Genomic DNA, 61,769 nt, shown 5'->3' with positions numbered 1-61,769 from the left:
AAATGGGCGATAGTATGAAAGAAAGATTATTTATTTATTTATTTATTTTGCTTTGTCGCTGTCTCCTGCATTATCGAGGTAGTGCAAGGAAACAGATGAAAGAATGGCCCAACCTACCCACATAAACATGTATATACATACACGTCCACACACGCAAATATACATACCTATACAACTCAATGTACACATATATATACACACACAGACATATACATATATACACATGTACATAATTCATACTTTCTGCCTTTATTTACTCCTATTGCCAACTCGCCACACATGGAATAACAACCCACTCCCCCTCTCATGTGTGCGAGGTATCACTAGGAAAAGTCAACAAAGGCCCCATTTATTCACACTCAGTTTCTAGCTGTCATGTAATAATGCACTGAAACCACAGCTCCCTTTCCACATCCAGGCCCCACAGAACTTTCCATGGTTTACCCCAGACGCTTCACATGCCCTGGTTCAATCCATTGACAGCACGTCGACCCCGGTATACCAGATCGATCCAATTCACTCTATTCCTTGCACGCCTTTCACCCTCCTGCATATTCAGGCCCCAATCACTCAAAATCTTTTTCACTCCATCTTTCCACCTCCAATTTGGTCTCCCACTTCTCCTCGTTCCCTCCACCTCTGACACATATCCTCTTGGTCAATCTTTCCTCACTCATTCTCTCCACGTGACCAAACCATTTCAAAACACCCTCTTCTGCTCTCTCAACCACACTCTTTTTATTTCCACACATCTCTCTTACCCTTACATTACTTACTCGATCAAACCACACCACACCACGTATTGTCCTCAAACATCTCATTTCCAGCACATCCACCCTCCTGCACACAACTCTATCCATAGCCCACGCCTCGCAACCATACAACATTGTTGGAACCACTATTCCTTCAAACATAGCCATTTTTGCTTTCCGAGATAATGTTCTCAACTTCCACACATTCTTCAAGGCTCCCAGGATTTTCGCCCCCTCCCCCACCCTATAATCCACTTCCGCTTCCATGGTTCCATCCGCTGCCAGATCCACTCCCAGATATCTAAAACACTTTACTTCCTCCAGTTTTTCTCCATTCAAACTTGCCTCCCAATTGACTTGATCCTCAACCCTACTGTACCTAATAACCTTGCTCTTATTCACATTTACTCTTAACTTTCTTCTTTCACACACTTTATCAAACTCAGTCACCAGCTTCTGCAGTTTCTCACATGAATCAGCCACCAGCGCTGTATCATCAGTGGGTTGTAAATGGAAATGGTGAAGAGCTTGTAGATTTATGTGCTGAAGAAGGACTGGTTATTGGGAATACCTGGTTTAAAAAGCGAGATATGCCTAAATATATGTATGTAAGTAGTAGAGATGGCCAGAGAGCGTTATTGGATTACGTATTAATTGACAGGCGCATGAAAGAGAGACTTTTGGATGTTAATGTGCTGAGAGGTGCAACTGGAGGGATGTCTGATCATTATCTTGTGGAGGCGAAGGTGAAGATTTGTATGGGTTTTCAGAAAAGAAGAGAGAATGTTGGGGTGAAGAGGGCGGTGAGAGTAAGTAAGCTTGGGAAGGAGACTTGTGTGAGGAAGTACCATGAGAGACTGAGTACAGAATGGAAAAAGGTGAGAACAAAGGAGGTAAAGTGAGTGGGGGAGGAATGTGATGTATTTAGGGAAGCAGTGATGGCTTACGCAAAAGATGCTTGTGGCATGAGAAGCGTTGGAGGTGGGTTGATTAGAGAGGATAGTGAGTGGTGGGATGAAGAAGTAAGTTTATTAGTGAAAGAGAAGAGAGAGGCATTTGGACGATTTTTGCAGGGAATAAATGCAAATGAGTGGGAGATGTATAAAAGAAAAGACAGGAGGTCAAGAGAAAGGTGGAAGAGGTGAAAAAGAGGGCAAATAAGAGTTGGGGTGAGAGAGTATCATTAAATTTTAGGGAGAATAAAAAGATGTTCTGGAAGGAGGTAAATAAAGTGCGTAAGACAAGGGAGCAAATGGGAACTTCAGTGAAGGGGGCTAATGGGGAGGTGATAACAAGTAGTGGTGATATGAGAAGGAGATGGAGTGAGTATTTTGAAGGTTTGTTGAATGTGTTTGGTGATAGAGTGGCAGATACAGGGTGTTTTGGTCAAGGTGGTGTGCAAAGTGAGAGGGTTAGGGAAAATGATTTGGTAATGCGGGAGACAGCGACAAAGTATGGTAATGATAATGTAAAAACGTATATGAATGGATGTGTCCTTTGTATGTTTTCTGGTGCTACCTCACTGATTCGAGAAATGGTAACCAAGTATAGAAAAATTATTTATTCTCTATAAAGCATTTGATAAAGATTTACTAAAATTCATTTCCTGGAAATATGTACTAAATTGGCAGTGATCTTGATTGGTGTCTACCATGTATTTTAGGAGTTTTTGTATTTTAGAAACATAGATTGATTACACTCTGTGTCTAACTTCTATTAAGGTAATTGTCCTGTAATGCTTTCCATCTAAAAGTGTTAGAATTTACCTATAATTTCTAATACTAATTCTAGTTAAGATATCATAATTGGTGGTATCCATAAACCTGCTTAGTTTCTTGTTTTATAAATAGAGATCCTTCTCTACTCTTTTGGATCCCCACATTCTTTGATGTGCAGATTGAATAGTTTGTTATTTTATACGGATTGACTTATTACACCTAATTATTACTTAGGTACGAAACTTGCCAGCTGGAGTGGATGCAGATTCAGTATTTGATGATGAAACACTAGAAGCTGTCCAAGAAGCCTTAGGGACTGTTGGCTCAGTCGTTCTAGTACGTTTTGTCGACAACAAGATCTGGTTTACTTTCAGTGACTCGCAAACTGCGTTAAAAGCAGTTGCTTGCAGTCCACTAAGAGTAAGTGTGGTATTACCCTTATTCCTCAAGGAAGGGGATATTGTTATATGCTGTGTGTCTCCCCATATCTTATTTCTGTTTACTTCTATGGCTGTAGGGTGTGTGAAAATATATAAATGGACACAAATTTTCTTGTTGCAGTTAAAAAGTAAAGTGATAATTTTTGTATCTCTAGAGTTTTCCATGGTATTTTTCAGAAATCGCACATATTTTAATGGGCACATGCTGCTATATTATGTACATCTGATTACCAGTGATCTTACTAAACAGGAAAAAGGTAAAAACTGAAAAAGTACCACTCTTCTTAAATGTAACATTACTTTTCAAACCAGGATTTAAGATAAATAACTTACATCTTTGGCAACAGAAACCAGCATTTTTTTCCACTACTTAAAGAAAAAATACAAGTTAGAGCCCTAATATTCAAAATTCAGATATCCAGGGGTAGTCAGTGAAGGATAAGAATTATGAACTCTCGAACTTTTGCTGGAACTACAAGAGAATAGCAGCCAGTAAAATATCCCATGTTGACTAAGACTGTACATGTATAAAGTATACATAATCCTAAAAAAGGAAGCCCAGTATTCCCAATTATAGTTAATTTTCTTCACCCCACAAGGTTAGAAATTAATTGAATTTCCCCAAGCAAATTCAGAGGTGGTGTTGCCACTGCCATATATCCAATCCTTAAAGGAAAGTGGTAAAGACTCATCCTATGCATAAATCATTACAAACCTTTCCCAGTCAACGTTCTATGATTCTAAAGTGGGTGTACCAGATATTTTGATTGATCAGTTGGTGAAAGAGTCAATAGTCACCCTTCTTTGAAAGTGGGCAGGGGTACATAGTTACCTCGTATATATATAGTACAGATACACCACTGATTTTCCGGCACTCTTGGTTCCAAAGCCTTGCTGAATTAACCATTTTGCCGGACCAATTGTGGTCACATAATGATAATTCATCAACACACCTCTAACCCACTAATTATACATCTCCCATGTTTCTTAAGTATACCATGGACTGCTAGAAATTTAAGTTAAATATTGAATGTAAATTAGATAGAAAAATGAAATACATTATATGCCTGCTTAGGACTGAGTTGCTTGTCTGCTATGAGTTTCGCAAATTCATCCACATACTCGGCAGCTCCTTCATGGTTTGCAGACCGCTTTTCTACGCTTACTCTATTCATGAAAATTCTATGATGCTTCTTGAGTCTTTGAATCCATCCTTCACTATAGTCACACTTATGTTGTGATTTAAGTTCGTTATGGAACAACTTAGCCTGGTCCATTATCATGCTACCTGACAAGTCCACTCCATCACTCCAAGGCTGTTGAAACCATTCCATCATCACTCGATCATGCTCAGTACTCTTTCCATCTTTCATAGTTTTTCTAATTGTCATTAGCTTCTTGGAATCACTGTCTTCATAGAATTTCAATATTTTCTCCCTTTGCTTCTTCTTATCATAAACAGTTGATGAACCAACACTGAAGATGTGACACAGCTTATGCACCGAAACACCACGGTCCATTTTTTTCAACAGTTCAACTTTATCTTGGATCGATATGGACTGATGTTTACATTTTACACCACGACTGACACTCTCATATGTCTTAGAAGCCGTAGCTAGGGTTAAATTTAAGCAAAATAAGCTAAGAATCTCACAGAATTGTGGTATCACCACCAACAAGTGCAGTGTGAATAATGTAAATAAGCGTAAATGAGCGCGCCCTACACACAATGCCATCTGTGGCCGCCCAGTAAACTAATCTGGTGGCTGTGATAATTTCAAGTTCCCTTGCATAATTTTGTATGGACTAAAGGAGGTACCGAACCATCAGTTGCCGGGAGATTGATGGTGTACCTGTATTTCTTTACGATTTGTTAAGAAGTATTAATGTTCTCATCACTTCATATAATCAGATTTTTGGGAGGATGAAGGAAGTCAACAGCTAATTTGTATCAGAGAAGGATACCATGTATAAAGATACATCTGACCTTCAAAAAGTGTGTGTAATTAACTATTTGCACTATAGAGGGAGGAAGTTTTAAACACTTTGCTTTCTTACAAACCCTTGAATTTATGTATGTTGTCTGCATTATCCATGTCCTCAGTCAGTCTGTTCCATTCATCCAACACTCTTATACTATAAAAGTATTTTTTCACATCCTGATTTGAATGCTTCTTTCTTAATTTCATGTTATGTCCTCAGGTTGCTCTGTCCCTGCATCTACCAAGGAACTGTCCACTGTCCACTTTGTCAGTCACTTTTAAGAACTTAAAGGTTGTGATCAGAGCACCCTTCACTCTTTTCTCTTCCAAGGATTTTCACTGTATGTATGGATCATTGTGAGGTGCCTGAGGATTCCCAGAGAGCATGTAAGGTGCCATTGTAATAAGGCAAGAGGGTTGAAAACGAGTGTTTGAAGAACAGAGGTATAAGTTTTTTAGTGTACTTGATAAGTTTTATGGAAAAGTGGTGACTGAGATGGGTTGGAGCAACATAATTTCAGGAGTGGTAGAGGATGTGTGGATCTGTTGATTACTTTGAAGAATGTGTAAAAGATACTTAAGGAAACAGAAGTATTTGTATGTGGCATTTACAGATCTAGAGAAAGCATATGATAGGACTGAAAGAGATTCCTTGTTAAAGGTCTTACAAATATCTGCTGTAGGAGGTAAGCTACTAGAAGCAGTTAAAAGTTTTATCAAGAGTTTAATGCACATGTAAAGGGTGGATTGTGGCATGGGTGTGTGATGTCACTATGGCTGTTTAATTTCTTTATGGATGGGATAGTGAGGGAGGTAAATGCAAGTCTTGGAGAGAGGGGTAGGTATGCAGTCTGTAGTGGGTGAGAAGGCCTGGGTAAAGACTCAGTTGTTTGCTGATGACACAACACTGGCGACAGATTCAAATGAGAATCTGCAGAAGTTAGTGACTGAGATTGGGAGAATGTGTCAAGGGAGGAATTTGAGAGTAAATGTGATTAAGAGCAAGGTTATTGGATTTAGCAGAGCAGATGAACATGTTAGTTTGGTTGTGAGTCTGAATGAAGAAAATTTGGAAGAGGTCAAGCGTTTTAGATACCTGGGAGTGGACATGGCAGTGAATGGAACCATGGAAGCAGAAGTGAGTATGTTTGAAGGTACAGTAGTCCCATCGATGTTGTGTGGATGTTAGGCATGGCTGTAGATTAGGACATGTAGAGGAGGATGGATGTGTTGAATATGAAACATTGAGGACAGTATATGATGAGGTGGTTTGATTAAGTAAAAAATAAAAGGGTAAGAGAGAAGTGTGGTAATGAGAAGAATGTGGTTGAGAGAGCTGAATGGGATGTACTGAAATGACTTGGACATGGAGAGAAAATGAGTGAGAAGCTAACAAAGAGGATATGTGTTTCAGAAGTAGAGGAGACAAGGAGAAGGTGCAAAGTAAATTGGAAATGGAAGGATGGAGTGAAAAAGATTTTAAGTGATTGGGGCATGAACATGCAGGAGGATGAAAGGCATGCACAGGATGGAATGAATTGGAACAACATGGTAAACAGGGTGCAATGTACTGTCAATGGACTGAACCAGGGCATGTGAAGCAGCTGGTGAAGCCATTGAATGGAATATGGGGCCTAGTTGTGCACAGGGAGCTGTGATTTTGGTACATTGGTCATGATAGCTAGAGGATGGTTGTAAGTGAGGGTGGTCATTCGTCATTTTTGTCCCCAGTGCTTATGCAGGAAACAGTAAACAAGTATGAACTCTTTCATATACTTTCTTCAGATCCATAAATGGTCCAAAAAATCCCTCTGTTTCTTTAAGTATTTCTTAGATACATTCTGCAAAGCAAACACCTGATCCATATAGTCTCCTCCTTTCCTGGAACCACATTGTTCTTCCACAATCTGATGGTCTATGCATGCCAACACTCTCGATCACCATTCTTCCATACAACTTACCAGACACAGTCTTGAAGCTTATATATCTCTGCAATTTGAACACACACCTTTGTCCCCCTAGTTTTTTGTACAGTAGCACTAAACAGGAATTCTGCCAGTCCTCAGGCACCTCACAATGATCCATGCATACATTTAGAATCCTAACTAATAAATCTACAGTACAGTTTCCTCCTTTCTTAAGAAACAAAACTGCAATACCATCATCTCCATCCACCTTGTCATTTTTCATCCTATACAAGGTTTTCTCCACCTCTTCTCTTTTCACCACAACACTTGCTATGACGCTTACTTTGCATACCTCCCCAACCCAAACACCCTACATCTGCTACCATCATCAAACATATATTTTTGTATTTCAACAAAATATTTCTGAGTTGTTATATCACAGATAGATTGTTTATTGACTTGCTTTGCAAGGAATTACCTGTTTGGGGGTACCATCTCTTCATTGTGTATCTCCTTTATTTAGATAAATTTTTATGTATTGTTCACATTTACTTCAACTTTACATGGCTCATTTCACATATCAGTTGTTCTGTTCCAGAAAAACTTTTCCATGGCTTCTTTTGGAATCCCTTCTGATGTCAAGGAGTTGTTGGTGTGACATTTGTCTTTTACATAAGAGGTTGAAGTACATGAGAAAAAATATGTAAATGATTGTGATTATGTCTGATAGATACTGTTGGTTGCAGATAAAAGGACATGAACTTGAAGTGAAGTTAAAGACTGAAGCATGGCGAGCACAACTAGAAGAAGAATTGGCATTGTGTGGTGACACAACAGTCCCACTTACAGATGAATCTCTCAACATCACCGAGACTGATGACTCAACCTTTAGTATCCGCAACATTGAAGGTAAGATGAAAAGTTTTATTTGCTTAAGATACTTTAATGGTGGATGCTCAGAGCAAGGAAAATTACATGGGACTTAAAAGGTCTTATAATGAGCTGCAATTGAATATTAGATAAGTGAGAAATTATTCATATCACATGGAATATATTATTGCCACAGCTTTTACATGTAAAGAATTGGAATCTTCTAGAACTTTCAGTTTTTTGTTCCAGCTGCTTTGATTTATGTGTAAATGTGTGTTGGAGAAGTGTGTGGGGAGAAAGAGTGTTTTTGAGTATAAATGTCTAACACCTCAAATAACACAAGTGGTGATGGAGAAGTGGAGGAGACATCTACACTGTAAATCTCCGGGTATCCCATGCACTGTTTCAAGGCCAATGTCAATGTTGGACACTTTCACCATGTTATATTACTATTTCCAACTTTTTCTGTAGTATCTATCCATCTGCTACATGCTTGATACAAATTTATATCTTGCCCTGTAAAATGATTGTAAAACTTGAATGACAGAATTAGGGTTACTGGCTCTTAGATTATGACATGTCTTTCTCTTTCACGAGGGTGAATGTATCATGGCCTTTGGCAACTTGGGGTTACCATAGCAATCCCAATGGACTAGGCAGTTCCTCAGAAATTACACATCCTATTGTCAAAAAAATTTAGTTTTTTCTTGAAAATATGTCTATGTATAGCATCTTATTATGACCTTTTGTTACTTTGTCATTACATCTCATGAAGAACTCTGTACTGCTGAAGTCATCAACTGATTTAGAAGCACGAAGGTTGTAATTAAGTCACCCCATTCTCTTCTTTCTTCTATGCCAGACATTAGCAGCCTTTGCCCTCTCATTGTATTTCAGCCCTCTTGCTCTAGTTATCATCTCAGTTGTCCTTCTCTGGACCATCTTCTGTTAACCTTATAACCAAACCTCATGTAGCATTTAGGTGTATAATACAAGCTTTTGTGCTCTTTGTCGAATTTTAGATGATCTGTATTGGTAGCATGTGATTATACACAGGTTCTTCAGTTACCATATATCCATAGCAGAGAGGATGTTGTAGTTGAGTGCTATGTGTGGATAACCGATTTTTTTTTTTTGCTCCATAGTATAAGGGGTGTAACAGGCTATAAGATAATCTTATCGATGATGAAAAAAGGAATCAAGTGCTTCAAAACACTATATAAACAAATTGATAGCATGCCAGTGTCAGACTGTTCAGTGCTTAGTGCAGTCTCACCAAGAGTTTTATTTTTCCAGGGGAGAGTTGAGGCCTAGTTCACTTCGTTCATTTTTGTTTTCATATTCTTATATGATATTCTTTCATTGCATAATAGAGAAGTAGTTTTTTATTTACTTGAAAGACACTTATTTTTCAGAACCATCAGAAAATTTACATAACTGCTTAGAGGGCTAACCATATCTCTAGCCGATCTATGTTTTCTCATTAGATGTTATCTTCTATAGATATATGATCCATGCTTTTGTGCTAACAGTCTGATTTCACCTGATTTATAATGGCTGTTTAAAATCCGTAAGGCTTCCTGATAAACAGTTATGCATGAGTTCTTCAGGTACCTTTCAGCCACGGCATTTTTTCTTTTCTCTGAAATTTATGTTAATCTTTACCTCTCTGACTATTATACAAGAAATCTTAGCTTGGTTTGCCCTGCTAGCACACACAGACCCTGAAGCACAAGTAGACAAAGTATTGTTGATGTGTGTAACATTTCATTGTGCCTTGTTCCCTGTTTTGAGGAATATCTCACAGTCATACTTTAGGAATATATTTTTTTTTCAAAAATTATATTATCATGTATTTATCAGCCTCCCTGAAGTAATAGTGTGTGCATTAGACCAGGATAGAGATAAAAGAGAGAGGAGAATAGGCATTGTTATATAAGCAATTACTTTTCATTATTTGCCTCAGTAATTCTGATATACGAAGAACTGAACTTTTCCCTCTGATGACTGTTCGGCATTTGCTTAATCATTATCTCTATAATTAGTACCCCAAAGATTATGACTAATAAGCTGCTAATTAATGTGGCGCATATGGGCATGCATGCCAAGGCTGTATCTCCCCCCCCCCCCCACATGTTTTGTAGATAACTGATGCTGCACAATTTTTCCTAAGGAAGATTATAGTTGCTTGTGACATAAGGAATATCTGCAGTCTCATAAAGTGTATCTTCCAGTCACATATCATTATGCATAGACCCAGACCCTATGGAGATTGCTGACCACCACCAAAATCCAGACTCCACAGTAAGCATCATGAAAGGGTTAATCTAAACCCAAAGATTTGCAATGAAATGAAGCCTCTGAATGAAGGCACACACTTACTTAGATACAGTATTGGAAAATTCCTCTCATGGAAAATCCATCATGTTTAGTGAGGATTCCCAGTTGTCTTACAGACCAATTTCAACCACATTCCATTTCCTCCACTTCCACGTTTGGGTATTCCTCCTCCATATCTACACAGCCAAATTCCACCCCATCCATCACTTCCACATCTGGGTATTCCACCTCCATATCCTTACAGCTAAATTTGACTCTACCCATCACTTCCATGTCTGGGTATTCCACCTCCAAGTCCACACAACCAAATTCCACTCCATCCATCACTTCCGTGTCTAGGTATTCCACCTTCATGTCCACACAGCCATAGCCCATGTCAAATGCATGGGCATATCTAAATTCCATCACCTGGACAAAGGAGAATAGTCCTACCTCCATGGTGAACATTATTATATTGAAGTGTTTGAGGAGAGGTTGAGGGAGTTTTTAAGGCAGAGCAGAGATGTTCACTCAACAGAGGTCACAGCTCAAATGATGCTCTCGGTCCCGGCTCCCGCCCTTATATACCCTGGGAACAGATCATATCCTGGCGTAGCTTAATATAGTGAAGTTTAATACAGTGATGAGCAATAATTTTGCTCTTTATTTCCCTTACTTTATTCACTTCTCTCCACAATCTTGTCAAATTTGTTGTTTTTGATGGAAAATCACTCCAATAGCTTTTCCGAGCTTGTTGTCTTACCTCTGTTGTACATTCAGCAATTTGAGTGGTGGTAATCCTGTTTCAACTATCACATGGATTTTTACTTCATCAACTCATGTGCTTTTCTTAGCAATGTATTCCAACCCTTAAGTAGCTTATCAGTGGTCTAAGCTGGCTTATGCCTCCTACCTTGATTATTTAACTGATCTTAAGTCTTATTTAAAATGCCATCAATTATTTTCAATATGTCTTCATAGATTCGTGTTTATTCTCCATAGATTTGACACACTTTAACAGCCTAGCTTGTATGCTATCCTTTGAATGCTGTACATAAACCATTTCTAAATTTAACAAAGAATCCACCTCAATTCTAACATCTAACCCCTTAGTCAAAGCAATTAACTATGGTTTAGGCTCAGATTTATCTGAGTTTAAACACATCATATAACCCCAACAAATCTCTCATCTGTTTGAAGATCTTCATGATCTAAATATATGGGAACATCAGATATGATAATCTTAGTGCATGTCTCCCTTCCATCTGGTCCCTCCATAATAACACCTTCAGAACCACAAGTTATTAAGAAATCTAACAGTATCATTGATCTTGACAGTCACATAAGGTCTATATCTTCCTTGAACAAAACCTTAAAAAGTCCTGTGGTACTTACAGAGTCGTACTGTCCTCTGTAGCTTCTGGTGAAACTCCAAATGTACTGTAAGGGGGGAAATATGGCCTCAGCCTACCCAAAGGTCACTGTGTCTCTGGCTATCTGCCTCCAGAGTTAATTCCCTCCATTTCCTTGTCATGCCTATCACTCAGGCGAGGAGGATGACCAACCCTTTAAAATTTTGTTATCAGTGTTCTTCCCCCTTTCCTCTCACCAGCGTTACTTTTACCCTTGGTGTTCATCACCCCGATACCATCTTGAAGCTTCGTTCATCCCACTTTGGGGACCCGGGACCATCATTCCTGGTCTTAGTTGATGAATTTTGACAATAGTGTTATTATTACCCCTTAATTTTCTCATCTTAAGACTTGGTATGAAGTGGTTTCTAACCCCTTCAAATTCTAATTCAAAGCCTTGCCCAAGTTATGGGGACACTTGGAGGAAGAGGTACAACAGATCAAAACCTAGACTCAATCATCAACTTTACAGTAAGGAATCCATTAATATCACGATCGTCAACATTTGACAACTTCTGTACATATTTTGAAATTACTATTTACTTGCTACTTGGGCCTAAAACTTTATTTCTGACCACAACTCAAGCCCAGTGGTATGAGATATAGAGAAATGCCTCTCGAACTGCAGACAAATAAGCCCTGGAGAAAGTAGGAATCCAACCCAAGATAAACAAACATTTTGAATCAATGCTCACGTTTATTTAAATAAAAACAAGAAATCTTGTTGCTACTTAGTGTTACTTTGGTCTTGCATTGCTTCAAGAGGGCTGTCACCAGCAGTGGTCAAGGTGCGGCAGTGGACTAATCATGAGATAAATGACTCCCACCTGAGTGACAGCTTTAACTACATGGTTTGGTCAGCCACAACATGTCCCCAACCACTTCCACCATCTTTGACCAAACTTAAAACTCCTTTACCCCCAGTATGGATGGCTCCATCGGTATTATAAGCATTTGGAACCATCAGCCAATCTTGGGTTTGTCTGAATTTTCCTTTTTTTTTTTTTTTTTGTCGAAGCGTTTGTCACCGTTGCTGGGAATTTAACCCTTACATGGAGGCTCCAGTTATCACTCTAGTATTCAGTTTGCCAAATTACTTCTATATAAATGAAGTTCATTGCAAAGTAAAGCATCATAAGTGGATCCAATGAAGTCCATTACAAAGTAAAGCATCATAAATGGATCAAACGAAGTCCATTACAAAGTAAAGCATCATAAGTGGATCCAATGAAGTCCATTACAAAGTAAAGCATCATAAGTGGATCCAATGAAGTCCATTACAAAGCAAAGCATCATAAGTGGATCCAGTGAAGTCCATTACAAAGTAAAGCATCATAAGTGAATACAGCCAAGATATTTCTCCGTGGTGGGGTTCGCTATGCAGTTGGTGGATGTGGCCCTCCCCGCCACTGGTCACAGTGGTTAACCTCGTCTACGTCAACACATTACGAGGTCAACAACCTTGCAGAAAATTACACATATTTGTTTGATTTTTGAAGATACTTTAAGTCTTTTTTAGAGATATGTATAGTAAAATGGGAGAGGGTATGAATAGACAAGTCCATTCCAGGCTAAAGCTTGGCATATTTTTAGCAATAATAGCATAAAGTACTCTTTCTTTTGGCTCAGGAAGTTGGTTCTCCTTTCATGGCCAGACTGTTTGGTTAGATCCATGATGTAAGGATACTGTGGCTTTCTTAAGAAGCATTTTATTAGATAAGCTTAGCAAAAGGGATGTTTGGCATATGACAAAGGCCTTTTGTTCTCTTATTCATCAGTTTAGATTTAATTTATCTCCCTTGTCTAGCTTTGATGGGTAACTGGCAGATGGAGATGGTCTAGAAGAGGGAAGAGTTGTTATTAATGATAAATCCTTTCTTTGGTTTTCTTTAGTTTTTTAAGTCCATCTTCCTTCCTGTAGGTATGCTCTTAGGTGCTCATAGAACTTTTTTATGGGTGAGAAATGTTTGTTGTCATGGACAAAAAGTAATCTTATATAGCCAAAGTTCTTTGATTCCTTTTAGTAAACCAAAGCAAAGGTGCCATCAATCAGTCAATTCAGGAAGGAAGATAATGTCTTGGTGCCTCATCGCCCCCATACTGTATGATGATTGAGTTTTGTCACTGAGCATCTGCAGGCCTCATATTTTGTAATGGTCAAAAGGGGTGAACTTATCATGGATGCACTTTATTTTAGGGGATGAAATAGTGCTCTAGCCATCCTCAAAGCAAGTAATCTCAGGTTCTCACTGGACTCTGCTTTCTATGGAGGAATAGTTTTTGATTCTTCAAAATCTGTGTTTCTGATTGGATGTATAATTTCTTTGAGCAGTTTGGGAAATGTTAACCAGTGATTTTTATACATAATGGTAAGATGCAATAATGCTGCAGGAGCTCTGGAAGAGCTATACCAGTCACAGGCTGGAGAAGAGGATAACAGCATTGAGTGTGGTGAAATTGTAGAGCAGCAGCGTGTTCAAGTACTGCATTCAAGGCCGCCACCATCAAGACCAACCCCATCTAGGCCCCCTCCTCCCCGACCTACACCTCCAGGGTCAGCCCCTAGTTCCCCAGCTCTTTCTCGTGTTCAGCCTCAGGGACCAAAGGTAGGTACCAAACATTTTTTCATGTAATATAGTTAGTGAATAAAGAGTGACATTTTTAAGATGGGTTAATTTTTTCTTTTCTTAGCTGAGGTAGCCTAGGTAACTAAGGCACTAATCAAGGCCATTTCATTAAACTGTATTTCTTTTTTCATACATATTTGCCATTTCCCACATTAGCAAGGTAGCGTCAAGAACAGAGGATTGAACCTTAGTGGAAAAATTCCTCACTTGACCCCCTTCTCTGTTCCTTCTTTTGGAAAAGTAAAAACTGGAGGGGAGGATTTCTAGCGACCCACTCTAGCCCCTTTTAGTCACCTTCTACGACATGCAGGAAATACCTGGGGAGTATTCTTTTCCCTTATCCCCATGAGATGAAAGATCATGAGAGGCAAATGTTTTGGAGCAGTTGAGTAAGAGTGTCAGTGGTTTTGGTGCATGAGACCAGGTATTAGTGTTGGGTGATTGATTTAAATGCAAAGGTAGGTTATGTGGCAGTTAAGGGTATAATTGGTGCACCTGGGGTATTCAGTGTTGTGAATGGAAATGATGAATAGCTTGTGGAGTTAAGTGCTGAAAAAAAAAGTTGGTGATTGGAAATACCTGGTTTAAAAAGAGAGATGTACACAGGTAATGGTCAATGGGCATTATTAGATTATGTATTAATTGATAGGCATGTAAAAGAGATACTTTTAGATGTAAATGTGTTGAGAGGGGCATGTCTGATCACTATCTTGTCTGGGAGAGTATTGTTTGTGAGGGTGAAGGTATGTACAAAGCATCAGATTGGGGAGGAACAGTGTGGTTTCAGAAAAAGTAGAGGATGTGTGGATCAGGTGTTTGCTTTAAAGAATGTGTGTGAGAAATACTTAGGAAAACAGATGGATTTGTATGAGAGTATCATTAAACTTTAAGGAGAATGAAAAGATATTTTGAAAACAGGTAAATAATGTGCAAAAGACAAGAGAACAATGGGGACCTTGGTGGAGGAGGCAAATGGGAAGTGATAACAGGTAATGATGGGATAAGGAGGAGATGGAGTGAGTGTTTTGAAAAATCTTTAAATGTATTTGATGATAGAGTGGGAGATATAGGGTGTTTTAGTTGGGGTGATATACAAAGTGAGATAGTCATGGAGAGTGATTTGGTGAAGAGAGAAGAGGTGGTGAAAGCCTTGCGGAAGATGAAATATGGCAAGGTGGTGTGAGCTGATGGTATTGCAGTTGAATTTATTAAGAAAGGGGGTGACTGTGTTGTTGATTGGTTGGTACAGATATTTAGTGTATGTATGGATCATGCTGAAGTTCCTTAGTATTAGCGGAATGCATGTATAGTGCCATTGTATAAAGGCAAAGGGGACAAAGGTGAGTATTCAAACTATAGAGGCATGAGTCTGTTGAGTATACTTCATAAGTTGTTTGGGAAGGTATTGATTAAGAGGGTGAAGGAGCAGTGTGGTTTCAGAAGTAGACGAGGATGTGTGGATCAGGTGTTTGCCTTGAAGAATGTGTGTGAGAAATATTTAGAAAAACAGATGGATTTGTATATAGCATTTGTGGATTGGAGAAGGCTTATGAGTGGGTTGATAGAGGTGCCTTGCAAAAGGTATTGTGAATAAATGGTGTTGGAGGTAAGCTGCTAGAATCAGTTAGAAGTTTTTATCAAGGGTATGAGACAAGTGTACAAATAGAAAGAGAAGAGAGTGAGTGGTTGACATTGAAGGTCAGTCTACGGAAATGGTGTGTGATGTCACCATCGTTGTTTAATTTATTTATGGATAGAGTGGTTAGGGAGGTAAATGCAAGAGTCATGGAGAGAGGGGCAAGTATACAGTATGTTGGGGATGACAGGGCCCAGGAAATGGGTCAGTCACTGTTCGCTGATGAAACAGCAATGGTGGCTGATTTAAGTGAGCAACTGTAAAAGTTGGTGACAGAGTTTGGAAGAAAGTGTGAAAGGAGAAAGTTGAGAGTGAAAGTTAAGGGACAAGTTAGTTGGGATATAAGTTTAAATGGAGAAAATTGAAGGAAGTGATGTGTTTTAGATATCTGGGAGTGGATTTAGCAGTGAATGGAACCATGGAAGCAGAAGTGAGTTATAGGGGAGGGAGGGATGAAGAATATGTAGAAAGAGAGAACATTATCTTGGAGAGCAAATATGGGTATGTTTGAAGGCATAGTAGTGCTAACAATATTATATGGTTACAAAGCGTAGGCTATAGATAAGCTTGTTAGAACTACTATTCCTTCAAACACAGAGATTTTTCCTCTCCAAGTTAATGTTCTCCCTTTCCACATATTCTTCATAGCTCCCAGAACCTTTGCTCCCACCCCCACCCTATGATTCACTTCTGTTTACTTGGTTCCATTCTCTGCCAGGTCCACTTGAACATAACTAAAACACTTTAACTTCCCTCAGTTTTTCTCCATTCAAACTTACATCACAACCAACTTATCCCTAAACTCTGCTGAAGCTAATAACCTTGCTCTTATTCACATTTACTTTCAACTTTCTCCTTTCACACACTTTTCCAAACTCTTCATCGACTTCTGAAGTTTCTCACTCGAATGAGCCACCAGAGCTGTATCATCATCGAACAACAACTGACTCACTTCCCAAGCCCTCTCATCCCCAACAGACTGCATACTTGCCCTTCTCTCCAAAGCTCTTGCATTTACCTCCCTAACCATCCTATCCATTAACAACTTATACAATCATGGGGACATTACACACCCCTGCCATAGACCAACCTTCACTGGTAACCAATCACTCTCCTCTCTTTCTACTCCTTCACATGCCTTACATCCTTGATAAAAACTCACTGCTAGCAGCATACCTCCCACACCATATACTCTTAAGACCTTCCACAAAGCATCTCTATCCACCCTATCATATGCCTTCTCCAGATCCTTAAATACCACATACAAATCCATCTGTTTCTGTGAGTATTACTCACACTTATTTTTTAAAGCAAACACCTGATCCACACATCTTCTACCACTTCTGAAATCACACTACTCCTCCCCAGTCTGATACAATGGCACTATACATGCATTCCACCAATCCTTAGGCACTTCACCATGATCCATACATACACTGAAAATCCTTACCAACCAATCATTAACACAGTCACCCCCTTTGTTAATAAATTCAACTGCAATACCATCCAACCTCGCTGCCTTCGTTGGATATGATCATCTTTTTCACTCCATCCTTCAACCTCCAATTTGATCTCCCACTTCTACTTGTTCCCTCCGCCTCTGACACATATATCCTCTTTTTCAATCTTTCCTCTCTCATTTTCTCCATGTGACCAATAACACTCTCTGACCATCTCTCCTACTTACATATGTATACTCATGTAAATCTCTCTTTTTAAACCAGGTATTCTCAATCACCAGTCTTTTTTAGCACACAAATCTACAAACTCTTCATCATTTCCATTTACAACACAGAACACACCATGTACACCAATTATTCCCTCAACTGCCACATTGCTCACCTTTCCATTCAAATTACCCATCACTATAACCTGGTCTCATATATCAAAACTGCTAACACACTCACTCAGCTGCTCCCAAAACAATTGCCTCTCCCCTCTCCCTGTGGATAGGGGAGAAAGAATACTTCCCACATATTCCCTGTATGTCATAGAAGGCAACTAAAAGGAGAGGGAGTGGGGAGCTGGAAATCCTCCATTCTCGTTTTAAAATTTTCCAAAAGAAGGAACAGAAAAGGATGGCCAAATGATGTTTCCTCAAAGGCTCTGTCCTCCGTTCTTAATGCTACCTTGCTAACGCGGGAATGGCGAATAGTATGGAAAAAAGAAAAAAATTATATATATATATATATATATATATATATATATATCTTTTCTTTTTCTTTCAAACTATTCGCCATTTCCCGCATTAGCGAGGTAGCGTTAAGAACAGAGGACTGGGCCTTTGAGGGAATACCCTCACCTGGCCCAATTCTCTGTCTCCCGCGTTTGCGAGGTAGCGCAAGGAAACAGACGAAAGAAATGGCCCAACCCCCCCCATACACATGTATATACATACGTCCACACACGCAAATATACATACCTACCCAGCTTTCCATGGTTTACCCCAGACGCTTCACATGCCCTGCTTCAATCCACTGACAGCACGTCAACCCCGGTATACCACATCGCTCCAATTCACTCTATTCCTTGCCCTCCTTTCACCCTCCTGCATGTTCAGGCCCCGATCACACAAAATCTTTTTCACTCCATCTTTCCACCTCCAATTTGGTCTCCCTCTTCTCCTTGTTCCCTCCACCTCCGACACATATATCCTCTTGGTCAATCTTTCCTCACTCATCCTCTCCATGTGCCCAAACCACTTCAAAACACCCTCTTCTGCTCTCTCAACCACGCTCTTTTTATTTCCACACATCTCTCTTACCCTTACGTTACTCACTCGATCAAACCACCTCACACCACACATTGTCCTCAAACATCTCATTTCCAGCACATCCATCCTCCTGCGCACAACCCTATCCATAGCCCACGCCTCGCAACCATACAACATTGTTGGAACCACTATTCCTTCAAACATACCCATTTTTGCTTTCCGAGATAATGTTCTCGACTTCCACACATTCTTCAAGGCTCCCAGTATTTTCGCCCCCTCCCCCACCCTACGATTCACTTCTGCTTCCATGGTTCTATCCGCTGCCAGATCCACTCCCAGATATCTAAAACACTTTACTTCCTCCAGTTTTTCTCCATTCAAACTTACCTCCCAATTGACTTGACCCACAACCCTACTGTACCTAATAACCTTGCTCTTATTCACATTTACTCTTAACTTTCTTCTTTCACACACTTTACCAAACTCAGTCACCAGCTTCTGCAGTTTCTCACATGAATCAGCCACCAGCGCTGTATCATCAGCGAACAACAACTGACTCACTTCCCAAGCTCTCTCATCCCCAACAGACTTCATACTTGCCCCTCTTTCCAAAACTCTTGCATTTACCTCCCTAACAACCCCATCCATAAACAAATTAAACAACCATGGAGACATCACACACCCCTGCCGCAAACCTACATTCACTGAGAACCAATCACTTTCCTCTCTTCCTACACGTACACATGCCTTACATCCTCGATAAAAACTTTTCACTGCTTCTAACAACTTGCCTCCCACACCATATATTCTTAATACCTTCCACAGAGCATCTCTATCAACTCTATCATATGCCTTCTCCAGATCCATAAATGCTACATACAAATCCATTTGCTTTTCTAAGTATTTCTCGCATACATTCTTCAAAGCAAACACCTGATCCACACATCCTCTACCACTTCTGAAACCACACTGCTCTTCCCCAATCTGATGCTCTGTACATGCCTTCACCCTCTCAATCAATACCCTCCCATATAATTTACCAGAATACTCAACAAACTTATACCTCTGTAATTTGAGCACTCACTCTTATCCCCTTTGCCTTTGTACAATGGCACTATGCACGCATTCCGCCAATCCTCAGGCACCTCACCATGAGTCATACATACATTAAATAACCTTACCAACCAGTCAACAATACAGTCACCCCCTTTTTTAATAGATTCCACTGCAATACCATCCAAACCTGCTGCCTTGCCGGCTTTCATCTTCCGCAAAGCTTTCACTACCTCTTCTCTGTTTACCAAATCATTTTCCCTAACCCTCTCACTTTGCACACCACCTTGACCAAAACACCCTATATCTGCCACTCTATCATCAAACACATTCAACAGACCTTCAAAATACTCACTCCATCTCCTTCTCACATCACCACTACTTGTTATCACCTCCCCACTTGCGTCCTTCACCGAAGTTCCCATTTGCTCCCTTGTCTTACGCTCTTTATTTACCTCCTTCCAGAACATCTTTTTATTCTCCCTAAAATTTAATGATACTCTCTCACCCCAACTCTCATTTGCCCTTTTTTTCACCTCTTGCACCTTTCTCTTGACCTCCTGTCTCTTTCTTTTATACATCTCCCACTCAATTGCATTTTTTCCCTGCAAAAATCGTCCAAATGCCTCTCTCTTCTCTTTCACTAATACTCTTACTTCTTCATCCCACCACTCACTACCCTTTCTGATCAACCCACCTCCCACTCTTCTCATGCCACAAGCATCTTTTGCGCAATACATATATATATATATATATATATATATATATATATATATATATATATATATATATATATATATATATATATGGGTAAAACTGAAAGTTGATGGAGAGAGATGGGTCATTATTGGTGCATATGCACCTGGGCATGAGAAGAAAGATCATGAGAGGCAAGTGTTTTGGGAGCAGCTGAATGAGTGTGTTAGTGGTTTTGATGCACAAGACCGGGTTATAGTGATGGGTGATTTGAATGCAAAGGTGAGTAATGTGGCAGTTGAGGGAATAATTGCTATACATGGAGTGTTCAGTGTTGTAAATGGAAATGGTGAAGAGCTTGTAGATTTATGTGCTGTAAAAAGACTGGTGATTGGGAATACCTGGTTTAAAAAGCGTGATATACATAAGTATACGTATGTAAGTAGGAGAGATGGCCAGAAAGCGTTATTGGATTACGTGTTAATTGACAGGCGCGCGAAAGAGAGACTTTTGGATGTAAATGTGCTGGGAGGTGCAACTGGAGGAATGTCTGATCATTGACTTGTGGAGGCTAAGGTGAAGATTTGTATGGGTTTTCAGAAAAGAAGAGTGAATGATGGGGTGAAGAGGGTGGTGAGAGTAAGTGAGCTTGGGAAGGAGACTTGTGTGAGGAAGTAAAAGGAGAGACTGAGTACAGAATGGAAAAAGGTGAGAACAATGGAAGGGGAGTGGGGGAGGAATGGGATGTATTTAGGGAATCAGTGATGGATTGCGCAAAAGATGCTTGTGGCATGAGAAGCGTGGGAGGTGGGTTGATTAGAAAGGGTAGTGATTGGTGGGATGAAGAAGTAAGATTATTAGTGAAAGAGAAGAGAGAGGCATTTGGACGATTTTTGCAGGGAAAAAATGCAATTGAGTGGGAGATGTATAAAAGAAAGAGACAGGAGGTCAAGAGAAAGGTGCAAGAGGTGAAAAAGAGGGCAAATGAGAGTTGGGGAGAGAGAGTATCATTAAATTTTAGGGAGAATAAAAAGATGTTCTGGAAGGAGGTAACTAAAGTGCGTAAGACAAGGGAGCAAATGGGAACTTCAGTGAAGGGCGCTAATGGGGAGGTTATAACAAGTAGTGGTGATGTGAGAAGGAGATGGAGTGAGTATTTTGAAGGTTTGTTGAATGTGTTTGATGATAGAGTGGCAGATATAGGGTGTTTTGGTCGAGGTGGTGTGCAAAGTGAGAGGGTTGGGGAAAATGATTTGGTAAACAGAGAAGAGGTAGTAAAAGCTTTGCGGAAGATGAAAGCCGGCAAGGCAGCAGGTTTGGATGGTATTGCAGTGGAATCTATTAAAAAAGGGGGTGACTGTATTGTTGACTGGTTGGTAAGGTTATTTAATGTATGTATGACTCATGGTGAGGTGCCTGAGGATTGGCGGAATGCTTGCATAGTGCCATTGTACAAAGGCAAAGGGGATAAGAGTGAGTGCTCAAATTACAGAGGTATAAGTTTGTTGAGTATTCCTGGTAAATTATATGGGAGGGTATTGATTGAGTGGGTGAAGGCATGTACAGAGCATCAGATTGGGGAAGAGCAGTGTGGTTTCAGAAGTGGTAGAGGATGTGTGGATCAGGTGTTTGCTTTGAAGAATGTATGTGAGAAATACTTAGAAAAGCAAATGGATTTGTATGTAGCATTTATGGATCTGGAGAAGGCATATGATAGAGTTGATAGAGATGCTCTGTGGAAGGTATTAAGAATATATGGTGTGGGTGGCAAGTTGTTAGAAGCAGTGAAAAGTTTTTATCGAGGATGTAAGGCATGTGTACGTGTAGGAAGAGAGGAAAGTGATTGGTTCTCAGTGAATGTAGGTTTGCGGCAAGGGTGTGTGATGTCTCCATGGTTGTTTAAGTTATTTATGGATAGAGTGGTTAGGGAGGTAAATGCAAGAGTCATGGAGAGAGGGGCAAGTATACAGTATGTTGGGGATGACAGGGCCCAGGAAATGGGTCAGTCACTGTTCGCTGATGAAACAGCAATGGTGGCTGATTTAAGTGAGCAACTGTAAAAGTTGGTGACAGAGTTTGGAAGAAAGTGTGAAAGGAGAAAGTTGAGAGTGAAAGTTAAGGGACAAGTTAGTTGGGATATAAGTTTAAATGGAGAAAATTGAAGGAAGTGATGTGTTTTAGATATCTGGGAGTGGATTTAGCAGTGAATGGAACCATGGAAGCAGAAGTGAGTTATAGGGGAGGGAGGGATGAAGAATATGTAGAAAGAGAGAACATTATCTTGGAGAGCAAAAATGGGTATGTTTGAAGGCATAGTAGTGCTAACAATATTATATGGTTACTAAGCGTAGGCTATAGATAAGCTTGTTAGAACTACTATTCCTTCAAACACAGAGATTTTTCCTCTCCAAGTTAATGTTCTCCCTTTCCACATATTCTTCATAGCTCCCAGAACCTTTGCTCCCACCCCCACCCTATGATTCACTTCTGTTTACTTGGTTCCATTCTCTGCCAGGTCCACTTGAACATAACTAAAACACTTTAACTTCCCTCAGTTTTTCTCCATTCAAACTTACATCACAACCAACTTATCCCTAAACTCTGCTGAAGCTAATAACCTTGCTCTTATTCACATTTACTTTCAACTTTCTCCTTTCACACACTTTTCCAAACTCTTCATCGACTTCTGAAGTTTCTCACTCGAATGAGCCACCAGAGCTGTATCATCATCGAACAACAACTGACTCACTTCCCAAGCCCTCTCATCCCCAACAGACTGCATACTTGCCCTTCTCTCCAAAGCTCTTGCATTTACCTCCCTAACCATCCTATCCATTAACAACTTATACAATCATGGGGACATTACACACCCCTGCCATAGACCAACCTTCACTGGTAACCAATCACTCTCCTCTCTTTCTACTCCTTCACATGCCTTACATCCTTGATAAAAACTCACTGCTAGCAGCATACCTCCCACACCATATACTCTTAAGACCTTCCACAAAGCATCTCTATCCACCCTATCATATGCCTTCTCCAGATCCTTAAATACCACATACAAATCCATCTGTTTCTGTGAGTATTACTCACACTTATTTTTTAAAGCAAACACCTGATCCACACATCTTCTACCACTTCTGAAATCACACTACTCCTCCCCAGTCTGATACAATGGCACTATACATGCATTCCACCAATCCTTAGGCACTTCACCATGATCCATACATACACTGAAAATCCTTACCAACCAATCATTAACACAGTCACCCCCTTTGTTAATAAATTCAACTGCAATACCATCCAACCTCGCTGCCTTCGTTGGATATGATCATCTTTTTCACTCCATCCTTCAACCTCCAATTTGATCTCCCACTTCTACTTGTTCCCTCCGCCTCTGACACATATATCCTCTTTTTCAATCTTTCCTCTCTCATTTTCTCCATGTGACCAATAACACTCTCTGACCATCTCTCCTACTTACATATGTATACTCATGTAAATCTCTCTTTTTAAACCAGGTATTCTCAATCACCAGTCTTTTTTAGCACACAAATCTACAAACTCTTCATCATTTCCATTTACAACACAGAACACACCATGTACACCAATTATTCCCTCAACTGCCACATTGCTCACCTTTCCATTCAAATTACCCATCACTATAACCTGGTCTCATATATCAAAACTGCTAACACACTCACTCAGCTGCTCCCAAAACAATTGCCTCTCCCCTCTCCCTGTGGATAGGGGAGAAAGAATACTTCCCACATATTCCCTGTATGTCATAGAAGGCAACTAAAAGGAGAGGGAGTGGGGAGCTGGAAATCCTCCATTCTCGTTTTAAAATTTTCCAAAAGAAGGAACAGAAAAGGATGGCCAAATGATGTTTCCTCAAAGGCTCTGTCCTCCGTTCTTAATGCTACCTTGCTAACGCGGGAATGGCGAATAGTATGGAAAAAAGAAAAAAATTATATATATATATATATATATATATATATATCTTTTCTTTTTCTTTCAAACTATTCGCCATTTCCTGCATTAGCGAGGTAGCGTTAAGAACAGAGGACTGGGCCTTTGAGGGAATACCCTCACCTGGCCCAATTCTCTGTCTCCCGCGTTTGCGAGGTAGCGCAAGGAAACAGACGAAAGAAATGGCCCAACCCCCCCCATACACATGTATATACATACGTCCACACACGCAAATATACATACCTACCCAGCTTTCCATGGTTTACCCCAGACGCTTCACATGCCCTGCTTCAATCCACTGACAGCACGTCAACCCCGGTATACCACATCGCTCCAATTCACTCTATTCCTTGCCCTCCTTTCACCCTCCTGCATGTTCAGGCCCCGATCACACAAAATCTTTTTCACTCCATCTTTCCACCTCCAATTTGGTCTCCCTCTTCTCCTTGTTCCCTCCACCTCCGACACATATATCCTCTTGGTCAATCTTTCCTCACTCATCCTCTCCATGTGCCCAAACCACTTCAAAACACCCTCTTCTGCTCTCTCAACCACGCTCTTTTTATTTCCACACATCTCTCTTACCCTTACGTTACTCACTCGATCAAACCACCTCACACCACACATTGTCCTCAAACATCTCATTTCCAGCACATCCATCCTCCTGCGCACAACCCTATCCATAGCCCACGCCTCGCAACCATACAACATTGTTGGAACCACTATTCCTTCAAACATACCCATTTTTGCTTTCCGAGATAATGTTCTCGACTTCCACACATTCTTCAAGGCTCCCAGTATTTTCGCCCCCTCCCCCACCCTACGATTCACTTCTGCTTCCATGGTTCTATCCGCTGCCAGATCCACTCCCAGATATCTAAAACACTTTACTTCCTCCAGTTTTTCTCCATTCAAACTTACCTCCCAATTGACTTGACCCACAACCCTACTGTACCTAATAACCTTGCTCTTATTCACATTTACTCTTAACTTTCTTCTTTCACACACTTTACCAAACTCAGTCACCAGCTTCTGCAGTTTCTCACATGAATCAGCCACCAGCGCTGTATCATCAGCGAACAACAACTGACTCACTTCCCAAGCTCTCTCATCCCCAACAGACTTCATACTTGCCCCTCTTTCCAAAACTCTTGCATTTACCTCCCTAACAACCCCATCCATAAACAAATTAAACAACCATGGAGACATCACACACCCCTGCCGCAAACCTACATTCACTGAGAACCAATCACTTTCCTCTCTTCCTACACGTACACATGCCTTACATCCTCGATAAAAACTTTTCACTGCTTCTAACAACTTTCCTCCCACACCATATATTCTTAATACCTTCCACAGAGCATCTCTATCAACTCTATCATATGCCTTCTCCAGATCCATAAATGCTACATACAAATCCATTTGCTTTTCTAAGTATTTCTCGCATACATTCTTCAAAGCAAACACCTGATCCACACATCCTCTACCACTTCTGAAACCACACTGCTCTTCCCCAATCTGATGCTCTGTACATGCCTTCACCCTCTCAATCAATACCCTCCCATATAATTTACCAGAAATACTCAACAAACTTATACCTCTGTAATTTGAGCACTCACTCTTATCCCCTTTGCCTTTGTACAATGGCACTATGCACGCATTCCGCCAATCCTCAGGCACCTCACCATGAGTCATACATACATTAAATAACCTTACCAACCAGTCAACAATACAGTCACCCCCTTTTTTAATAGATTCCACTGCAATACCATCCAAACCTGCTGCCTTGCCGGCTTTCATCTTCCGCAAAGCTTTCACTACCTCTTATCTGTTTACCAAATCATTTTCCCTAACCCTCTCACTTTGCACACCACCTTGACCAAAACACCCTATATCTGCCACTCTATCATCAAACACATTCAACAGACCTTCAAAATACTCACTCCATCTCCTTCTCACATCACCACTACTTGTTATCACCTCCCCACTTGCGTCCTTCACCGAAGTTCCCATTTGCTCCCTTGTCTTACGCTCTTTATTTACCTCCTTCCAGAACATCTTTTTATTCTCCCTAAAATTTAATGATACTCTCTCACCCCAACTCTCATTTGCCCTTTTTTTCACCTCTTGCACCTTTCTCTTGACCTCCTGTCTCTTTCTTTTATACATCTCCCACTCAATTGCATTTTTTCCCTGCAAAAATCGTCCAAATGCCTCTCTCTTCTCTTTCACTAATACTCTTACTTCTTCATCCCACCACTCACTACCCTTTCTGATCAACCCACCTCCCACTCTTCTCATGCCACAAGCATCTTTTGCGCAATACATATATATATATATATATATATATATATATATATATATATATATATATATATATATATATATATATATATATGGGTAAAACTGAAAGTTGATGGAGAGAGATGGGTCATTATTGGTGCATATGCACCTGGGCATGAGAAGAAAGATCATGAGAGGCAAGTGTTTTGGGAGCAGCTGAATGAGTGTGTTAGTGGTTTTGATGCACAAGACCGGGTTATAGTGATGGGTGATTTGAATGCAAAGGTGAGTAATGTGGCAGTTGAGGGAATAATTGCTATACATGGAGTGTTCAGTGTTGTAAATGGAAATGGTGAAGAGCTTGTAGATTTATGTGCTGTAAAAAGACTGGTGATTGGGAATACCTGGTTTAAAAAGCGTGATATACATAAGTATACGTATGTAAGTAGGAGAGATGGCCAGAAAGCGTTATTGGATTACGTGTTAATTGACAGGCGCGCGAAAGAGAGACTTTTGGATGTAAATGTGCTGGGAGGTGCAACTGGAGGAATGTCTGATCATTGACTTGTGGAGGCTAAGGTGAAGATTTGTATGGGTTTTCAGAAAAGAAGAGTGAATGATGGGGTGAAGAGGGTGGTGAGAGTAAGTGAGCTTGGGAAGGAGACTTGTGTGAGGAAGTAAAAGGAGAGACTGAGTACAGAATGGAAAAAGGTGAGAACAATGGAAGGGGAGTGGGGGAGGAATGGGATGTATTTAGGGAATCAGTGATGGATTGCGCAAAAGATGCTTGTGGCATGAGAAGCGTGGGAGGTGGGTTGATTAGAAAGGGTAGTGATTGGTGGGATGAAGAAGTAAGATTATTAGTGAAAGAGAAGAGAGAGGCATTTGGACGATTTTTGCAGGGAAAAAATGCAATTGAGTGGGAGATGTATAAAAGAAAGAGACAGGAGGTCAAGAGAAAGGTGCAAGAGGTGAAAAAGAGGGCAAATGAGAGTTGGGGAGAGAGAGTATCATTAAATTTTAGGGAGAATAAAAAGATGTTCTGGAAGGAGGTAACTAAAGTGCGTAAGACAAGGGAGCAAATGGGAACTTCAGTGAAGGGCGCTAATGGGGAGGTTATAACAAGTAGTGGTGATGTGAGAAGGAGATGGAGTGAGTATTTTGAAGGTTTGTTGAATGTGTTTGATGATAGAGTGGCAGATATAGGGTGTTTTGGTCGAGGTGGTGTGCAAAGTGAGAGGGTTGGGGAAAATGATTTGGTAAACAGAGAAGAGGTAGTAAAAGCTTTGCGGAAGATGAAAGCCGGCAAGGCAGCAGGTTTGGATGGTATTGCAGTGGAATCTATTAAAAAAGGGGGTGACTGTATTGTTGACTGGTTGGTAAGGTTATTTAATGTATGTATGACTCATGGTGAGGTGCCTGAGGATTGGCGGAATGCTTGCATAGTGCCATTGTACAAAGGCAAAGGGGATAAGAGTGAGTGCTCAAATTACAGAGGTATAAGTTTGTTGAGTATTCCTGGTAAATTATATGGGAGGGTATTGATTGAGTGGGTGAAGGCATGTACAGAGCATCAGATTGGGGAAGAGCAGTGTGGTTTCAGAAGTGGTAGAGGATGTGTGGATCAGGTGTTTGCTTTGAAGAATGTATGTGAGAAATACTTAGAAAAGCAAATGGATTTGTATGTAGCATTTATGGATCTGGAGAAGGCATATGATAGAGTTGATAGAGATGCTCTGTGGAAGGTATTAAGAATATATGGTGTGGGTGGCAAGTTGTTAGAAGCAGTGAAAAGTTTTTATCGAGGATGTAAGGCATGTGTACGTGTAGGAAGAGAGGAAAGTGATTGGTTCTCAGTGAATGTAGGTTTGCGGCAAGGGTGTGTGATGTCTCCATGGTTGTTTAAGTTGTTTATGGATGGGGTTGTTAGGGAGGTGAATGCAAGAGTTTTGGAAAGAGGGGCAAGAATGAAGTCTGTTGTGGATGAGAGAGCTTGGGAAGTGAGTCAGTTGTTGTTCGCTGATGATACAGCGCTGGTGGCTGATTCATGTGAGAAACTGCAGAATCTGGTGACTGAGTTTGGTAAAGTGTGTGAAAGAAGAAAGTTAAGAGTAAATGTGAATAAGAGCAAGGTTATTAGGTACAGTAGGGTTGAGGGTCAAGTCAATTGGGAGGTAAGTTTGAATGGAGAAAAACTGGAGGAAGTAAAGTGTTTTAGATATCTGGGAGTGGATCTGGCAGCGGATAGAAGCATGGAAGCGGAAGTGAATCGTAGGGTGGGGGAGGGGGCGAAAATACTGGGAGCCTTGAAGAATGTGTGGAAGTCGAGAACATTAAAAAAATGGGTATGTTTGAAGGAATAGTGGTTCCAACAATGTTGTATGGTTTCGAGGCGTGGGCTATGGATAGAGTTGTGCGGAGGAGGATGGATGTGCTGGAAATGAGATCTTTGAGGACAATGTGTGGTGTGAGGTGGTTTGATCGAGTGAGTAATGTAAGGGTAAGAGAGATGTGTGGAAATAAAAGAGCGTGGTTGAGAGAGCAGAAGAGGGTGTTTTGAAATGGTTTGGGCACATGGAGAGAATGAGTGAGGAAAGATTGACCAAGAGGATATATGTGTCGGAGGTGGAGGGAACGAGGAGAAGTGGGAGACCAAATTGGAGGTGGAAAGATGGAGTGAAAAAGATTTTGAGTGATCGGGGCCTGAACATGCAGGAGGGTGAAAGCCTGGCAAGGAATAGAGTGAATTGGATCGATGTGGTATATCGGGGTTGACGTGCTGTCAATGGATTGAATCAGGGCATGTGAAGCGTCTGGGGTAAACCATGGAAAGTTGTGTGGGGCCTGGATGTGGAAAGGGAGCTGTAGTTTTGGGCATTAATGCATGACAGCTAGAGACTGAGTGTGAATGAATGGGGCATTTGTTGTCTTTTCCTAGCGCTACCTCGCACACATGAGGGGTAAGGGGGATGTTATTCCATGTGTGGCGAGGTGGCGATGGGAGTGAATGGGGGCAGACAGTGTGAGTTGTGTGCATGTGTATATATGTATGTGTCTGTGTGTGTATATATATGTGTACATTGAGATGTATGGGTATGTATATTTGCGTGTGTGGACGTGTATGTATATACATGTGTATGGGGGTGGGTTGGGCCATTTCTTTCGTCTGTTTCCTTGCGCTACCTTGCGCTATATATATATATATATATATATATATATATATATATATATATATATATTGTATATGTATATATATATTGCTTTGAAGAATGTATGTGAGAAATACTTAGAAAAGCAAATGGATTTGTATGTAGCATTTATGGATCTGGAGAAGGCATATGATAGAGTTGATAGAGATGCTCTGTGGAAGGTATTAAGAATATATGGTGTGGGAGGCAAGTTGTTAGAAGCAGTGAAAAGTTTTTATCGAGGATGTAAGGCATGTGTACATGTAGGAAGAGAGGAAAGTGATTGGTTCTCAGTGAATGTAGGTTTGCGGCAGGGGTGTGTGATGTCTCCATGGTTGTTTAATTTGTTTATGGATGGGCATGTGAAGCGTCTGGGGTAAACCATGGAAAGCTGTGTAGGTATGTATATTTGCGTGTGTGGACGTATGTATATACATGTGTATGGGGGTGGGTTGGGCCATTTCTTTCATCTGTTTCCTTGCGCTACCTCAAAAATGCGGGAGACAGCGACAAAGCAAAAAAAAAAAAAAAAATATATATATATATATATATATATATATATATATATATATATATATATATATATATATTTTTTTTTTTTTTTGTCTCCCGCATTTGCGAGGTAGCGCAAGGAAACAGACGAAAGAAATGGCCCAACCCACCCCCATACACATGTATATACATACGTCCACACACGCAAATATACATACCTACACAGCTTTCCATGGTTTACCCCAGACGCTTCACATGCCCTGATTCAATCCACTGACAGCACGTCAACCCCGGTATACCACATTGATCCAATTCACTCTATTCCTTGCCCTCCTTTCACCCTCCTGCATGTTCAGGCCCCGATCACACAAAATCTTTTTCACTCCATCTTTCCACCTCCAATTTGGTCTCCCACTTCTCCTCGTTCCCTCCACCTCCGACACATATATCCTCTTGGTCAATCTTTCCTCACTCATTCTCTCCATGTGCCCAGACCATTTCAAAACACCCTCTTCTGCTCTCTCAACCACGCTCTTTTTATTTCCACACATCTCTCTTACCCTTACGTTACTTACTCGATCAAACCACCTCACACCACACATTCTCCTCAAACATCTCATTTCCAGCACATCCATCCTCCTGCGCACAACTCTATCCATAGCCCATGCCTCGCAACCATACAACATTGTTGGAACCACTATTCCTTCAAACAGACCCATTTTTGCTTTCCGAGATAATGTTCTCGACTTCCACACATTCTTCAAGGTTCCCAGGATTTTCGTCCCCTCCCCCACCCTATGATCCACTTCTGCTTCCATGGTTCCATCCGCTGCCAGACCCACGCCCAGATATCTAAAACACTTTACTTTCTCCAGTTTTTCTCCATTCAATCTTACCTCCCAATTGACTTGACCCTCAACCCTACTGTACCTAATTACCTTGCTCTTATTCACATTTACTCTTAACTTTCTTCTTTCACACACTTTACCAAACTCAGTCACCAGCTTCTGCAGTTTCTCACATGAATCAGCCACCAGCGCTGTATCATCAGCGAACAACAACTGACTCACTTCCCAAGCTCTCTCATCCCCAACAGACTTCATACTTGCCCCTCTTTCCAAAACTCTTGCATTCACCTCCCTAACAACCCCATCCATAAACAAATTAAACAACCGTGGAGACATAACACACCCCTGCCGCAAACCTACATTCACTGAGAACCAATCACTTTCCTCTCTTCCTACACGTACACATGCCTTACATCCTCGATAAAAACTTTTCACTGCTTCTAACAACTTGCCTCCCACACCATATATTCTTAATACCTTCCACAGAGCATCTCTATCAACTCTATCATATGCCTTCTCCAGATCCATAAATGCTACATACAAATCCATTTGCTTTTCTATGTATTTCTCACGTACATTCTTCAAAGCAAACACCTGATCCACACATCCTCTACCACTTCTGAAACCACACTGCTCTTCCCCAATCTGATGCTCTGTACATGCCTTCACCCTCTCAATCAATACCCTCCCATATAATTTACCAGGAATACTCAACAAACTTATACCTCTGTGTGTGGACATATGTATATACATGTGTATGGGGGTGGGTTGGGCCATTTCTTTCATTTGTTTCCTTGTGCTACCTCGCAAACGCAGGAGACAGCGACAAAGGGAAATACGTGGGAAGTATTCTTAATCCCCTATCCCCAGGGATAATATATGCATATATTTCTTTTTCTTTCTTTCGTACTATTCGCCATTTCCCGCGATAGCGAGGTAGCATTAAGAACAGAGGACTGAGCCTTTGAGGGAATATCCTCACCTGGCCCCCTTCTCTGTTCCTTCTTTTGGAAAATTGAAAAAAATGAGAGGGGAGGATTTCCAGCCACCCGCTCCCTCCCCTTTTAGTCGCCTTCTACGACACGCAGGGAATACGTGGGAAGCATTCTTTCTCCCCTATCCCCAGGGATATATGCATATATATATATATATATATATATATATATATATATATATATATATTTTTTTTTTTTTTTTTTTTTTTTTTTTTTATACTTTGTCGCTGTCTCCCGCGTTTGCGAGGTAGCGCAAGGAAACAGACGAAAGAAATGGCCCCCCCCCCCATACACATGTACATACACACGTCCACACACGCAAATATACATACCTACACAGCTTTCCATGGTTTACCCCAGACGCTTCACATGCCTTGCTTCAATCCACTGACAGCACGTCAACCCCTGTATACCACATGACTCCAATTCACTCTATTTCTTGCCCTCCTTTCACCCTCCTGCATGTTCAGGCCCCGATCACACAAAATCTTTTTCACTCCATCTTTCCACCTCCAATTTGGTCTCCCTCTTCTCCTCGTTCCCTCCACCTCCGACACATATATCCTCTTGGTCAATCTCTCCTCACTCATTCTCTCCATGTGCCCAAACCATTTCAAAACACCCTCTTCTGCTCTCTCAACCACGCTCTTTTTATTTCCACACATCTCTCTTACCCTTACGTTACTTACTCGATCAAACCACCTCACACCACACATTGTCCTCAAACATCTCATTTCCAGCACATCCATCCTCCTGCGCACATCTCTATCCATAGCCCACGCCTCGCAACCATACAACATTGTTGGAACCACTATTCCCTCAAACATACCCATTTTTGCTTTCCGAGATAATGTTCTCGACTTCCACACATTTTTCAAGGCTCCCAAAATTTTCGCCCCCTCCCCCACCCTATGATCCACTTCCGCTTCCATGGTTCCATCCGCTGACAGATCCACTCCCAGATATCTAAAACACTTCACTTCCTCCAGTTTTTCTCCATTCAAACTCACCTCCCAATTGACTTGACCCTCACCCCTACTGTACCTAATAACCTTGCTCTTATTCACATTTACTCTCAACTTTCTTCTTCCACACACTTTACCAAACTCAGTCACCAGCTTCTGCAGTTTCTCACATGAATCAGCCACCAGCGCTGTATCATCAGCGAACAACAACTGACTCACTTCCCAAGCTCTCTCATCCCCAACAGACTTCATACTTGCCCCTCTTTCCAGGACTCTTGCATTTACCTCCCTTACAACCCCATCCATAAACAAATTAAACAACCATGGAGACATCACACACCCCTGCCGCAAACCTACATTCACTGAGAACCAATCACTTTCCTCTCTTCCTACACGTACACATGCCTTACATCCTCGATAAAAACTTTTCACTGCTTCTAACAACTTGCCTCCCACACCATATATTCTTAATACCTTCCACAGAGCATCCCTATCAACTCTATCATATGCCTTCTCCAGATCCATAAATGCTACATACAAATCCATTTGCTTTTCTAAGTATTTCTCACATACATTCTTCAAAGCAAACACCTGATCCACACATCCTCTACCACTTCTGAAACCGCACTGCTCTTCCCCAATCTGATGCTTGCCTTTATCCATTCCTGTCGCTACCCAGCCACACAGGAAATAGCATTGCCTCCCCATATATATACATATGCATATATTTTTTTTGTTTTGTTTAACTTCGCCATTTCCCACGTTAGCGAGGTAGCGTTAAGAACAGAGGACAGGGCCTTTTTTGGAATATCCTCACCTGGCCCCCTCTGTTCCTTCTTTTGGAAAATTCAAAAAAAGAAACAAGAGGGGAGGATTTCCAGGCCCCCGCTCCCTCCCCTTTTAGTCACCTTCTACAACACGTAGGGAATACGTGGGAAGTATTCTTAATCCCCTATCCCCAGGGATAATATATGCGTATATATATACATATATATATATATATGCTTGCCTTCATCCATTCCTGTCACTACCCTGCCACACAGGAAATAGCATCGCCTCCCCAGCGAGGTAGCTCCAGGAAAACAGACAAAAAAGGCCACATTCATTCACCCTCAGTCTCTAGCTGTCATATGTAATACACAGAAACCATAGCTCCCTATCCACAGCCAGGCCCCACAGACCTTTCCATGGTTTACCCGAGATGCTTCGCATATATATAGTGTGTGTGTAGTTGTAGATGTTACTGGACTCTGCCTACGTGAGGCAACACACAAGTGAAAAGTCACCTTTGACAATGGAGTCTCATTGGGAGCACAGTCTCCTCAAAATACCTCTCACTCGAAAGGAGTCAATGTTTCTCAGCTGTTGGAAGTTGCCCAGACTTGGGCTGCAGAACCTTTTAGAAAGGTCCTGAGTAACATCAGGACTCTCATGAAAAGTGTTCCTGGAATGATTATAAGTAAATACATGTATGTATATTCACTACTTACTTCTTGCTGTGTGAGTCCTTTCTATCCTTATGTGGTTCTTGCAGCATTCAGGAAATTAGTCACTTCCATTGGATAGGATCATATGTTTTAAACTGTTCTGATGTGTATGCATTTGTTTGCAGAGTCTGTAGGGCAATTGAGCATTATGTACTAATTGCTTGGGTTCTCCTTTATGGGAGTTGTATTGTGAGCATGTAGGTTTTTGGATACATGGAGAGTAAGTGACAGCCAACACTTCATTGGTTATCATGTTGCACTCATCTTACCCAGGAAGCTGTCTTTTCTTTCAGCCTCATCCACATGTGGACTGCTGGCATTCTGTCTACAAACATACAATCTCTCCTTGTCACACTTATCTCTTGACATCACTTAACTCACTCAACTCAGAAGCTGGGATCCGACATGAGTCTGTTGTAGGTGGAACATCCCAGATCCTCAAGGTTAACCACTTTAGCACGGCATTTGAAAACAGTGGTAAAGAGAGCTTCGATATATTCTCCCTTGAAGAGCAATACGTTGTACTGGTTAAGCACACTAACAAATTCATTTATGTCGACGAAATGGGAGGGTCTTGAGACGATGGTGCAGGTTGTCAAGTCGAAAATTGCTGCCTCAGTGCAGTACATTGCGTGGAGGTGTTCTGTGCTGATGCCTTCTTCTACAAAGTTGATATAAACTACGGCTGCTTGCAAACGCTGGTGCCGTTCAAGGAAGGCCCAATAGAAAGAATCGCCAAATGGTACAGGAGTTGTCCTGTAAGATACCATTTGAGAAAAAGACCAGCAGCTTCTGCGAAGGTTAGAAGATTTGAGATAGAATGGCTGGGCAGTTGGTGGGCAAGGGATGTGAACGCCTCCATAGCTCTGCATTTTGGAAGATCATGGTTTTCTCTGATGTTGGCAAACTTGAGTTAAACTTTCCCACTTATGCTCTGGACACCATCCATCATTAGCTATCAGTCTAAATCTGTGATTCCTGTTCCCTCTGGGAACTCCCTCAAGGGGATAGCCATGGTTTAAGAGTCTCCATAACTGGTGAACTCCATTGCTGCTTAGCCTTTTGTGCCACTGGAAGATAGCAACTCTAGCAGAGTATTTCCAGAGGCTCCCATCTAATGTTTCTACCTGACTTCTACCTACTGAGTCTATCTAATATCCTTACCAAATAATCTTGCTAATGTTCATGCCTACTACTTGTACTTAATGCTCCTGCTTAATGTTCATACCTTCTACCTCTATCTACCGCTACTACCATTTTGCCAAATAGACTGGACTAATGCACAGTACTCACTGCAGGAAATTCAATGAACATCATCACTGTAGCAGTCTCCATTCATTTTGATGTTCTTAGCAAGCACTTGAAATCTCCCATGCCCAAACTCTCCACTGAAGCAACCCAAATCATGACTGAGTCCAGTTGTTTAACAGTCATTTGCACATAATGGGGTCAAGGGTATTCATGTGTGAAGAACATCTAAATTAATCATGCCTCACTGTATCACAGTGGAAAGTTGACTCATTGCTTTTCCAGTCCTCAACAGTGAAATATTTGTAGTCCCTTTCAAAATCAAGACGAGCAGCATGCATCTTGCAAGTCATTAGGGGTTTTCTGGTTGGGGAACGAAGAAGCAGGTTCAGGTGTTTCTGGGAGCGCCTTTGAGTGGTGCCTTCTGCAACACTTCCAAGGAGAGTGGGATAGGATTGCTTCAATTGTCTTGCTGTGATGCATGGATTTATCAATACTTGTCTCTATATAAGCTCATCGATAGTTGCTGAAGTCTTTCTGAGACACCCTGGTACAGATTTACAAGGTGGAACTTCATCTTGTAGGATATTCTTGGGTTTTGCAAAGAGGCTGTATATGGCTGACTTGCTCACCCCCGTACGCAGACAAATCTCCTTCATTGACATATTTGCCTCCCTCAAGGCGAGAATTCAAGCCTTTTTCTCCAGGGTGAGCTTCTTGTGCCCCATTCTAAGGTGTGGGTGGGTAGCAGTTGGACAAAATGTGAATGAAATAGAAAAAAGTGTCTTTGTTAATCTAGCAACTCATGGCATACATCCTCTGTCTAGCTTGTCCCATGAGGCACTCATTTGCTCCTCAGGCTAGGGTGACTGGATCACCAGGAGAGTTGCCAAGTACTAGTTAAGTGAAATATGAGCAACAGAGAGTTGCCAAGTATTAGTTAAGTGAGATATGAGCAACAGAGAGTTGCCAAGTACTAGTTAAGTGAGATATGAGCATTCAGTAAGCTGGTAGACACAGACATTCTAAGAACACCCAACCACGCAACAAAAGGCCCCATATTCCTCAGACTTTCTGAGGGCACTGTAGATGTTTCAAGGTCCTATGGAAAAAAGGAAAAAAGTGTTTTGTTGCCATGTGTTATAAATCTTAATATAGATATATCTGATGTTAGCAGTGATAGGCTTCAGCAGTATGCTGAATGATATTGAGGTAAGTTGACTTTAAGAAAATGGCAAGAGAATGACTGAGACCATATTTAATTACAATGATAAAAGCAATTGCTATTATAGTTTAATCCCATCAAAATACAGGGTAAAACCCCTCATCTTAGATGCATTTCTAATCCATGCAGTCCTGAATCTTCAATGTACTTTTTTCTTGATTTAGTTGAGATGTGAGAGGTGTTTATGTACCTGATCAACCAAGTGGAACTTGGACCAGTTAATGATGAAAGTTAGATAGTTTAAATTTGTGACCCATACATTGCTTGCACAATTTGTTCATATACATAGCTTGGAAACAAATAAGAAAATATTCTGATATGTACACAACTTGGAAACAAATAGGAAAAATATTTTCTAATATTGATCACAGCATTTGGGGATTGAATGTGATAATGTTCTTTGATCACAGGTAATGGTCATAACTAAACCAGTTAGAGCCTCACATTTGCCACCTGCCAGTAATGTTGTGATGTCACAATCCACTGCAAGCAGTTTAGATGACCAAACTGAAGAAATTGGCAAACCACCTGAAAAACCTTCACGACCTTCAAGAGCTGCTGCATCTTCACACACACCTTCTCAGGAAAGCCCAACTAAAACCTTGCCCTCTGCTGAAGACCCTCCACTTACAAGTTCTTTGTTTGGTGTGCCCCCACCTCAGCCATCCAGCTATCCACCTCCATCTGATGAGAAACCTTGTGTATCTCCTTTTGGTGTTCCTCCTCCTCTTCCAGACAATTGTCCTGCAGTAGGCTTACTCTCATCTCGGAATGATGTAAAGAAAACTTCCAGTTCTCCCTTTGATGCCCCTCCATCACTACCCCCTAATTTGCCCTCCGGTCATCCCTCTTCTATACCTCAGAAGGAACCATTTGCAGGTCAGCAAATGGGATCACCACCATTCTTACCATCTAATGGTCCATCAAGTGATTCACCATCATGTGATCCACCTTCTGGTCCACCCCCAGGTCCTCCTCCAGTCCTACCATCTGATAAATCCACATCAACTTCAGCAAAGGACCTACCTCCAGTTATACCTGCCCGCTCCCGGCCACCAGTGCCAGGGAGAACAGGCACTGGTCCACCTCCACCCATCCCTTCAAGAAACCTTCCCCCAGTTCCTGCTCGTAATCTCCCTCCTGTTCCACCAAGGAAATAAGCATTTTTTTTAAAACTACCCTGAATAGTCTAGTCACAAAATAGTATACACAAAAACTGTTGAAATTTTCTTCATAAGCCACATGTATGCACATTTGCTTAATGCAATGATTTTTTTTATCTTGATAAAGTGTTAAAAGCTGTTGATATCTCCATACAGGTATGAGGCTTACTGCTTTTGTAGTGATGTTCTTTTCTTATATGTTGAAGTTTTGTTTTCGTGGATTGATTTATTTCTGTAAAACCTTTTGATATCAGTCTCCTTGTGATATGCCAAATTATATGCATTTTACTAATGTAATTAAAAATGATCTGTGCTGAAACAGGAAAACTTGGAAAACTTATTTCTGTTGAGAAATATGTCTGTGGTTCAGTCCATCTTTTATAAACTGAAGCCAGTGAAGACGTCTTCCATGCTAGCTGTCATACATAGTACTTAGGTGCCTCATCACTGGTGTTAACCATATTCTTGTTAAACCCTAGTCACTTTATCTTTCATCACTGGTACGATGAATTTTTTTCATTAAACTTAGTATTAAGAATCCATATTGGCTATCTGCAACTGGAAAATTATATATTTTTGTCAAACCTGTATATCCATTAGAAACTTAAAACAGAATGGAAACTGTTCGTGTTGAACCCAGTCTGATGTATGACTTGGGGTGGGCATCATTAGAATTTCTGCTTCATAGTATATTGCAAATATGGTTTTTTATATATTTTCTTTTTTCTTCAGCAGCGGGTGGGTGAATGTGTCACAAGTGGGTTTAGATTTAACCATTTGGCATTATTTAAGCAAAAGTCAGTTAAAATCAGCTAGAAGTTGTTTGGAATTTTGATCATAATGAATCTGTTAAAATTATTATGAATATGAATTAATGAAATTTGATACAGTGAGGTTGTAATGTATGATGAATTTCACATGACAAAGTTATGACTGCCACATGAAAAGATGGAACTTTTGATGACTGTTAATTCTGGTATTTTGAAGGACTCGCTCATGTGATTCATTGTCCTTAGTGAAAATCAAGAATGTTTAACATAGTTCTGTTTACCTATAACAGTTGACCGAATAATTAATGCAGCTTGATTTATGAACTCTTTAAAAGTTCTCTTTGTTTTTGATATATTTTACTTAGATCAAACAGCTCTTAAATATTGGTCGTGTTTGGATTTCATGTTTTGGAACAGAAAATCTTAAGCATGTTCTTAATGTTTATATTAAATGATTCAGTGCACCAAGCATGCTAGTTTGCAAGTTTGTTTCACCCAGAAACACAAATGATGTTTATCTAACTTTTAAATGTATATACTGAATATGATTTGTAGATTAAGCTTGAAGCAAATGATATGCTTGACATCTTGAGTGCAGCATTTATTTTGAGTAATGGTTACATATTAAGATTCATAATATAGAATATTTTAAGATGATTTTTTTTTAATTTAATGGATTATGCTGCGGTGTTTTCATATCTAATGACTTGGTGCTTATTGTGGATTGACCCACAGACATAGAAGATTTCAGCATTGTCAGATATCCTTGCTTTCGATGGTGATTCATGCTAGGCAAAAAGAAAAATGAGAATCAGGAAATTGATGAAATGACCAGCATATAGGGAAAATATTTTATTATATTATTATAGCCACCTCTGTAAATGAATGATCTGACCAGGAATGATTATTACTTTGTACATTACATTAACAAAGGCCTCTTTGATTTTTTTTTTTTTATAAAATGATTAAGGTTGTGCCAGTAGCAAGGTAAATTATAAACAGCCCTTGTGCCAGCAGTAAGGCAATACAGTCATACATGCATAGACTGCTTGACGTTGTATTTGCTTATTTCTTTAATTCAGATTCTTCGTGTAATAATTTGTTCATATTAATAATAATCATAATTTTTTATGGATTAAGGTAAAAGTTTAGATGTTTTACAATTTAAGTTATCAATTTGTTGAACTCGTTCCCAGAAATATTTCACTATATGATTTTTTTTCTTTGAATCTGAAATAATTCTTGACTTTTAACTAAGAACCAAAAGAAATTATACCTGGATGTCTGCTTTGAATACAAGAACTTATGTACTGTAAGTGCTGTTTTTGGTCATGAATTAGCTGTTTAATTTTCTTGCAATTTTATTTTTTACTTGAATTAATGTGCTGCATGTGTGATTAGTAAGTTAGTATGTAAGTGAAAAGATGAGATGTTCTACTTAGAGGTATTGAGCTACTTAATCTTTAGTTGAATACTGATTACTAGCAACAGTATTTGGTGTTTTATAAGATAAGCATACTAACTTTCATTTGAATCATTGAAATGAGATTGCGATACATTTAGTAAGACTGATTCCATAGGTATGATTTAGCAACTTCTTTTGCATTATATCGGATTGTCATTTTGTATGATAATCACCAAAACTGTAACTAATAAACATTAGATATATAAGTACAACCAACATTGTGATAACTAGTTTTTTATCAAAGGTTAAACATGAGAGTTGTGAAAAGATTCCATTTCTGGGTGAACCCCATCATTTCTACAGTTTTGTAGTAATTAATAATTGAATTATTAGTCCCATTATGTATTGTATTTGCTATATTTCATCATACTAAAAAATATATCAGCAAAATTTTCTGTTTAGTTTTGCATTAGTGTGGTTTCATTGGAATTATTTGGATTGCTTTGGAAAGTATGTTTTTGCTCCTTTTTAAAGAAGGTTGGGAAAACATGTTGCAATGCATTATATACTGATTCTCAGCTTCATTTGTAGCCTGCCTATGAAGTTTGATGTCAAAGCATCTTTATATATAGATGTTGTCTATTACTTGCATGCTGGTGTGTTGGTGAAATAATCACAGGTAAAGTGTAGTGTTTATTGTGCATAATACTCTGAAATGTAGTGTAAGCTACCTATAATCATGTTAGGTTTTTTGAATGCTCCAGCACCTGAAAATAGTGTGGTGCAATTTTTTTATCAGACTTACACAGCTGCAAATTGATGTAATTTGACATTGAGGCATCCAAAGGTTATGTTATTTTGTATTTATTTCTGTATTTTAAGATACTGCTTGAGGAATGCAGATTTAAGTCTTGTTTACTGAAGAAACTGGACCTTGGTACAGAAAGCCCTTCTACTTCCAACAAAGTATCTGCCCCCAAAAAACATATAACTTTGTCGACCACAATTCTTAAAACCAGAACTATATAACTGTTGGTTAGTAGTTATTCCTCACCTCCAGAATACACACACACACACACACACACACACACACACACACACACACATGTAGATGCAACATGAAGTTAGCTGTCAAAAAAAGCTTTCTGTGTTTCCATAATGTTAAGGAATGTAAGCTTAGAAGATGGGCAGATATTTTATTCCTAGTCATAAAGCTATAATGGGAAAATATAATTCCCTTTTTTTCTCTTATCCTTTGTGCATGTACCCAGTCTAATGTTAGAGGTGCTCATTTCCATTGTGCAGATGGGAAGTTTTCATAAGCAGTTTGGAGTTGCTTTTGAAACAGCAACCGCAGAAGAATTATCTTAGGATCTTCATTTGTCTTTTATCACATGGAAACTTCTAGTGTATCACTTGTAGACTTGGATGCTGGATATGTTGTCAGCTTCACATGTGTTCATAGTACATGAGAATTAAGAAGGTGTCACTGCAGGGGCAAGCTGACTTTAAGCTTCATGCAGCATTAATCAGCTATGCTAACAGTGAGTTCAATTGTGGTTTACTGTATTTTGCATCTTGCCTATATTTATCTGCTTTACCCACCAAGCAGATTATGAAGTACATAATAGAATGATAAGTGAAATGTTTATTTCTAAAAGAAAGCTCATTGCTGAAGGTTGGTAAGCTTGTGATAATAGATTTTACAGGTGCAAAATCATTGCTGAAGTTCCACTTAATACCACAGTATATTCATAAGTTTAAGTCAACCAGGAAAGGAATCAGAGCAAAAATATAGAATTTGCAAAGTATACTAAGGGTAGTATTTATTTTATCCCTGAGGATAGGGGAGAAAGAATACTTCCCACGTATTCCCTGCGTGTCGTAGATGGCGACTAAAAGGGAAGGGAGCTGGGGGCTGGAAATCCTTCCCTCTCATTTTTTTTTTTAATTTTCCAAAAGAAGGAACAGAGAAGGGGGTCAGGTGAGGATATTCCCTCAAAGGTCCAGTCCTCTGTCCTTAAAGCTACCTCGCTAACGCGGGAAATGGTGAATATTTTGAAAAAAAAAAAATGATTTGGTAAACAGAGAAGAGGTAGTAAAAGCTTTGCGGAAGATGAGAGCCGGCAAGGCAGCGCGTTTGGATGGTATTGCAGTGGAATTTATTAAAAAAGGGGTGACTGTATTGTTGACTGGTTGGTAAGGTTATTTAATGTATTAATGATTCATGGTGAGGTGCCTGAGGATTGGCGGAATGCTTGCATAGTGCCATTGTACAAAGGCAAAGGGGATAAGAGTGAGTGCTCAAATTACAGAGGTATAAGTTTGTTGAGTATTCTTGGGAAATTATATGGGAGGGTATTGATTGAAAGGGTGAAGGCATGTACAGAGCATCAGATTGGGGAAGAGCAGTGTGGTTTTAGAAGTGGTAGAGGATGTGTGGATCAGGTGTTTGCTTTGAAGAATGTATGTGAGAAATACTTAGAATAAAAGATGGATTTGTATGTAGCATTTATGGATCTGGAGAAGGCATGTGATAGATTTGATAGAGATGCTCTGTAGAAGGTATTAAGAATATATGGTGTGGGAGGCAAGTTGTTTGAAGCAGTGAAAAGTTTTTATCGAGGATATAAGGCATGTGTACATGTAGGAAGAGAGGAAAGTGATTGGTTCTCAGTGAATGTAGGTTTGCGGCAGGGGTGTTAGATGTCTCCATGGTTGTTTGATTTGTTTATGGATGGGGTTGTTAGGGAGGTGAATGCAAGAGTTTTGGAAAGAGGGGCAAGTATGCAGTCTGTTGTGGATGAGAGAGCTTGGGAAGTGAGTAAGTTGTTTGCTGATGATACAGTGCTGGTGGCTGATTCATATGAGAAACTGTAGAAGCTAGTGACTGAGTTTGGTAAAGTGTGTGAAAGAAGAAAGTTGAGAGTAAATGTGAATAAGAGTAAGGTTATTAGGTACAGTAGGGTTGAGGGTCAAGTAAATTGGGAGGTAAGTTTGAATGGAGAGAAACTGGAGGAAGTGAAGTGTTTTAGATGTCTGGGAGTGGATTTGGCAGCGGATGGAACCATGGAAGCGGAAGTGAATCATAGGGTGGAGGAGGGGGCGAAAATCCTGGGAGCCTTGAAGAATGTGTGGAAGTCAAGAACATTATCTCAGAAAGCAAAAATGGGTATGTTTGAAGGAATAGTGGTTCCAACAATGTTGTATGGTTGCAAGGCGTGGGCTATGGATAGAGTTGTGCGCAGGAGGGTGGATGTGCTGGAAATGAGTTGTTTGAGGACAATATGTGGTGTGAGGTGGTTTGATCGAGTAAGTAATGTAAGGGTAAGAGAGATGTGTGGTAATAAAAAGAGTGTGGTTGAGAGAGCAGAAGCAGGTTTTTTGAAATGGTTTGGTCACATGGAGAGAATGAGTGAGGATAGATTGACCAAGAGGATATATGTGTCAGAGGTGGAGGGAACGAGGAGAAGTGGGAGACCAAATTGGAGGTGGAAAGATGGAGTGAAAAAGATTTTGAGTGATCGGGGCCTGAACATGCAGGAGGGTGAAAGGTGTGCAAGGAATAGAGTGAATTGGAACGATGTGGTATAGTGGGGTCAACTTGCTGTCAATGGATTGAACCAAGGCATGTGAAGCATCTTGGGTAAACCATGGAAAGTTCTGTGGTGCCTGGATGTGGAAAGGGAGCTGTGGTTTCGGTGCATTATTACATGACAGATAGAGACTGTGAACGAATGGGGCCTTTGTTGTCTTTTCCTAGTGCTACCCCACACACATGAGGGGGGAGGGGGTTGTTATTCCATGTGTGGCGGGGTGGCAATGGGAATGAATAAAGGCAGGCAGTATGAATTATGTCGTGGGTATATATGTATATGTCTGTGTGTGTATATATATGTATACATTGAGATGTATAGGTATGTATATGTGCTGTGTGTGGACGTGTATGTATATACATGTGTATGTGGGTGGGTTGGGCCATTCTTTCGTCTGTTTCCTTGCACTACCTCGCTAACGCGGGAGACAGCAACAAAGAAAATAAATAAATAAAATAATACTAAGGGTAGTGAGTTTTGGGATGAAGTAAGATTGTTAGTGAAAGAGAAGAGAGAGGCATTTGGATGATTTTTGCAATGAAGTAGTGCAAATGACTGGATGATGTATGAAAGAAAGTGGCAGGAGGTCAAGAGAAAGGTGCAAGAGGTGAAAGAGAGGGCAAATGAGAGTTAGGGTAAGAGAGTATCATTAAATTTTAGGGAAAATAAAAAATTGTTTTGGAAGGAGGTAAATAAAGTGCATAAGGCAAGAGAACAAATGGGAACATTGGTGAAGGGGGCTAATTGGAGGTAATAGCAAGTAGTGGTGAAGTAAGAGATGGAGTGAGTATTTTGAAGGTTTGTTGAATATGTTTGATGACAGAGTGGCAGATATAGGGCATTTTGGTCGAGGTGGTGTGCGAAGTGAGAGGATCAGGGAGAATGGTTTGGTGAACAGATAAGAGGTAGTGAAAGCTTTGCGGAAGATGAACGCCAGCAAGGCGGTGGCTTTGGATGGTATTGCAGTGAAATATGTTATAAAAATGGGTGACTGTGTAGTTGATTGGTTGGTATGGATATTCAGTGTATGTATGGTTCATGGTGAAGTGCCTGAGGATTGGCAGAATGCATGCATAGTGCCAGTGTACAAAGGCAAAGGGGATAAAGGTAGTATTATTACAGAGGTATAAGTTTTTTGAGTATTCCTGAGAAATTATATGGGAGTGTATTGATTGAGAGGGTAAAGACATGTACAGGGCATCAGATTGGGAAGGAGCAGTATGGTTTCAGAATTGGTAGAGGATGTGTGAACCAGGTGTTTGCTTTGAAGAATGTATGTGAGAAATACTTACAAAAACAGATGGATTTGTCTGTAGCATTTATGGATCTGGTGAAGGTATATGATAAGGTTGATAGAGATGATTTGTGGAATGTATTATGAGTATATGTGTGGGAGGTAAGATGCTTGAAGCAGTGAAAAGTTTTTACCGGAAATGTAAGGCATGTATACGAGTAGGAAGAGAGGAAAGTGATTGGTTCCCAGTGAATGTCGGTTTGCGGCAGGGGTGCATGATGTCTCCATTGTTGTCTAATTTGTTTATGGATGGGGTGGTTATGGAGGTGAATGCAAGAGTTTTGGAAAGAGGGGCAAGGATGCATTTTGTTGTAGATGAGAGGGCTTGGGAAGTGAGTCAGTTGTTGTTTGCATTTGCTGATGATACTGATCTGGTGGCTGATTGAGGTGAGAAACTGCAGAAGCTGGTGACTGAGTTTGGTAAAGTGTGTGAAAGAAGAAGGCTGAGAGTAAATGTGAGTAAGAGCAAGGTTATTAGGTTCAGTAGGGTTGAGGGACAAGTCAGTTGGGAGGTAAGTTTGAATGGAGAAAAACTGGAGGATGTTAAGTGTTTTAGATATCTGGGACTTAGCAACGGATGGAACCATTGAAGTGAAAGTGAGTCACTGGGTGGGGGAGGGGGTGAAGGTTGTGGGAGCGTTGAAGAATGTGTGGAAGGCAAGAACGTTATCTCAGAGAGCAAAAATGGGTATGTTTGAGGGAATAGTGGTTCCATCAATGTTATATGGTTGTGAGGCATGGGTTATAGATAGGGTTGTGCAGAGGAGGGTGGATGTGTTGGAAATGAAATGTTTAAGGACAATATGTGGTGTGAGGTGGTTTTATCGAGTAAGTAATGAAAGGGTAAGAGAGATGTGTGGTAATGAAAAAGAGTGTGGTTGAGAGAACAGAAGAGGGTGTATTATTGAAATGGTTTGGTCACATGGAGAGAATGAGTGAGGAAAGACTGACAGAGAGGTTATATGTGCCAGAGGTGAAGGGAACGAGGAGAAGTGGGAGACCAAATTGGAGGTGGAAGGATGGAGTGAAAAGGATTTTGAGCTATTGGGGCCTGAATATACAGGAGGGTGAAAGGCATGTAAGGAATAGAGTGAATTGGAATGATGTGATATACCGGGCTTGATGTGCTGCCAATGGATTGAACCCGGGCATGTGAAGCGTCTGGGGTAAACCATGGAAAGTTTTGTGGGGCCTGGATGTGGAAAGGGAGCTATGGTTTTGATGCATTATATAGGACAGCTAGAGACTGAGTGTGAATGAATGTGGCATTTGTTGTCTTTTCCTAGCGCTACCTCGCGCACATGCGGGGGGAGGTGGCTGTCTTTTCATGTGTGGCGGGGTGGCGACGGGAATGAATAAGGGCAGACAGTATGAATTACGTACATGAGTATATATGTATGTGTCTGAGTGTGTATATATATGTAAACGTTGAGATGTATAGGTATGTATATGTGTGTGTGTGTGGACATGTATGTATATACATGTGTACATTGGTGGGTTTGGCCATTCTTTCATCTGTTTCCTTGCGCTACCTCACTAACGAAGGAGACAGCGACAAAGTAAAATAAAATAGAATATATATTAGTTTTATTTATTCATTATACCTTGTTTCTGTCTCCCTTGTTAGTGAGGTAGCGCAAAGAAATGGACGAAAGAATGGCCCAACCCACCCACATACACTTGTATATACATAAACGCCCACACATTCACATATACATACCTATATATTTCAACATATACATACATATACATACACAGACACATACATATATACACATGTACATATTCATACATGCTGCCTTCATCCATTCCCGCCGCCACCCCACCGTACATGAAATGGCATGTGAGGTAGCGCTAGGAAAGGACAACAAAGGCCATATTCGTTCACGCTCAGTCTCTAGCTGTCATGTGTAATGTACCAAAACCACATTTCCCTTTCCACATCAAGGCCCCACAAAACTTTCCATGGTTTACCCTAGACACTTCACATGCCTTGGTTCAATCCATTGACAGCACGTCGACCATTGTATACCACATCATTCCAATTCACTCTATTCCTTGCTCGCCTTTCACCCTCCTGCATGTTCAGACCCCGATTGCTCAAAATCTTTTTCACTCCATCTTTCCACCTCCAATTTGGTCTCCCACTTCTCGTTCCCTCCCCATCTGACACATATATGCTCTTTGTCAACCTTTCCTCACTCGTTCTCTCCATGTGACCAAATCATTTCAGTACACCCTCTTCTGCTCCCTCAACTACGTTCTTTTTAATACCACACATCTCTCTTACTCGATCAAACCACCTCACACCACATATTGTCCTCAAACATCTCATTTCCAACACATCCACCCTCCTCCGCACAACCCTATCTATAGCCCATGCCTCACAACCATATAACATTGTTAGAACCAATATTCCTTCAAAGATACCCTTTTTTTGCTCTCCAAGATAACATTCTCGCCTTCCACAGATTGTTCAAAGCTCCCAGAACCTTCGCCCCCTCCTCACACTGTGACTCACTTCTGCTTTCATTGGTTCCATCTGCTGCCAAATCCACTCCCAGATATCTAAAACACTTCACTTCCTCCAGTTTTTCTCCATTTAGACTTACCTCCCAGTTGACTTGTCCCTCAACCCTACTGAACCTAATAACCTTGCTCTTATTCACATTCTCCCTCAACTTTTTCCTTTCACATACTTTTCCAAACTCAGTCACCAACTTCTGCAGTTTCTCACTTAAATCAGCCACTAGAGCTGTATCATCAGGGAACAACAACTGACTCACCTCCCAAGCTCTCTCAACCACAACAGACTGCATACTTGCCCCTCTCTCCAAAACTCTTGCATTCACCTACCCTAACAATCCCATCCATAAACAAATTAAACAACCATAAGGACATCACGCACCCATGCCGCAAAGCGACATTCACTGGGAACCAATCACTTTCCTCTCTTCCTACTCGTACACATGCCTTACATTCTCGATAAAAACATTTCATTGCTTCTAGCAAGTTACCTACCACACCATGTACTCTTAATACCTTCTATAAAGCGTCTCTATCAACTATATCATATGCCTTCTCCAAGCCTTCTCCAGATCCATAAATGCTACACACAAATCCATCTGTTTTTCTAAGTATTTCTCACATATATTCTTTAGAGCAAACACCTGATCCACACATCCTCTACTACTAATAAAACCACACTGCTCTTCCCCAATCTAATGCTCTGTACATGCCTTTACCCTCTCAATCAATGCCCTCCCCTATAATTTCCCAGAAATACTAAACAAACTTAAACCTCTATATATTCTTCTTTCTTTTTTCAAACTATTTGCCATTTCCCGCATTAGCAAGGTAGCGTTGAGAACAGAGGACTGGGCCTCTGAGGGAATATCCTCACCTGGCCCCCTTCTCTGTTCCTTCTTTTGGAAAATTAAAAAAAAAAACGAGGGGAGGATTTCCAGCCCCCCCCGCTCCCTCTCCTTTTAGTCACCTTCTATGACACGCAGGGAATATGTGGGAAGTATTCTTTCTCCCTTATCCCTAGGGATAACCTCTGTATATATTTATAAATATTTTTTCAGTGGGTGGGTTGGGCCATTTCTTTCGTCTGTTTCCTTGCGCTACCTTGCTAACGCGGGAGACAGCAACAAAGTATAATAATAATAATAATAATAATAATATTCTTTCATACTATTTGCCATTTCCTGCATTAGTGAAGTAGTGCTAAGAACAGAGAACTGAGCCTTTGAGGGAATATCCTCACTTGTCCCCCTTCTCTGCTCCTTCCTTTGGAAAATTATAAACAAGAGGGGAAGATTTCCAGCCCCCCGCTCCCTCCCCCTTTAGTTACCTTCTACCGCATGTAGGGAATGCATGGGAAGTATTCTTTCTCCCTTATTCCCTAGTATATATATATATATATATATATATATATATATATATATATATATATATATATTTTTTTTTTTTTTTTTTTTTTTTATACTTTGTCGCTGTCTCCCGCGTTTGCGAGGTAGCGCAAGGAAACAGACGAAAGAAATGGCCCAACCCCCCCCCCATACACATGTACATACACACGTCCACACACGCAAATATACATACCTACACAGCTTTCCATGGTTTACCCCAGACGCTTCACATGCCTTGATTCAATCCACTGACAGCACGTCAAACCCTGTATACCACATCGCTCCAATTCACTCTATTCCTTGCCCTCCTTTCACCCTCCTGCATGTTCAGGCCCCGATCACACAAAATCTTTTTCACTCCATCTTTCCACCTCCAATTTGGTCTCCCTCTTCTCCTCGTTCCCTCCACCTCCGACACATATATCCTCTTGGTCAATCTTTCCTCACTCATTCTCTCCATGTGCCCAAACCATTTCAAAACACCCTCTTCTGCTCTCTCAACCACGCTCTTTTTATTTCCACACATCTCTCTTACCCTTACGTTACTTACTCGATCAAACCACCTCACACCACACATTGTCCTCAAACATCTCATTTCCAGCACATCCATCCTCCTGCGCACAACTCTATCCATAGCCCACGCCTCGCAACCATACAACATTGTTGGAACCACTATTCCTTCAAACATACCCATTTTTGCTTTCCGAGATAATGTTCTCGACTTCCACACATTTTTCAAGGCTCCCAAAATTTTCGCCCCCTCCCCCACCCTATGATCCACTTCCGCTTCCATGGTTCTATCCGCTGACAGATCCACTCCCAGATATCTAAAACACTTCACTTCCTCCAGTTTTTCTCCATTCAAACTCACCTCCCAATTGACTTGACCCTCAACCCTACTGTACCTAATAACCTTGCTCTTATTCACATTTACTCTTAACTTTCTTCTTCCACACACTTTACCAAACTCAGTCACCAGCTTCTGCAGTTTCTCACATGAATCAGCCACCAGCGCTGTATCATCAGCGAACAACAACTGACTCACTTCCCAAGCTCTCTCATCCCCAACAGACTTCATACTTGCCCCTCTTTCCAGAACTCTTGCATTTACCTCCCTAACAACCCCATCCATAAACAAATTAAACAACCATGGAGACATCACACACCCCTGCCGCAAACCTACATTCACTGAGAACCAATCACTTTCCTCTCTTCCTACACGTACACATGCCTTACATCCTCGATAAAAACTTTTCACTGCTTCTAACAACTTGCCTCCCACACCATATATTCTTAATACCTTCCACAGAGCATCTCTATCAACTCTATCATATGCCTTCTCCAGATCCATAAATGCTACATACAAATCCATTTGCTTTTCTAAGTATTTCTCACATACATTCTTCAAAGCAAACACCTGATCCACACATCCTCTACCACTTCTGAAACCGCACTGCTCTTCCCCAATCTGATGCTCTGTACATGCCTTCACCCTCTCAATCAATACCCTCCCATATAATTTACCAGGAATACTCAACAAACTTATACCTCTGTAATTTGAGCACTCACTCTTATCCCCTTTGCCTCTGTACAATGGCACTATGCACGCATTCCGCCAATCCTCAGGCACCTCACCATGAGTCATACATACATTAAATAACCTTACCAACCAGTCAACAATACAGTCACCCCCTTTTTTAATAAATTCCACTGCAATACCATCCAAACCTGCTGCCTTGCCGGCTTTCATCTTCCGCAAAGCTTTTACTACCTCTTCTCGGTTTACCAAATCATTTTCCCTAACCCTCTCACTTTGCACACCACCTCGACCAAAACACCCTATATCTGCCACTCTGTCATCAGACACATTCAACAAACCTTCAAAATACTCATTCCATCTCCTTCTCACATCACCACTACTTGTTATCACCTCCCCATTTACGCCCTTCACTGAAGTTCCCATTTGCTCCCTTGTCTTACGCACCCTATTTACCTCTTTCCAGAACATCTTTTTATTCTCCCTAAAATTTACTGATAGTCTCTCACCCCAACTCTCATTTGCCCTTTTTTTCACCTCTTGCACCTCTCTCTTGACCTCCTGTCTCTTTCTTTTATACTTCTCCCACTCAATATATATATATATATATATATATATATATATATATATATATATATATATATTTCATGCTATTCGCCATTTCCCGCATTAGCGAGGTAGTGTTAAGAACAGAGGACTGAGCCTGTGAGGGAATATCCTCACTTGGCCCCCTCCTCTGTTCCTTCTTTAGGAAAACTATAAATGAGAGGGGAGGATATCCAGCGCCCGCTCCCTTCCCTTTTAGTCGCCTTCTACGACTTACATGGGATGTATTCTTTCTCCCCTATCCCCAGGGATAGTATATATATATATATATATATATATATATATATATATATATATATATATATATATATATTATCCCTGGGGATAGAGGAGAAAGAATACTTCCCACGTATTCCCTGCGTGTTGTAGAAGGCGACTAAAAGGGAAGGAGCGGGGGTCTGGAAATTCTCCCCTCTCATCTTTTTTTTTTTATTTTCCAAAAGAAGGAACAGAGAAGGGGGCCAAGTGAGGATATTCCCTCAAAGACCCAGTCCTCTGTTGTTAACGCTACCTCACTAATGCGGGAAATGGCGAATAGTATGAAAAAAGAAAAAAAAAAAAATATATATATATATATATATATATATATATATATATATATATATATATATATATATATATATATATATTTTTTTTTTTTTTTGCCGCTGTCTCCCGCTTTTGCGAGGTAGCGCAAGGAAACAGATGAAAGAAATGGCCCAACCCACCCCCATACACATGTATATACATACGTCCATACACGCAAATATACATACCTACACAGCTTCCCATGGTTTACCCCAGACGCTTCACGTGCCCTGATTCAATCCACTGACAGCACGTCAACCCCGGTATACCACATCGATCCAATTCACTCTATTCCTTGCCCTCCTTTCACCCTCCTGCATGATCAGGCCTTGATCACACAAAATCTTTTTCACTCCATCTTTCCACCTCCAATTTGGTCTCCCACTTCTCCTCGTTCCCTCCACCTCCGACACATATATCCTCTTGGTCAATCTTTCCTCACTCATTCTCTCCATGTGCCCAAACCATTTCAAAACACCCTCTTCTGCTCTCTCAACCACGCTCTTTTTATTTCCACACATCTCTCTTACCCTTACGATACTTACTCGATCAAACCACCTCACACCACACATTGTCCTCAAACATCTCATTTCCAGCACATCCATCCTCCTGCGCACAACTCTATCCATAGCCCACGCCTCGCAACCATACAACATTGTTGGAACCACTATTCCTTCAAACATACCCATTTTTGCTTTCCGAGATAATGTTCTCGACTTCCACACATTCTTCAAGGCTCCCAGGATTTTCGCCCCCTCCCCCACCCAATGATCCACTTCCGCTTCCATGGTTCCATCCGCTGCCAGATCCACTCCCAGATATCTAAAACACTTTACTTCCTCCAGTTTTTCTCCATTCAAACTTACCTCCCAATTGACTTGACCCTCAACCCTACTGTACCTAATAACCTTGCTCTTATTCACATTTACTCTTAACTTTCTTCTTTCACACACTTTACCAAACTCAGTCACCAGCTTCTACAGTTTCTCACATGAATCAGCCACCAGCACTGTATCATCAGCGAACAACAACTGACTCACTTCCCAAGCTCTCTCATCCCCAACAGACTTCATACTTGCCCCTCTTTCCAAAACTCTTGCATTTATCTCCCTAACAACCCCATCCATAAACAAATTAAACAACCATGGAGACATCACACACCCGTGCTGCAAACCTACATTCACTGAGAACCAATCACTTTCCTCTCTTCCTACACGTACACATGCCTTACATCCTTGATAAAAACTTTTCACTGCTTCTAACAACTTACCTCCCACACCATATATTCTTAATACCTTCCACAGAGCATCTCTATCAACTCTATCATATGCCTTCTCCAGATCCATAAATGCTACATACAAGTCCATTTGCTTTTCTAAGTATTTCTCACATACATTCTTCAAAGCAAACACCTGATCCACACATCCTCTACCACTTCTGAAACCACACTGCTCTTCCCCAGTCTGATGCTCTGTACATGCCTTCACCCTCTCAATCAATACCCTCCCATATAATTTACCAGGAATACTCAACAAACTTATACCTCTGTAATTTGAGCACTCATTCTTATCCCCTTAGCCTTTGTACAATGGCACTATGCACACATTCCGCCAATCCTCAGGCACCTCACCATGAGTCATACATACATTAAATAACCTTACCAACCAGTCAATAATAGTCACCCCCTTTTTTAATAAATTCCACTGCAATACCATCCAAACCTGCTGCCTTGCCGGCTTTCATCTTCCGCAAAGCTTTTACTACCTCTTCTCTGTTTACCAAATCATTTTCCCTAACCCTCTCACTTTGCACACCACCTCGACCAAAACACCCTATATCTGCCACTCTATCATCAAACACATTCAACAAACCTTCAAAATACTCACTCCATCTCCTTCTCACATCACCACTACTTGTTATCACCTCCCCATTTGCGCCCTTCACTGAAGTTCCATTTGCTCCCTTGTCTTACGCACTTTATTTACCTCCTTCCAGAACATCTTTTTATTCTCCCTAAAATTTAATGATACTCTCTCACCCCAACTCTCATTTGCCCTCTTTTTCACCTCTTGCACCTTTCTCTTGACCTCCTGTCTCTTTCTTTTATACATCTCCCACTCAATTTCATTTTTTCCCTGCAAAAATCGTCCAAATGCCTCTCTCTTCTCTTTCACTAATAATCTTACTTCTCCATCCCACCACTCACTACCCTTTCTAATCAACCCACCTCCCACTCTTCTCATGCCGCAATCCATCACTGATTCCCTAAATACATCCCATTCCTCCCCCACTCCCCTTATTTCCATTGTTCTCACCTTTTTCCATTCTGTATTCAGTCTCTCCTGGTACTTCCTCACACAAGTCTCCTTCCCAAGCTCACTTACTCTCACCACCCTCTTCACCCTCTTCGTTTTTTTTTTTTTTTTTCCTTTTTTTAATTTTCCAAAAGTAGGGACAGAGAAGGGGGCCAGTTGAGGATATTCCCTCAAAGGTCCAGTCCTCTGTTCTTAACGCTACCTCGCTAATGCGGGAAATGGCGATTAGTATGAAAAAAAAAATATATATCAGTGAAGAGGGTTAATGGGGAGGTGACAACAAGTAATGGTGATGTGAGAAGGAGATGGAGTGAGTATTTTGAAGGTTTGTTGATGTGTTTGATGATAGAGTGGCAGATATATGGTATTTTGATTAGGGAGAATGATTTGATAAACAGAGAAGAGGTAGTAAAAGCTTTGCGGACGATGAAAGATGGCAAGGCAGTGGGTTTGGATGGTATTGCAGTGGAATTTGTTAAAAGAGGGGGTGACTGTATTGTTGACTGGTTGGTAAGGTTATTTAATAACTCATGGTGAGTGCCTGAGGATGGTGGAATGCTTGCATATGCCATGTACAAAGGCAAAGGGGATAAATTGAGTGCTTATATTACAGAGGTATAAGTTTTTGAGTATTCCTGGGAAATTATATGGGAGGTATTATGAGAGGGTGAAGGCATGTACAGAGCATCTGATTGTGGCTAAGGGAAAAAATGCTTAGGATTATGTTCTTCTTGTCTTCTTGGAATTAAAGGGGGAGTTGTGCCCCCCAGTGTTTCGGTTGAGGATGTGGGACAGTGTTTCTGATGTATGAGAATACTTAAAAAGCAATGGATTTGTATGTAGCATTTATGGATCTGGGAAGGAATGATAGAGTTGATAGAGATGCTCTGTGGAAGGATTAAGAATATATGGTGTGGGAGGTAAGTTGTTAGAAGAGTGAAAAGTTTTTATCGAGGATGTAAGGCATGTGTATGTGTAGGAAGAGAGGAAAGTGATTGGTTCCAGTGAATGTGGTTTGCGGCAGGGGTGCATGATGTCTCCATTGTTGTCTAATTTGTTTATGGATGGGGTGGTTATGGAGGTGAATGCAAGAGTTTTGGAAAGAGGGGCAAGGATGCATTTTGTTGTAGATGAGAGGGCTTGGGAAGTGAGTCAGTTGTTGTTTGCATTTGCTGATGATACTGATCTGGTGGCTGATTGAGGTGAGAAACTGCAGAAGCTGGTGACTGAGTTTGGTAAAGTGTGTGAAAGAAGAAGGCTGAGAGTAAATGTGAGTAAGAGCAAGGTTATTAGGTTCAGTAGGGTTGAGGGACAAGTCAGTTGGGAGGTAAGTTTGAATGGAGAAAAACTGGAGGATGTTAAGTGTTTTAGATATCTGGGACTTAGCAACGGATGGAACCATTGAAGTGAAAGTGAGTCACTGGGTGGGGGAGGGGGTGAAGGTTGTGGGAGCGTTGAAGAATGTGTGGAAGGCAAGAACGTTATCTCAGAGAGCAAAAATGGGTATGTTTGAGGGAATAGTGGTTCCATCAATGTTATATGGTTGTGAGGCATGGGTTATAGATAGGGTTGTGCAGAGGAGGGTGGATGTGTTGGAAATGAAATGTTTAAGGACAATATGTGGTGTGAGGTGGTTTTATCGAGTAAGTAATGAAAGGGTAAGAGAGATGTGTGGTAATGAAAAAGAGTGTGGTTGAGAGAACAGAAGAGGGTGTATTATTGAAATGGTTTGGTCACATGGAGAGAATGAGTGAGGAAAGACTGACAGAGAGGTTATATGTGCCAGAGGTGAAGGGAACGAGGAGAAGTGGGAGACCAAATTGGAGGTGGAAGGATGGAGTGAAAAGGATTTTGAGCTATTGGGGCCTGAATATACAGGAGGGTGAAAGGCATGTAAGGAATAGAGTGAATTGGAATGATGTGATATACCGGGCTTGATGTGCTGCCAATGGATTGAACCCGGGCATGTGAAGCGTCTGGGGTAAACCATGGAAAGTTTTGTGGGGCCTGGATGTGGAAAGGGAGCTATGGTTTTGATGCATTATATAGGACAGCTAGAGACTGAGTGTGAATGAATGTGGCATTTGTTGTCTTTTCCTAGCGCTACCTCGCGCACATGCGGGGGGAGGTGGCTGTCTTTTCATGTGTGGCGGGGTGGCGACGGGAATGAATAAGGGCAGACAGTATGAATTACGTACATGAGTATATATGTATGTGTCTGAGTGTGTATATATATGTAAACGTTGAGATGTATAGGTATGTATATGTGTGTGTGTGTGGACATGTATGTATATACATGTGTACATTGGTGGGTTTGGCCATTCTTTCATCTGTTTCCTTGCGCTACCTCACTAACGAAGGAGACAGCGACAAAGTAAAATAAAATAGAATATATATTAGTTTTATTTATTCATTATACCTTGTTTCTGTCTCCCTTGTTAGTGAGGTAGCGCAAAGAAATGGACGAAAGAATGGCCCAACCCACCCACATACACTTGTATATACATAAACGCCCACACATTCACATATACATACCTATATATTTCAACATATACATACATATACATACACAGACACATACATATATACACATGTACATATTCATACATGCTGCCTTCATCCATTCCCGCCGCCACCCCACCGTACATGAAATGGCATGTGAGGTAGCGCTAGGAAAGGACAACAAAGGCCATATTCGTTCACGCTCAGTCTCTAGCTGTCATGTGTAATGTACCAAAACCACATTTCCCTTTCCACATCAAGGCCCCACAAAACTTTCCATGGTTTACCCTAGACACTTCACATGCCTTGGTTCAATCCATTGACAGCACGTCGACCATTGTATACCACATCATTCCAATTCACTCTATTCCTTGCTCGCCTTTCACCCTCCTGCATGTTCAGACCCCGATTGCTCAAAATCTTTTTCACTCCATCTTTCCACCTCCAATTTGGTCTCCCACTTCTCGTTCCCTCCCCATCTGACACATATATGCTCTTTGTCAACCTTTCCTCACTCGTTCTCTCCATGTGACCAAATCATTTCAGTACACCCTCTTCTGCTCCCTCAACTACGTTCTTTTTAATACCACACATCTCTCTTACTCGATCAAACCACCTCACACCACATATTGTCCTCAAACATCTCATTTCCAACACATCCACCCTCCTCCGCACAACCCTATCTATAGCCCATGCCTCACAACCATATAACATTGTTAGAACCAATATTCCTTCAAAGATACCCTTTTTTTGCTCTCCAAGATAACATTCTCGCCTTCCACAGATTGTTCAAAGCTCCCAGAACCTTCGCCCCCTCCTCACACTGTGACTCACTTCTGCTTTCATTGGTTCCATCTGCTGCCAAATCCACTCCCAGATATCTAAAACACTTCACTTCCTCCAGTTTTTCTCCATTTAGACTTACCTCCCAGTTGACTTGTCCCTCAACCCTACTGAACCTAATAACCTTGCTCTTATTCACATTCTCCCTCAACTTTTTCCTTTCACATACTTTTCCAAACTCAGTCACCAACTTCTGCAGTTTCTCACTTAAATCAGCCACTAGAGCTGTATCATCAGGGAACAACAACTGACTCACCTCCCAAGCTCTCTCAACCACAACAGACTGCATACTTGCCCCTCTCTCCAAAACTCTTGCATTCACCTACCCTAACAATCCCATCCATAAACAAATTAAACAACCATAAGGACATCACGCACCCATGCCGCAAAGCGACATTCACTGGGAACCAATCACTTTCCTCTCTTCCTACTCGTACACATGCCTTACATTCTCGATAAAAACATTTCATTGCTTCTAGCAAGTTACCTACCACACCATGTACTCTTAATACCTTCTATAAAGCGTCTCTATCAACTATATCATATGCCTTCTCCAAGCCTTCTCCAGATCCATAAATGCTACACACAAATCCATCTGTTTTTCTAAGTATTTCTCACATATATTCTTTAGAGCAAACACCTGATCCACACATCCTCTACTACTAATAAAACCACACTGCTCTTCCCCAATCTAATGCTCTGTACATGCCTTTACCCTCTCAATCAATGCCCTCCCCTATAATTTCCCAGAAATACTAAACAAACTTAAACCTCTATATATTCTTCTTTCTTTTTTCAAACTATTTGCCATTTCCCGCATTAGCAAGGTAGCGTTGAGAACAGAGGACTGGGCCTCTGAGGGAATATCCTCACCTGGCCCCCTTCTCTGTTCCTTCTTTTGGAAAATTAAAAAAAAAAACGAGGGGAGGATTTCCAGCCCCCCCCGCTCCCTCTCCTTTTAGTCACCTTCTATGACACGCAGGGAATATGTGGGAAGTATTCTTTCTCCCTTATCCCTAGGGATAACCTCTGTATATATTTATAAATATTTTTTCAGTGGGTGGGTTGGGCCATTTCTTTCGTCTGTTTCCTTGCGCTACCTTGCTAACGCGGGAGACAGCAACAAAGTATAATAATAATAATAATAATAATAATATTCTTTCATACTATTTGCCATTTCCTGCATTAGTGAAGTAGTGCTAAGAACAGAGAACTGAGCCTTTGAGGGAATATCCTCACTTGTCCCCCTTCTCTGCTCCTTCCTTTGGAAAATTATAAACAAGAGGGGAAGATTTCCAGCCCCCCGCTCCCTCCCCCTTTAGTTACCTTCTACCGCATGTAGGGAATGCATGGGAAGTATTCTTTCTCCCTTATTCCCTAGTATATATATATATATATATATATATATATATATATATATATATATATATATTTTTTTTTTTTTTTTTTTTTTTATACTTTGTCGCTGTCTCCCGCGTTTGCGAGGTAGCGCAAGGAAACAGACGAAAGAAATGGCCCAACCCCCCCCCCATACACATGTACATACACACGTCCACACACGCAAATATACATACCTACACAGCTTTCCATGGTTTACCCCAGACGCTTCACATGCCTTGATTCAATCCACTGACAGCACGTCAAACCCTGTATACCACATCGCTCCAATTCACTCTATTCCTTGCCCTCCTTTCACCCTCCTGCATGTTCAGGCCCCGATCACACAAAATCTTTTTCACTCCATCTTTCCACCTCCAATTTGGTCTCCCTCTTCTCCTCGTTCCCTCCACCTCCGACACATATATCCTCTTGGTCAATCTTTCCTCACTCATTCTCTCCATGTGCCCAAACCATTTCAAAACACCCTCTTCTGCTCTCTCAACCACGCTCTTTTTATTTCCACACATCTCTCTTACCCTTACGTTACTTACTCGATCAAACCACCTCACACCACACATTGTCCTCAAACATCTCATTTCCAGCACATCCATCCTCCTGCGCACAACTCTATCCATAGCCCACGCCTCGCAACCATACAACATTGTTGGAACCACTATTCCTTCAAACATACCCATTTTTGCTTTCCGAGATAATGTTCTCGACTTCCACACATTTTTCAAGGCTCCCAAAATTTTCGCCCCCTCCCCCACCCTATGATCCACTTCCGCTTCCATGGTTCTATCCGCTGACAGATCCACTCCCAGATATCTAAAACACTTCACTTCCTCCAGTTTTTCTCCATTCAAACTCACCTCCCAATTGACTTGACCCTCAACCCTACTGTACCTAATAACCTTGCTCTTATTCACATTTACTCTTAACTTTCTTCTTCCACACACTTTACCAAACTCAGTCACCAGCTTCTGCAGTTTCTCACATGAATCAGCCACCAGCGCTGTATCATCAGCGAACAACAACTGACTCACTTCCCAAGCTCTCTCATCCCCAACAGACTTCATACTTGCCCCTCTTTCCAGAACTCTTGCATTTACCTCCCTAACAACCCCATCCATAAACAAATTAAACAACCATGGAGACATCACACACCCCTGCCGCAAACCTACATTCACTGAGAACCAATCACTTTCCTCTCTTCCTACACGTACACATGCCTTACATCCTCGATAAAAACTTTTCACTGCTTCTAACAACTTGCCTCCCACACCATATATTCTTAATACCTTCCACAGAGCATCTCTATCAACTCTATCATATGCCTTCTCCAGATCCATAAATGCTACATACAAATCCATTTGCTTTTCTAAGTATTTCTCACATACATTCTTCAAAGCAAACACCTGATCCACACATCCTCTACCACTTCTGAAACCGCACTGCTCTTCCCCAATCTGATGCTCTGTACATGCCTTCACCCTCTCAATCAATACCCTCCCATATAATTTACCAGGAATACTCAACAAACTTATACCTCTGTAATTTGAGCACTCACTCTTATCCCCTTTGCCTCTGTACAATGGCACTATGCACGCATTCCGCCAATCCTCAGGCACCTCACCATGAGTCATACATACATTAAATAACCTTACCAACCAGTCAACAATACAGTCACCCCCTTTTTTAATAAATTCCACTGCAATACCATCCAAACCTGCTGCCTTGCCGGCTTTCATCTTCCGCAAAGCTTTTACTACCTCTTCTCGGTTTACCAAATCATTTTCCCTAACCCTCTCACTTTGCACACCACCTCGACCAAAACACCCTATATCTGCCACTCTGTCATCAGACACATTCAACAAACCTTCAAAATACTCATTCCATCTCCTTCTCACATCACCACTACTTGTTATCACCTCCCCATTTACGCCCTTCACTGAAGTTCCCATTTGCTCCCTTGTCTTACGCACCCTATTTACCTCTTTCCAGAACATCTTTTTATTCTCCCTAAAATTTACTGATAGTCTCTCACCCCAACTCTCATTTGCCCTTTTTTTCACCTCTTGCACCTTTCTCTTGACCTCCTGTCTCTTTCTTTTATACTTCTCCCACTCAATATATATATATATATATATATATATATATATATATATATATATATATATATATATATATATATATTTCATGCTATTCGCCATTTCCCGCATTAGCGAGGTAGTGTTAAGAACAGAGGACTGAGCCTGTGAGGGAATATCCTCACTTGGCCCCCTCCTCTGTTCCTTCTTTAGGAAAACTATAAATGAGAGGGGAGGATATCCAGCGCCCGCTCCCTTCCCTTTTAGTCGCCTTCTACGACTTACATGGGATGTATTCTTTCTCCCCTATCCCCAGGGATAGTATATATATATATATATATATATATATATATATATTATCCCTGGGGATAGAGGAGAAAGAATACTTCCCACGTATTCCCTGCGTGTTGTAGAAGGCGACTAAAAGGGAAGGGAGCGGGGGTCTGGAAATTCTCCCCTCTCATCTTTTTTTTTTTATTTTCCAAAAGAAGGAACAGAGAAGGGGGCCAAGTGAGGATATTCCCTCAAAGACCCAGTCCTCTGTTGTTAACGCTACCTCACTAATGCGGGAAATGGCGAATAGTATGAAAAAAGAAAAAAAAAAAATATATATATATATATATATATATATATATATATATATATATATATATATATATATATATATATATATTTTTTTTTTTTTTTTGCCGCTGTCTCCCGCTTTTGCGAGGTAGCGCAAGGAAACAGATGAAAGAAATGGCCCAACCCACCCCCATACACATGTATATACATACGTCCATACACACAAATATACATACCTACACAGCTTCCCATGGTTTACCCCAGACGCTTCACGTGCCCTGATTCAATCCACTGACAGCACGTCAACCCCGGTATACCACATCGATCGAATTCACTCTATTCCTTGCCCTCCTTTCACCCTCCTGCATGATCAGGCCTTGATCACACAAAATCTT

At 40.8% G+C, this 61,769-nt stretch overlaps 1 protein-coding gene across 1 annotated transcript; it reads left to right on the top strand.

Annotated features, from left to right (window-relative positions):
* Positions 1-2,232: 2,232 nt before the first annotated feature.
* Positions 2,233-49,358, top strand: LOC139755680 (uncharacterized). Its single transcript, XM_071674327.1, has 5 exons — positions 2,233-2,289; positions 2,705-2,890; positions 7,546-7,708; positions 13,792-14,006; positions 37,239-49,358. The coding sequence occupies exons 1-5, from the start codon at positions 2,233-2,235 to the stop codon at positions 37,986-37,988; spliced, it is 1,371 nt and encodes a 456-aa protein (XP_071530428.1). The 3' UTR covers positions 37,989-49,358.
* Positions 49,359-61,769: the final 12,411 nt, after the last annotated feature.

Source organism: Panulirus ornatus, chromosome 19, assembly GCF_036320965.1.
Source record: "Panulirus ornatus isolate Po-2019 chromosome 19, ASM3632096v1, whole genome shotgun sequence".
Taxonomy (NCBI): domain Eukaryota; kingdom Metazoa; phylum Arthropoda; class Malacostraca; order Decapoda; family Palinuridae; genus Panulirus; species Panulirus ornatus.
This window is presented reverse-complemented; position numbering and strand designations above follow the sequence as displayed.

Excerpts from the sequence above, each read along its gene's own strand:
- LOC139755680 (XM_071674327.1), top strand. The coding sequence starts at position 2,233 with ATGAATGGATGTGTCCTTTGTATGTTTTCTGGTGCTACCTCACTGATT. Across the intron at positions 2,290-2,704 it reads CCTCACTGATTCGAGAAATG|GTACGAAACTTGCCAGCTGG; the intron begins GTAACCAAGTAT and ends ATTATTACTTAG. Across the intron at positions 7,709-13,791 it reads TAGTATCCGCAACATTGAAG|GAGCTCTGGAAGAGCTATAC; the intron begins GTAAGATGAAAA and ends ATAATGCTGCAG.